Raw genomic sequence first — 72,089 nt, forward strand, 5'->3', positions numbered from 1 at the left:
ATAAAATAAAATAAAATAAAATAAAATAAAATAAAATAAAATAAAATAAAATAAAATAAAATAAAATAAAATATAATGAAATGAAATGAAATGAAATGAATGAAATGAATGAAATGAATGAAATGAATGAAGTGAATGAAATGAATGAAATGAATGAAATGAATGAAATGAATGAAATAAATGAAATGAATGAAATGAATGAAATGAATGAAATGAATGAAATGAATGAAATGAATGAAATGAATGAAATGAATGAAATGAATGAAATGAATGAAATGAATGAAATGAATGAAATGAATGAAATGAATGAAATGAATGAAATGAATGAAATGAATGAAATGAATGAAATGAATGAAATGAATGAAATTAATGAAATTAATGAAATGAATGAAATGAATGAAATGAATGAAATGAATGAAATGAATGAAATGAATGAAATTAATGAAATGAATGAAATGAATGAAATGAATGAAATGAATGAAATGAATGAAATGAATGAAATGAATGAAATGAATGAAATGAATGAAATGAATGAAATGAATGAAATGAATGAAATGAATGAAATGAATGAAATGAATGAAATGAATGAAATGAATGAAATGAATGAAATGAATGAAATGAATGAAATGAATGAAATGAATGAAATGAATGAAATGAATGAAATGAATGAAATGAAATGAAATGAAATGAAATGAAATGAAATGAAATGAATGAATGAAATGAAATGAAATGATTGAAATGAAATGAATGAAATGAATGAAATGAATGAAATGAATGAAATGAATGAAATGAATGAAATGAATGAAATGAATGAAATGAATGAAATGAATGAAATGAATGAAATGAATGAAATGAATGAAATGAATGAAATGAATGAAATGAATGAAATGAATGAAATGAATGAAATGAATGAAATGAATGAAATGAATGAAATGAATGAAATGAATGAAATGAATGAAATGAATGAAATGAATGAAATGAATGAAATGAATGAAATGAATGAAATGAATGAAATGAATGAAATGAATGAAATGAATGAAATGAATGAAATGAATGAAATGAATGAAATGAATGAAATGAATGAAATGAATGAAATGAATGAAATGAATGAAATGAATGAAATGAATGAAATGAATGAAATGAATGAAATGAATGAAATGAATGAAATGAATGAAATGAATGAAATGAATGAAATGAATGAAATGAATGAAATGAATGAAATGAATGAAATGAAATGAAATGAATGAAATGAATGAGATGAATGAAATGAATAAAATGAAATGAAATGAAATGAAATGAAATGAATGAAATGAATGAAATGAATGAAATGAATGAAATTAATGAAATGAATGAAATTAATGAAATGAAATGAATGAAATGTATGAAATGAATGAAATGAATGAAATGAATGAAATGAATGAAATGAATGAAATGAATGAAATGAATGAAATGAATGAAATGAATGAAATGAATGAAATGAATGAAATGAATGAAATGAATGAAATGAATGAAATGAATGAAATGAATGAAATGAATGAAATGAATGAAATGAATGAAATGAATGAAATAAATGAAATAAATGAAATGGATGAAATGAATGAAATAAAATTAAATGAAACGAAAAGAAATGAAATGAAATGAATTGAAATAAATAAAAAAAATAAAGTAAGAAATAAAAAGTAATGCTTTATGTGATATACCTCATCCATTCAAAACTCAATTGCCTAAAAAATTGCCCTCGAACATTGTTTGATTATCCTCATATACCATATGTAGGGGGAAATCTTAGTGATTCAAATCCAATGCAATTTGTTTACAAAATCAGCATATGATGTAGAAAAAAACATTATAATTTTCAAGATAAAGCACTGAGAGAAAATTGTCTTCAAATGTAATGGAACAGCTTAAAGCAGTCTAAAAGTAAATTTTGTATGAATATTATGTTTGATCTTCTATGTTCAATAACACTTAAGCATTTGGAGTTTCTCTTCTCCAATTTTCTTATATGACTTTACTTACCACCGGAAATGTTCGGCGTTTCTATTTTGCTCAGTGTACCGTGTGGCTCAAGTACGTTTTTTTTTTTGCTTTGGCACCTTTTGTTATTGTTGTTAATGCCATCCCGCCTTGAGTCCCGACTCATATCGAATTTTTAAGTAGAATCAGTGTTAGTGTGACAACTGAAGTTACCGGTACGGACTGTCCGTGCATTTGATTAACGCGTGTGTTTTTGTTGTTTTTATTTTTGTTCATTGTGTACCTAACAAAAAAAAAAGTGTAAGGTGAGTACTGATTTTTTTGTGATTTTTTTTTTGTTTAGTTTTTTTTTTGGAAATATTAAATAATTGTATATCACACATTTAACGATTGTTTAATTGTTTTCTTTTTTTTTGGTGATTTTGGAAAGTTTCGTTTCTTTGAGTTTTTGGGCACACCCTGTCTAAGTTTGCCATGGAGTTGACATCGTTGGTGAGTAAACAAAAAGTTTAACAAAAATGTTTAATGCATGTGCATATTTGGATGCCTCTAAGGGAATAGGCTTTTTATTTAACCCCATTTGGTAGCACACATGGAAGCCAAGTCTCACGAGTAAATAAAAGTGTCATTATTTTCAATTTTTGAAATGAAATGTGCTAATTTCAGTAAATGTTCAGTCACCAATAATGGGCAATTTCAATTTTAAGGAATGGAAAAAATCGGGCGATGGCGACTATTAAATGGCCTTAACCTAACCTTGATGAATAAATTAAGATTTCAATTTTTAAACTCTACATCTTATTCTCAACCGATTTTTATAGACTACAGCATAGGTGTTCAGATGGGGAGTGAAAAATATCTGAACCAAATTTCAGGAAAATTCATGTAAAATGGTATGAACTTCGGCTCTATGAGTGGAAATCAGGCGATGCGTTTAGATGGACTTTAATCTCTCTCTGAACCAATTTCCACGAAATTCACTATATTCATCAGTCATATAGAGTGATTTGTGCCAAATGTCGTAGAGATTGGTTAAAGTATTTGCAAAATTACTTAAAATGCACACCCCCATCTTTTGGACAGGGACCGATATGGCCCATTTACAAACCCAACTGACCTACTTTAATAAGAAGTATTTGTGCAAAATTTCAAGCAGCTAGCTTTACTCCCTCGAAAGTTAGCGTGCTTTCGACAGACAGACGGACCGACATGGCTAGATCGACTTAGAATAACATGACGATCTAGAATATATATACTTTGTGGGGTCTTAGACGAATATTTCGCGGAGTTGCAAACAGAATGACGCTATTAGGTGGAAGGTATAAAAATGGTGGATGTATAAAAATTGATGCATAATTTCAAAATCTGACTGCCTGGTAGTCAAACAGACGTACAGACATACATACAGTATGATGCACGTTGCAAGATCAACTTAGAAAATGATCCTGAATAGATGGGTATACTTTTTAATGGGCCTATCTCTCTTCCTTCGAGGTGTTAAAAAACAAATTTACAGTGTTTATACCTTTTACCACAAAAGTTGTGTAGAATAAACAAAAAACAAGTCAAAACGCATTAAGTTCGGCCGGGTCGAACTTTGGACACCCACCACCTCGCATATATATATTAAACACCAGATGAGGCCCTGGCGAGGCCGAAATCGCGATCAATGCAGCCCGCTGCTGATACATTTAACACACCACAAATGCTGAGACTCTTTAAAGTGTTTTTTTGTTTTGTTTAAAAAAAGAAGCAAAACATGAAAATACATGGGTCTAAGCTGGTTAAACCAACAACAAAATCAAATAATTTTTGTGACCAAACTAAGAAAGCACAAAAAATCGTATATTGACCACCTTTCGTCATAATACGATGAAAAATGACTCATTTATGTTATATACAAATATTGTCCGATCTCTATCTTCTTCCGGGAGGCCTTGTAAGGGTCTAATACCAAATTCGTCGGTTAAAAAATGCACATTTGAGCATCTAAGAACTTTAATCGGGAGATCGGTATATGTATGTGACAGCTACTTCCAAATATAGACCAATCTGAACCATATAGTGCACGGATATTAAGGGGCTTAATAGGGCCCCCTGTGCCAAATTTCAGAGAAATTGGGCAACAAATGCATCGTTTATATGGCAGCTATATTTAAATATAGACGTATCTGGCCATATTGAATATTAAAGAGCCTAACACAGCCCACTGTGTCAAATTTCAGCGAAATCGAATAATAAAAGTGTTTTTGTGGTCACTAGAACTCAAATCGGGAGATGGGTACATATGGCAGATATACCCAAATCTGGACCGATCCGCGCCGTATTGAACAGGCATATAGAGGAGCTTTTCACAATCAATTGTACCAAATTTCAGCGAAATCGGTTAGTAAATTCACTTTTTTATGGGTCTAAAACTTTAATATCGGAAGATCGGCGTATAAAGTAGCTATATCCAAATCTAAATTGATCTGAACCATATAAAACTGGGATGACGATTAACCTAACCCAACTCGCTGTCCCTAATTTTAGCGAAATCGGACAATAATTCTGCTAATTATGTGCCCAAAACCTTAAATTGAGAGATCGGTCTAAATGGCAGTTATATTGAAATGTCGAGGGGCTTAATGCAACTCATTTTATGTGGTTTCAGCAAAATCTGTAAATAATGCCACCTTTAATGCGCCTTAAACCTTAAATCGAGAGATCGGTATATATGGCAGCTATATCTAAATCTGGACCGATCTGGGTCGTATTGAACATGGATATCGAAAGGCCTAACACAACTCACTGTCCCAAATTTCAAAGAAATCGGATAATAAATGTGGCTTTAATGGGTCTAAGAGCTTATGTCGGCAGATCGGTCTATATGGGCCCTATATCAAGAGATAGTCCATTATAGCCCATCTTCGAACTTAATCTGCCTACAAAAAATAGTCTGTGCAAATCTCAGCTCATTTTCTCAATTTTTGAAGACTGTAGAGTTATGTCAACAGACAGACGGACGTTTATGGCTAGATCGTCATAGATTTTTACGCTGATCAAGAATATGTATCCTTTATAGGGTCGGAAATGGATATTTCGATGTGTTTGCAAACTGAATGACATATAAATATACCCCCATCTTTCGGTAGTGGGTATAGCAAGTAAAAACGTGCTAAGTTCATCCTGGCCGAATCTTGGGTACCATCCACCATTCCATCCATTTGCAATCCTCAACGAACTACATCGATATGAAGTATTAGTGAAAATTTCATGCGGATATCTTTATTCGTTCGAACACAACCGTTAATTGAACAGACGGACCGACATGGCAAGATCGACTCAGAATGTTTGGGCGATCCGGAATATACCTAATAAGGTCTTAGGTCAATATTTCGAGGTATTAGAAACGGAATGACTAGTTTAGTATACCCCCCATCCTATGATGGAAGGTACAAAAAGTGATTAAGTTCGGCCATGCTGAACCTATTTTATTATATCATTCTATATTCATATTAATGTTCAAACATGGGCCAAACTTAATCATATTTGGATCAGATCCCGATAAGTTTTATAAAAGTTCTCAGTTCCAAAGCTCAGCAAAATCGTGTAATAAATGCGGCTTTTATGGGCTTAAGACCATAAATTGGTCTATATGGTAGATATATCTCAATACAGACCGATCTAGACCACATTGGGGGCAGATGACGGGAGTCTCTATTAAACTCACTGTTTGAAATTTCAACAAAATCGGGTAATAAATGCGCCTTTTATAGGCCGTAGGCCCAAAACGGGTAACAAATACTGTTACCAGATTGCGCTGAAAATCAGAATATTGATTTTTAGGCTCTTCGCTATACGAAACAAGTATGGATCAGATCGGAACATATAGGACATAGTTGCCGCTAAGATCGATCTGCCCGTTTTGGGCCGCTAAGATCGATCTGCCCGTTTTGGGCCTACTTGTTATGGATTTAAGACCCTAAATAAGCAAATCGGTCTATATAACAGCTATATGAAAATATGGCTCGATATTGACCATATTTGGGTCAGATATCGATGGGCCTAATCAAGATTAATGTTCCAAAATTCATTGTAATTGGGTAATAAATCCTCTTGTTATGAAGCGGCATCCATATGACAGTTATACGAGTATGTAAAATGGCCTGATGTACATCATATTCGGGTCGTATGTCGGAGCCCTTAGTATAGCCCACTATTTCAAATTTGTCAACGAAATCAGACAAATAATGTGTGTTTTATGAGCTGAATACTCTAAAACGCAAGATTGGTCTATATGGCAGCTGCATCCAAATATATTGGGTTGCCCAAAAAGTAATTGCGGATTTTTTAAAAGAAACTAAATGCATTTTTAATAAAACTTAGAATGAACTTTAATCAAATATACTTTTTCTACACTTTTTTTCTAAAGCAAGCTAAAAGTAACAGCTGATAACTGACAGAAGAATAAATGCAATTACAGAGTCACAAGCTGTGAAAAAATTTGTCAACGCCGACTATATGAAAAATCCGCAATTACTTTTTGGGCAACCTACGACTGGGCCCATTCAAGAACTTAACCTTCGTATATAGGAAATACGAGTCTGTGAAAATTTTCAACTCAAAACGAAAATAAATATTTTGCCTTTATTATCTAAGTCTTCTTCTTTTATGGTTTAATATCACTTGCGATTCCCCTTGTCATGTAGAAATTTCATTACAGTTTGCATTCCAACATAAATTTGTCAAGGTTTGCAAGATATAAAGCAAAGAAATGTTTTTCGTCCTGCGTTTTCGAAAACCGGGACAGCGGTGAATATTTAAATTTTTAAAGACTGCAGAATGATTATAACTGACGGACACACCGACTGACGGACAGACACATGGACATCGTCGCAGAATTTTACGACGATCTGAAATATATATAACTTGTAGGGCCGGAGATGAATATTTCGGTGTGTTGTAAACGAAATGACTAAATGAGTATACCCCCTATCTTATGATGGTGGGTAAAAAAATTAACACAGCCGAAAACAAAAAGGTAAACAACAGATAGTGAATTTTTTCTTCTGGCTGTCATCCGTATTATTGGTTAGCATCTTCCACTTGGATGACGAAGAGTATTTGAAGAACATACGAGAGTGGAACAACATACGGTTAGAGCACTTATCTCATATCCCAAAAATCACTGTATTTATCTCCAGAGCAGCGGAGTAGGCAGTTGAGCTTGAAAAGCATCACTAAGAGCCCACTCTATGGAAAATGCCGGGAAATACGTACTTGGACACAAGAAGTCTCCGCCAAGAAACTCATGGTACGACCAAGTGCCAATATCGAAATGCAACTGAAGCCCCAACAAAGCTGTATCAGTAACAACGTGTCGGATGGAGAAGAGGTTTCGAGAGAAAAGGAGAGAGTTGAAACGTCTATGTTGCAGAAAGTACCACGAAACGGAAAGATGTGAGTGTGAGCGAATTATTATGTACAGAAGGAGAACGAAGTCCTTAAATTTTACCACAGATTTAAACCGATGGCTTTGGTGCAGGCAGAAGATCTGGTAACGAATACAGATAGTGTGCTTGGGGTATGGAAAGAACATTTTTCCAGCTGCTGGTGTCGGACAACAGAATCAAACCGATGGCTTTGGTGCAGCCACATTCTTCTGCATAGACAAAGAAGAACAAAGAAGAAAGAAAATTTTTTTAGCTGCTAGTGTCCGACGATGCGCCGAAAAGGATACCGCAGCACCAGCCCCTATTTATAGTATAAAATATTTACCTCCTAGTCAGAATGAGGTCGATGTAGCAGTGATCCGACAGAAAAACAACAAGGCAGCAGGAGCCGATGGATTGCCCGCTGAACTCTTTAAGACCGGAGGCGACACGGCTCATAAGGGCACATGACTCAGCTCTTTTGCAGCCTATGCATACGCATATTCCCACAATTGGAACCTCAGCACACTATGTTCCGTACCGAAGAACGGAGAAAAGACGGAATGTCTTACATTAGTCTCGAGCATACAGTGTGAAGGATTAAAACCTAAAGTCAATGCGGTTTTTGACCTGGTAAATTCTCCACATGTTCAAACTGCGCCAAATCCTTGGATGACCAGAGATGGACTGGTCAACCCTTACTATCTCACCATTGACTACAAAACCATTTACGACAGCCCTGAACATTCAAAGGTATCTCAAGCCATGTCAAAGCTATGTCAAGCCATGTTTGGTATTCCTGCAAAGTTAATAAAACTCTGCAGGATAATGCTGGCTGATACACGTTCCTCAGCGCTAATTAGAAAGAATCTCTTCGAACCTTTCATTACCAAGCTTGGTTTCAGACAGGTTAAACAATTTTCCATATAATCACTTTAATATCCGGCTGAAGAAGATTATACTAGTTGCAGATGTGAAAAGAAATGACACACTACTACCAAAAGAACACATGGGACTTTCCTATGCCGACTACATTGATATAAGGGGTCGGTCATCTGAAGTAGTAACTGCAGCTTTAAAGGTATCGAAAGTGAAAGTGGGTCTGTAAATAAAGATAAGACACGCATGATGGTATCAACTCCGTCTTGTACAACCGACCAGATAAAGAAAATGGAGGAAGTAGGGAACCACAACTTTGAGATAGTCAGCAATGACAACAGTTTTGAAATAAAGCAAATAATATTGGCAAAAAGATGCTACTTTTAATTAAGCAAGCAGTTTAAAGACAATGCCACCTCTCGACAGACGAAAATTACACTATACAAGACACTGATACTGTCCGTGTTGTTACATGGTTACTAGGCATTGGTTCTTGTAAAATCAGACGAGGCAGTGCGTGGAGTATCTGAGGAAAATAATCTTCGTAAAATTTATGGACCAGTTTGGATTGATGGAGAATATCGGTGTCGCATGAACCACGAACTGTATGAGGTCTTCTAAATGAAAAGCTGAGAGATAATCCTACAGACAATTGGACAGAAAACCCTACAGAGAGATACACCCACATACAGATGAACAGACGGACAGACAGAACGACGCACCGTAAAGAAAGAGATATACAGGCGGACATACAAATGGACAGGCGGACGGACATGGTTTAAAGAATCGAAAGGTGTACTTAACAATGGGTTCCTCGCATCCCCTTTTGAGTGTTAACACATTTTGGTACTAAAAGTTGGAGTCTATGGACAAATTTGTATTTTGTTTATTTCTGGGATTCTTGGGTCTTTCGAAAAGGCGAGAATGACAGTCCTCGCTATGTAGGGAGAGGCCATTTCCAATCTACTATTTTGGAGGAATCTGTCTGGATTTGCTTGGCATGAACCCAAAAGCAGACTGAGCTTGTACTTTTTACCAGAAGGAGATAATTGGGTCTCTTCAGAGAACCTGTCTTGGAGGGGAAAAAACTGCCGCTCTCTCTCTGTGGATGCCTAGTACTTGGGGCGATTTTTGACCTGAAACTTAGCAGCAGAAGGAATGTCGAGGAAAGGGTCTAAAGGAGGCTGAATATGCTTTACTCCTGTCGCAACACGAAAGAGAGAAGTTGGGGGCTTAGACCGTGGACGATTGTTAGGCCCATCCCCCCAGACGTCCAAATGTGCACTCAGCAGTATGATCGACAGGGTACAGGTGCCGTGGTGGTATTTATCGCTAAAGCAATGAGGAGTTACCTGATGAAGACGCTGAATGGTATGCTCCATCTGTATGTGTTTGTAGCTGGGGGATGTGAGATCGAAGATAACCTTGGGACAGATGGAGTCAAGTATATGTCTCTTCACATCTGTTTTGCGGGGGGCTAGAAATTCTGCGTGGTATGATATATGCGGCGCGACTGAATATATAACAGGCAAGTTCCTATTTGATGACGGGTTGGATGTCGGTCTAATGGAAAGCGATCTCTGGAATTAATTGCTGATTAGCACAGACTATGCTACAGAATCAGTGAACCCTACTCTGTGCGAAATTCCCGGTTTGATGAACAACTGTCGTTATGATTGCGCGAATGATATGTGGGCTGATGTGTGTATGTGTGTGGGTTGCAGTGTACCAAAGGCCTTGAGGGCGAGTATTTCGCTGAACAGGACATCTCTTATCATAGGACTGAAGTAGCATTACTATTCGCATTGCTAATAGAAATTTTGACTGGTCATTGCAACTTCAGATTAACTTAACTTAACTCTCTATCCCAAATTTCGGCATCTTCGGACAATAAATGCGCCTTTTATGGGCCCAAAACCTTAAATCGAGGGATCGGTCTATATATATCCAAATCTGAACCGATATGAGTCAAATTGAAGAAGGATGTTGAAGGGCCTAACACAACTCACTGTCGCAAATTTCGGCGACATTGGACAATAAATGCGCCTTTTATGGGCCCAAAACCTTAAATCGTGATATCGGACTATATGGCAGCTATATCCAAATCTGATCCGATCAAGGCCAAATTGACGAAGGATGTCGAAGGGTCTAAGGCAACTCACAGTCCCCAATTTCAGCAAAATCGGACAATAAATGCGCCTTTTATGGGCCTAAGACCCTAAATCGGAGGATCGGTCTATATGGCAGCTATATCCAAATCTGATCCGATCAAGGCCAAATTGACGAAGGATGTCGAAGGGTCTAAGGCACAGTCCCCAATTTCAGCAAAATCGGATAATAAATGTGGCTTTAATGGCCGCAAGACCCTAAATCAAAGGATCGGTCTATATGGCAGTTGTATCCAAAACTGGACAAATCTGGGCCAAATTGACGAAGGATGTCGAAGGGCCTAACATAACTCGCTTTCCCAAATTTCAGTGAAATCGGATAATAAATCTGACTTTTATGGACCTAAGATCCCAAATCGGAGGATCGGTCTATATGGGAGCTATATCCAAATCTGGACCGATCTGCGCCAAATTGACGAAGGATGTCGAAGGGCCTTACGCAAGTCACTGTCCCAAACTTCAGCAAAATCGGATAATAAATGTGGCTTTTATGGCCCTAAGACCCTAAATCGGTGGATCTGTCTATATGGCAGCTGTATCCAAAACTGGACGAATCTGGGCCAAATTGACGTAGGATGTCGAAGGGCCTAACATAACTCGCTTTCCCAAATTTCAGTAAAATCGGATAATAAATGTGGCTTTTATGGGCCTAAGATCCTACATCGGAGGATCGGTCTATATGGCAGCTATATCCAAATCTGGACCGATCTGCGCTAAATTGACGAAGGATGTCGAAGGGCCTAACACAACTCACGGTCCCAAATTTCAGCAAAATCGGATAATAAATGTGGCTTTTACGGGTCTAAGACCCTAAATCGGCGGATCGGTCTATAAAGGGGCTATATCAAGATATAGTCCGATATAGGCCATCTATGAACTTTACCTGTTTATGGACAAAAAAAGAATCTGTGCAAAGTTTCGGCTCAATATCTTTATTTTTAAAGACTGTAGCGTGATTTTAACAGACAGACGGACGGACATGGCTAGATCGTCTATATATATAGTCGATCGTCTATATGTGTATGGTCGGAAATGGATATTTCGATGTGTTGCAAATGAAATGACAAAATGAATATACCCCCATCCTTCGGCAGTGGTATAAAAAGTTCTAAAAAATGATCAGAATAAATTCCGGAACTTCTACCAAAGATTTTATCACCAAGCCCATGGTTTTGGTTCTGGCAAATTCGGCTCCGATCCATTTTGATCTTTCCATACTTGTTAAAGACTGTAGCATTACAACACACAGAAGGACAGGCAGACAGGCACACAATATTAAGAATGTTCTTTTCTTTTGGCATGTCCGTTTTTACAGTTGGCATATAGATTTCGCGCCAAAATTTCATGCGAACAAACGTAGCACTAACCCTCAACTAGAATGGTATGCAGTGATTAAGTAAAGATTGAAAGCACCCTGCACATTCAGTTTTGAATACTCTATAATAAATATACAAAATATACACAAACATCGTACCAGAAATTCCTAGAAAATTTTAACGCAAACTCTCAGTAATGTCCTTAGACATTCTTAGGCATTTCCTTTCCAGGAATTGTTTAACGCCAGCAAAATGAATAGCATGGTTTCTTAGGGAGTTTTATCGACCACGTGTTTTCAGGTAGATAACTACCTGCCAACCACAAGCGATAGTCCTTTTCATTAGCATTCTTCTCGTTTTGTTTTTTTTTTTAGCAACTCTTTGGCATTTTTCTGGCCTTAGTCATTGCTGCGGTATGGACACTATTTTTACGTGTGCGTCATCAGCCGCCAGGACCCATGGGCTTACCGTTGGTGGGTTATTTGCCATTCATAGACAGCAAAGCACCGCACAAGACATTGCAGGAACTGGCCATGAAGTATGGTCCCATATACAAACTGAAAATGGGTAGTATCAACACTATTGTTGTATCGGATGCTGCATTGGTGAGAGAATTCTTGAAGAGGGAAGAGTTCACAGCACGGGCTCCTTTATATGTAACACATGGCATAATGGGTGGTTATGGTGAGTATTTGAAAGAGGAGGAGTAAAACAAAAGACTTAAGAAACGAACTTGGTGTAAGCAGTTATTTAAAACTCAAAGTTTCAACCCAAAGATAATTAATTTTTTTTGAATAATTAAAAAAAAAAACTTCTTAATATTTCTTTAAATTGAAATCAAAATAAATGATTTCTTCTTTCAATATGTTTTAAAGTTTTACCTCATTTTTTCTACTTCCCTCATAGGGTTAATATGTTCCGAAGGCCCTTTGTGGAGGGATCAACGACGTCACACCATTGATTGGTTAAAGTCGTTGGGAATGTCTAAGAAATTTGGCGAAATTCGAACCAGTCTTGAGCAACGAATTTTAAAAGGTGTCCATGAATGTGTACAGGTAAGTTCAGGTAGAATGTTAAGGATGCCTCTAAAACAATGCTGACCCTTTAAGCACGCAAAGGAAGAAAACATATTTTTCACATACAATGTTGCAATGGCGGCAAATTTAGTTTAAGTTTTGTTCCCTTTCGTTTAGTATTGTGGTTTCGCCCAAGATGAACCATTAGCATAAATATGAATGAGCTTTGGTTTTATTTTGAAGCACAAACAACAATTTCTTCTCTTTTACTTTGCCAAAGAAATGTGGTATACGTTTCCGAGTAAGAGGATTGTCTGCTTACTTTGGTATTAAATCAAATGTTTAAGAACTATTTTGTTGAGTAAAAACTCCAAGGCCAAGAGAAATGATAGATATTAAATGAGACTCTAAACAAATATGAAAGCATGTGAAAAGAGTAGAGAAACACAAAAGTCAGGCGAAGCCGACTATATAACACCCTGCACCATAACCTCTGCACCGACATATTAACAGAAGGAGTAGAAGTTATTTTAATTCAAAGTCACAACCTTTTCTCCAATTTATATTTGCTTTGATTTAATTGCACTTTATAAAACAAATTCCTGGAATATTTGGTTCGTGTCTGCCGACAATAAAAAATTCTTATTCATCACCCATAGTTTGGTGCTTATGAATGGGCTAAAGCCACAATTTTTTAATTCATTCATTTCATCTTCGGTTTGGTGTGATGACGCAGACACCGAACAATGTCGGTATCCAAACGCATCAAATGATGCTGGGGGCAACATTGAAAGCAGTATTGTTCTAAGTGAATACCGTCTGCTTTTCTGCCAAACATCCTGATTAATTCATTCGTCGTTTTTTTATGGCAGAATGTTTGCTGCACGTTCCGTGGATAGCTTTTACTTTCCGTTTTCATTTCGCTTTTGTTGAAAAAAAAAAAAACAAGCCAAACGCATTTCAAGTGCAACACCAGGTAATACGTCAGCGCAAAGGGTTATTAAATCAGATATATCTAAGGTCAGGTTGAATAAGTCCAACTAAAATAAACTTTGAAGGCTGTTAATTTAGAGGATAAAGCAACGTCCTCCTCCGTACTCCTATCCACGATGTGGATAACTTTATCTCTGATGTGGATAACTTTATCCCCGATGTGGATAACTTTATCTACGATGAAGATAACTTTATCCACGATGTGGATCATTTTGTCTACGTTATAGACAACTGTATCCACAATGTGGATAAATTTATCCATGATATGAATAACTTTATCCACGTTGTGGAAAACTTTATTCACGATGTGGATATCTTTATCCATGTTGTGGATAATTTTATACACATTGTGGATAACTGTATCCACATTGTGGATAACTTTATCCACAAAGTGGATAACTTTATCCAAAAATTGGATAACTTCATTCACAAAGTGGACAACTTTATCCACAAAGTGGATAACTTTATCCACAAAGTTGATAACTTTATCCACAAAGTGGATAACTTTATCCACAAATTGGATAACTTTATCCACAAAGTGGATAACTGTATTCATATAGTGGATAACTTTATCCACGATCCATGAATTTGATAACTTTATCCCGAATGTGGATAACTTTATCCACGTAGTGGATAACTTTATCCACGTTGTGGATAACTTTATCCACGTTGTGGATAACATAATCCATTTTTTGGATAACTTTATACAAGTTTTGAATAAATTTATACACGATGTGGATAACATTATCTTTGTTGTGGGTTACTTTATTAACGCTGTGCATAACTTCATCCACTTTGTGGATGACTTTATCCGTGTTGTGGATACCTTTATCCATGTGGTGGTTAACTTTATCCACGATGTGGATAACTTTATCCACGTTGTAGATGACTTTATCCACGTTGAGGATAACTTTATCTACGTTTTTGATAACTTTATCAATGTTGTGGATAACTTTATCCACGTTGTGGATAACTTTATCCATGTTGTTGATAATTTTATACGCGTTGTAGATAACTTTTTTTATGTTATGGATAACTTTATCCACGAAGTGGATAACTTTTCGACGTTGTGGATTACTTTTTCCACGCTGTGCATAAATTTATCCACATTGTGGATAACTTTATCCACGTTGAGGATAACTTTATCTACGTCGAGGATAACTTTGTCCACGTTTTGGCTTACTTTATATATGTTTTGGCTAACTTTCTCCGCGTTGTGGATAGCTTTATCGATGTTGTGTATAACTTTATACATGTTGTGGATAACTTTTCCACGTTGTTGATAACTTTATCCACGTTGCAGATAACTTTATCCTCTTTATGGATAACTTTATCTACGTTACAGATAACTTTATCTACTTTATGGATAAATTTATCCACGTTTTCGATTAATTTATCTACGTTGTGGATAAATTTTACCACGATGTGGATTACTTTTCCACGTTATGAATAACTGTATCTACACTGAGGATAACAGTATTCACGCTGTGAATAACTTTTCCCTTGTTTTTGATAACTTTATCTACCTTGGGAAGTTTTTCCACTTTGTGGATAACTTTTTGGATGTTGTGGATAACTTTGTCTACCCTGGGAAGCTTTTCTCACCTTGTGAATAACTTTTTTGCGTTATCGATAACATCATCATCATTGTGGATATCTTCATTCTGATTTTGGATAGCTCTATCCACATTGTGGATAGCTTTATCTACGTTGTGGATAACTTTATAAATGTTGTTAATAATTTTATCCACGTTGTGGATAATTTTATCCACGTTGGGGATAATTTTATCCACGTTGTAGAGAGTTTTATCCACGTTGTGGATAACCTTATGCACGTTGTGGATAACCTTATCCACATTGTATATAGCCTTATCCATGTTGTGGATAGCTTTATCCACGTTTTGGATTTTTTTTTAACATTTTTAACATTTATCAACGACGAGGATTACTTTTTCTACGTTATGGATTACTTTATCTGCGCTGAAAATAACTTTATCTATGCTAATGATCACTTTTTCAATGATGTGGATAACTTTATCTACGTTGGGAAGCTTTCCCATCTCGCGGATATCTTTTTCCGTGTTATCGATAACATTATATAGATTGTGGATATCTTCATCTTGATTGTGGATAACACATTGTTTCGTACAATGTTATCCACTTTTTATATTGTGGATAAGAAACTCCACCTTGATGATATTATCCAGCTTGTGGATAAATTTATCCAAATCGTGGATAATATTTTCAAGTAGTGGATTTCGGGATAACATTATCCTAGTTGTAGATAACTTTCTCAAATTTGTTAATAAATTTATCCACATTGTGGATAAAATTGTTGTGCTGAATTTCTGCTCTTTATTCTGTGTTTCATTTCTTCGTTATCGCGTTAACTCGTTTGCCTTTATCACCCCCACCTATTGTATTACTAATTTCGTTGTGTCTGCATAATTGCATTTATGTCTATTCCATGCTGTTTTCGTTCGTTGCAGTGTCTTCAAAATGATTCTGAGAATTTTTCGGTGCCCGTCAATACTCTGCCAGCACTTCAACACACTTTGGGCAATATTATGAATGATCTCGTGTTTGGCATAACCTATGCACGCGATGATGTCACTTGGCGTTATTTGCAGGAGTTGCAGGAAACTGGTGTTAAACTTATTGGCGTCTCTGGAGTAGTGAATTTTTTGCCATTCCTAAGGTGAGTCATTTTTTGTAATGAAGCGCGCATTTGGTAATATAAGGGAAAGTGTTGTGTAGCAGGTATTAATTATTAATTTTCCTTAAAGGAAATGAAATCTGACCATGGTATGCATGGGATGTTTTTTTGGTAGGGCATTTTAGTTAGTGATATGATTTCATTCATTCTAGAACGAGTCGAATCAGACCACATTTGGTTATAGCTTTTTGAATATAGCTATTTGCTCTTATATTACCTGCAGTAGCTTGCACATTAATTACAATATTTTAAAAATTTTAAATCTCCCCCACAAGTTTGTTCTCATTTAAATCTATTCTTCTATTTTTCTCCTATCACAGATTTTTACCTACCAATCAGAACAACATTAAATTCCTACTTGAAGGCAAGGAAAAAACGCATAGAATATACGATGATATCATACGAAAATGTGAGAGCAAACTGCAAGCAAGAAAGTTTAGCCCAACGAGAGAAAATATGAGGAACTCTTGCATCTTGGAATGGTTTCTGGAACAGCGCGAGGAATTGAGAAATCACGTCGATCCCTATCATCGTTCCAAATGTGATGAATACTTTTGTGATTCTCAACTAAGACATCTTTTGGCTGATTTATTTGGCGCTGGTGTCGATACAACATTGTCTACGCTGCGATGGTTTCTGCTGTACATGGCAAAGGAGCAGGATATTCAAATGCGATTGAGAGAGGTAAATATATTTCAATATTTATTTGTATTCATTATATAATACGATAGGATTTACTATACCCAAGACCGAAGGATGGAGGTATATTCATTTTGTCATTCCGTTTGCAACACATCAAAATATCCATTTCCGACCCTATGATGTGTATATATATACTTTGATCAGCGTAAATATCTAAGACGATGTAGCCATGTCCGTCCTTCTGTCTATTGAAATCACTCTACAATCTTTAAATATGGAGATATTGAGCTGAAACTATGCACAAATTCTTTTTTGTTTTGTCCATTAGCAGGTTAAGTTCGAAGATGGGCTATATCGGACACAATCTTGATATAGCCTCCATATAGACCGATCCGCCGATTTAGGGTCTTAGGCCCATAAAACCACATTTATTATCCGGTTTTGCTGAAATTTGGGACACTGAGTAATGTTAGGCCATTCGACATCATTTTTCAATCTGGCCCAGATCGGTCCAGATTTGGGATTTAGGGTCTTAGGCCCATAAAAGCCTCATTTATTATTCGATTTTGCTGGAATTTAGGACAGTGAGTTATGTCCGACCAGTCGACATCTTTCTTCAATTTGGCCTATATTAGTTCAGATTTGGATATAGCTGCCATATAGACCGATCCGCCGATTTAGGGTCTTTTGCCCATAAAAGCCACATTTTTTATCCGATTTTGCTGTGTTTTGTGTTAAACCTTTCGATATATTTTCTCAAATTGACCCAGATCGGTTCAGATTTGGATATATTGCCATATAGACCGGTCTCTCGATTTAAGGTTTTTGGCCCATAAAAGGCGCATTTATTTTCCGATGTCGCCGAAATTTGGAACAGTAAGTTAACTTAAGTCCCTCGACATACTTCTGCAATATGGCACACATCGGTCCAGATCTGGATATAGCTGCCCTATAGACCGGTCTCTCGATTTAAGGTTTTGAGCCCCTAAAAGGCGCGTTTATTGTCCGATGTCGCCGAAATTTGGAACAGTGAGTTTAGTTAAATTCCTCGACATACGTCTGTAATATGGCACAGATCGGTCGAGATTTAGATATAGCTGCCATATGGACCGATCTCTCGATTTATGGTTTTGGGGCCATAAAAGTTGCATTTATTTTCCGATGTCGCCGAAATTTGAGATAGTGAGTAAAGTTAAGCCCCTCGACACACTTTTGCAATATGGCATAGATCAGTCCAGATTTGGATATAGCTGCAATATAGACCGATTTCTCGATTTGAGGTTTTAGACCCATAAAGGACGCTTTTATAGTCCGATGACGCCGAAATTTGGAACAGTAAGTTTAGTTAAGTTCCTCAACATACTTCTGCAATATGGCACAGATCGGTACAGATTTGGATATAGCTGCCATATAGACCGATCTCTCGGTTTTGGGTTTTGGGGCCATAAAAAGCGCATTTATTATCCGATTGGGCCGAAATTTGGGACAGTGAGTTTTGTTAGGCCCTTCGACATCCTTCTTCAATTTGGGCCAGGTCGGTCCAATTTTGTCCAATGACTTGTAATTATTAGACCACTCAATGTCCGTGTCGAATTTGGTCCAAATCGGACCATATTTCGATAAAGCTGCTATGGGGGCATAAATTATGCATTTTACACCGGATTATGGCGAAACGTGGTTTACATATATACCCGAGGTGGTGGGTATCCAAAGTTCGGACCGACCGAACCTAACGCCTTTTTACTTGTTTACACTGAATTTACAGACGGACATGACTAAATCGAAACAGAAAGTGATTCTGAGTGGATCAGTATACTTATCAATGGGTCTAGCTCTTCTCCTTCTTAGCGTTGCAAACAAATGCACAAATCTATAATACCCTGTACCACAGTGGTGGTGTAGGGTATAAAAATGGTTCAAATCGGTCTATAACCTGATATAGTTGCCACATAAACCGATCTCCCAATTTGACTTCTTGAGCCCTTACAAGTCGCAATTTTTGTACGACTTGGCTAAAATTTTGCATGTGGTGTTCCGTTATGACTACCAACAACTTTGCCAAGTTCGGTTCATAACCTCATATAGCTCCCAGATAAACCGGTCTCTCGATTATCCTTGTTCGGTTCCCAGAAACTCTAATTTTTGCTGGTTTAACAGAAGTTTTGTATGCAGAATTAAATTATGCTCTTCAACAATTTTTTTTTTATACCCACCACCGAAGGATGGGGGTATATTCATTTTGTCATTCCGTTTGCAACACATCGAAATATCCATTTCCGACCCTATAAAGTATATATATTCTTGATCAGCGTGAAAATCTAAGACGATCTAGATATGTCCGTCCGTCTGTCCGTCTGTCCGTCTGTCCGTCTGTCTGTTGAAATCACGCTACAGTCTTTAAAAATAGAGATATTGAGCTGAAATTTTGCACAGATTCTTTTTTTGTCCATAAGCAGGTTAAGTTCGAAGATGGGCTATATCGGACTATATCTTGATATAGCCCCCATATAGACCGATCCGCCGATTTAGGGTCTTAGGCCCATAAAAGCCACATTTATTATCCGATTTTGCTGAAATTTGGGACAGTGAGTTGCGTTGGGCCCTTCGACATCCTTCGTCAATTTGGCTCAGATCGGTAAAAATTTGGATATAGCTGCCATATAGACCGATCCTCAGATTTAGGGTCTTAGGCCCATAAAAGCCACATTTTATATCCGATTTGGATGAAATTTGGCACGGTGAGTTGTGTTTGGCCCTTCAATATTCTTCGTCAATTTGGCCCAGATCGGTGCAGATTTGGATATAGCTGCCATATAGACCGATCCTCCGATTTATGGTCTTAGGCCCATAAAAGCCACATTTATTATCCGATTTTGCTGAAATTTTGGACAGTGAGTTGCGTTGAGCCCTTCGACATCCTTCGTTAATTTGGTTCAGATCGGTCCAAATTTGGATATAGCTGCCATATAGACCGATACTCCGATTTATGGTCTTAGGCCCATAAAAGCCACATTTATTATCCGATTTTGCTGAAATTTGGGACAGTGAGTTGCGTTGAGCCCTTCGACATCCTTCGTCAATTTGGCCCAGATCGGTTTAAATTTGGATATAGCTGCCATATAGACCGATCCTCCGATTTATGGTCTTACGCCCATAAAAGCCACATTTATTATCCGATTTTGCTGAAATTTGGGACAGTGAGTTGCGTTGAGCCCTTCGACATTCTTCGTCAATTTTGCCCAGATCGGTCCAAATTTGGATATAGCTGCCATATAGACCGATCCTCCGATTTATGGTCTTAGGCCCATAAAAGCCAAATTTATTATCCGATTTTGCTGAAATTTGGGACAGTGATTTGCCTTAGGCCCTTCGATATCTTTTTTCTATTTGGCCCTGATCGGTTCAGATTTGGATATAGCTGCCATATAGACCGATCTCTCGATTTAAAGTTTTGGGCTCATAAAAAGCGCATTTATTGTGCGATGTCGCCGAAATTTGGGACAATGACTTGTGTTGGGCCCTTCGATATTTGTCTTCAATTTGGCTCAGATCGGTCCAGATTTGGATATAGCTGCCATATAGATCGATCTCTCGGTTGAACAATGACTTGTACTTATAAGCATTTGGTCTAAATCGGATGATATCTATAGAGCTGCTATGGGGCTTAAGGTATGCATTTTTCACTGGATTTTGACGAAATGTGGTTCACATATATACCCGAGGTGGTGGGTATCCAAAGTTCGGCCCGGCCGAACTTAACGCCTTCTTACTTGTTTCTATAAATTTTTAGCAGTATCCATGTTGTGGGGTTTCCAAGATTCGGCCCGGCCGAACCTAATAACTTTTTACTTATTTTGTTTGTTTCTTAAAATTTGTTTTATATATTTTTTTTTTTTTTTGTTTCAGGATTTACAAACACTGCCCAAGGACAAAATAACCCTGAATGATCTCGAATCTATGGATTACCTGCGTGCCTGTATATCTGAAGTGCAGCGTATTAGATCGGTAGTACCTTTGGGCATACCACATGGCTGTCGTTGGGATGTACAGGTTAACGGTTATGGCATACCTAAAAATTCCATGATTTTACCTATGCAATGGGCCATACACATGGACCCACGCATATGGCCCGAACCGGAATCTTTTAAGCCCCAAAGATTTCTCAACGATGAGGGTAAATATCAACAGCCCCCCGATTTTATACCCTTTCAAACGGGAAAGCGCATGTGCCTGGGAGAGGATTTGGCCCGAATGCTTATGCTTCTTTACACCGGTGTGCTGTTAAGAAATTTCGAATTTCATCTCAACGAGGAGACAACAAACGATTTCGAGGGAGAATGTGGCATTACTTTAATGCCAAAACGACACTATTTGGAGTTGGAAGCTATAGCGAAATAAAAATCAAAGGGATTTTTTTTTTTATTATTTTTTCAAAAAATATATTTTTTTATATTTTAGAATGAATTTTTAAATGTTTGTGTTTTCTTATGATAAAAATACATTTAGGCTTAGCATGCTAATTGAAAAATAAAAATAATTAATTACTATTTAACAATCATGATAAAAAAAAAACAACACGTATGTCTGCTTATGAACTATTACAAATTTTTTCTGGTGTTTGTGTTAGCTTTAATTAACATATTTACAATAGAAAGTCTAGGCAGGGATAGTTGAAAAGTATCTGTGTTTTTGTTTTTCTTGTTGTGTGTTGGCACTAAAAATCTCAAAGATTGTTTTTCTGTAGGTGAGCAATGTGGTTAAAAAAAATAATAATAAAAATGTTTAACTATTTACAGAACAATAACTCTAGAACTTAAAGTGAGGGCTTACAAAACTAAATAATATGAGTTTGCATGGAAAAAATGGCTTATTTACAGTAACAGCAGCTTCAGGGTAAAGCAAGCGCCCATGAGATTCTTTTTCAGAACCATGGATTGAAAATTTTAAAGGAGCTTTTGTAACTGCGGCTCCATTAGTTTGGACTTTAGAAGAGCTTTTAGCTTTATCACTTTATGCTGTTGAATGTTCTAAGGTAGGACTTAAAGCTTCACTGGTTACACGAATTTTTGTTGTTGTTTTTTTTTTTTGCTCATTGATTCGATGTAAGCTGCCGTTTATCTTTTTTTAAAACAATTTTTGTTTGTTTTGTTTTGGTTTTGTCCCAACTCATGGAGGCTTGCTTTGTTGGCTGTTTAGAAAGAAGTTGAGGACGAGGTGTTTTTGGGTGGGGGTGAGGCGGGAATACAAAGAATTGGGGCATTTTGGAGTTAGGGAGGGATGATTTCTATACTAAACCACAGATTTTTGTTTTGTTTTATAAATACCTTAGCTACTAAAGTTATTTAAAAAAAAAATAATAATAATAATAATAAAATAAAATACATGTTGTTATTGAACACAGCTTCTAGGGGGTTAAAGAATAGAATTTGTTTTTCTACTTCTTCTATTGTCGTTGTTATTTTGAACTATTTGTGGATACATTTTTGCTACAAATTTTCGTGTAGGCAGAAAAACGAGAACACTTGCTTATGGAATACCAAAATGGCCCAGGACAAAATTAATGTACCAAACAGTTGCGATTAGCCGCAACGCCATCTATGGTCGAACTTTTGTTATGTTAATTTTGCCCTTCACTTGGCTATATAAAGTTAACATGACAGATTTTTGTTTTTGTTTTTTGCTTAGAAAAGCTTACTTAGATTTCTCTTACTTATGTCTCTAAAGTTGTCTAAAGAAATTGTTTGAACAATATCTTTCTCTTTCACTCTTTGCTGTTCTTTTTGTTTTGTGTGCTCTGCTTAAAGCAGCTTGAGAGATTACCAAATGCCTGTTGTATGGTCAAAGAGAGCCTCTTGCCTATGTTGTTGTTCTTATGGTGGATGATGTTATGCCCTTTTCTCCATAGATTAGCCTTTACCAAGTGTTGTTTATATTTGTTTTCTTTGACGTTGAGTTATGTTTTGTTAGGCATTTCTATAGAAACGTCTTCCAGGAACTAAACCGTGCTCTGCATACTCCTTTGCTAAGGGGGTGGGGGTGGAGGGGGCCCAAGGCTTTAAAACGTCTCCAGATCTCTTTAACACAGGAGCTTTTCTTGTTCTCTTTCTGTGTGTGTGTGTGCTCCCTACATTAGCATAAAACTTGTGGCAGCTTTGACTCAAAAGGGCTTGAGTGCTCTCTTCTCTCTCTCTCTCTCTTTGTTTGTCTATTTCTCAATGTTTGAAGGTTGACAGTTATTCATTGCAAGAATTTTGTGTGGTCAACTAACGCTGTCTGTCTTCTTAAGCTCTCAAGAGGTTCTGTTTGTTCTATGTGTTCTCTCTCACTCTGTTTCCCTGCTCTCTTCTCTGTTGCTTTGTGGGAAATACAAGATTGCTTTCGCGCGCGCTCTCTCTCTCTCAATTTAGTTTGAGCCAACATTACGCATGTGATGGGGTTCCACGGCATTGGTGTTCAATTGCAATGGCCTTGGCGTCAGACATACCTTAAAGGCCTCCGGTGTTATGGTGGCTCCCACATTACCCTTTAGACTAGGCAAGGGTTGACCTTCGGGCAGTGTTATATTGAAGGAATGCATAAATGAAGCAAAGAACAGGAAAAGTTCCATTCGCGCCAAAACATCACCCAAACACATGCGGCGACCCACACCAAAGGGTATAAAGTATTCGGGTTTGTATACTTTGCCTTCGGAGTCCAAGAAACGACGTGGATTAAATTCTTCGGGTTTCTCCCATAGATTGGGGTCCATGTGTACACTGTTGATAAGGGGAATGACATGGGAACCAGCAGGGATTTTGTAACCATTCACTTCGACGTCTCTGCAAATAAAGAGAAGAAGAGAGAGAGAGATGAGTTTAAATGAATTAAAAAATTAGTGGGAGTATTGAGAGAAAATAAAGGAAATGTGGTTGCTCTTCACCTTGCAGAAAGCTTTTAGATTTGAAAAATAAATTATTCATATTTGAGATTTCCCATAGCGAGTAGATAGGAACAGTTGGAATGTTGGTCGCTGATTTTGGTAGACTAGCTTTTAATTTTTCAGAAAGTTTTAAGCTTTGAATTGAGAATAAATCATATTTATGGTCTTGTCCGAACAGTAGATGGGAACAGTAGGAATGTTGATCACTGATTTTGGTAAAATTGCTTTTCATTCTTCAGAAAGCTTTAAGCTTTGAATTAAAAATAAATCATATTAAAAATTTGCTACGGCCAGTAGATGGGAACAGTAGGAATGTTGATCACTGATTTGGTAAAATTGGTTTTCATTCTTCAGAAAGCTTTAAGCTTTGAATTAAAAATAAATCATATTTAAGGGTTTCTCCGGCCAGTAGATGGTAGCAGTAGGAATGTAAGTCAACTAATTTGGAAGAAACGCATACTTTTGGCTTATATAAGATAAAGGCACACACCGCACAGCCACCTAATTCTATAATTGCTCCCATGTATGGCCATGTTTTGTTGTTTGTGGAGTAGACAGGAATAGATAGGAACAGTAGGAATATTAAAGAAACTCCCTATTTCTGAAACCTTCAAGTAATGCCATAGATAGAAAAGTTTCTATCATCTCTCGCGAAAAAACCTTGAAAAGGTCGATAGCTTCTTTAGTTTTTGCCATGCAATAAATTAACATTACAAATGATGATTCTCTAAACCAAGTGACACATATATGTAATGTAAAGTTTACTTGCACACTTATGGCAAGTTCAATAACCTTTAGTGTGTTTTGTATACCACATAAATAATAATAATTGAGGCAATTTAGAAGTCAGTGCAAAGAAAAAAAAAATAAAACGAAGCGTTTGCCTATAATTTGCTTAACGTAAAAGCCGGCCGGTGTGTGTGAAGAAAACTGGTCAACGTCACAAAACCAGCAAACAAGGCACCGGCTAGTTGTGTGTGTGTGTGTTTTTTTTTCCACACCCCAAAGAGTGAGGAAAACAAGCCAAAAATCTATGGAAGCGAACAATCACCAGTCGAGGAGGCTTCTTTAACAAGAGCATAAAGTGGAAAATTTCAAACCAGGCTTATGTGGGCTCACGTGTTTGCTGTTTGCGCGACAATCACAGCAAGAAGCTATCCACAATATTGCCTCAAGAAAACGAAACAATTGCACTTCATTGGCTAGGCCCACAAATCAAGTGCAATTTGTGGCAAAAAAAAAAACAACTGGCAAAAATACAAAAAAAAAACCAAACATCACTATCGCTTAGTATAACTAGCTGCAGCCGGTCTGGGTGTGAAAAATGACCACAAAACGCTCGCTGTAATCTCCACCACAAGGCATCAACACCAAACGCACACACATAGCTCAGCTCAGTTCAGCTCAGCATTGCAGTCAGCTATGAAAATCTACACTTAAATGGCAGAGCTTACAAAAAGTGGGACAAATTACGACGCATCTTGCGCCATGTGCTGGACAAAGTATATATTCCAAGTCAAACAAAAAAAAAGAAGAACACAAAAAACTGACATTTAAACGCATTTTTGTTCACAGCTTCACCGCAGCTTTTCCACACACATGGAAAAATTAACAATGAATTTTTGTGATTTATGGGCATAGTAAGGCATAGTGGGGAGTAGAAAAGAACAAAAAAAACGCTTAGCCAGCGATTGATAAACTTAGAAGTTTAATGAACTGCACACAAAGTGAAGGCAAACAACACCAAAGATTAGAAATGAAATAGGCGAGCAAAAACAAAAAAAAAAAATGAAATCATATAATAATTACCTTGTGGGCGAATGGGTGGTGGCCAAAGGTACAATGCTGGAACGACGCATCGACTCCAAGATGGTGGACTCGGTAATGGGCAGATATTGCAAATCCTCTATGGAAGGCAAACGATGGCGACCCACCACTTGATCTAGTTCATCTTGTACACGCTTCATGGCTTCGGGATTGCGCAGCATAAAGACATTGATCCACAGCAATGTGGTCTTAATGGTTTCCATGCCCGCCGAGAACAAATCAATGATGACCTGGACAATTTGTTCCTCTGTAAAATTCAAAAAAAAAACATAATTTTTAAGTAAATTCTTCAAACAATTTTTGATTGATTATCTCTTACCATGATTTTTGCCATCAAACAATTCCTCATCACGACCCTCCTGCTTGGCCTTCTCAATTTCGGCCAAATAGAAATCCACCAAATCCCTAATATTTCCACAATCATACGATTTCTTATGCTCATCAATGACATCCTGATAGAATCTTTGCATTTCTTCGCGATTCTTTGCTATCTTATTTTTGGCTGTCAATATGCTGGGGAAATACTGCACAGTGGGTATATAATCGACGGTGTGAATTTCGCCAAACAAACGCATACCCTCTTCGATGAGGAAATTGAAACGTCTAAATTTGGGATCATCAATGCTAAAACGCACCGACATCAGTATGCTGCATATGACATTGCTAACAGCGACCGAGATGGCGGGAGCCATATCCATGGGTTGGCCATCCGAAATGCGTAGATTATGGATATATTCATGGACTTCAATCTTTAAAGAAAAGGAAAAGAAAAAAAATATTAGTTAAAAAAAAAATTAAAGAAAACTTAACTTAAAAATAGAAAAATTTACTTAAACGTAGGAAAATTTTAATTAAATGAGAAAAATTCCTAAAATTTTTTCTAGATAAAATAAAAAAGTAACATAAAATTTTTAAAAAATTTTATTTCGAAAATATGTTGGAGAAATTCTTTTGGAAAAGGATTTCAAATATTAGAGAAGACTAAACCCTCAACTAAATTATTATTAATCGTAATCTTAATACAATGTCTTACAATGAAGTTAACATTTTGTTAAAGCAATTTTCTTAATTTTAAAAACGAAAAGTAAAATTAACTTAAGAATAGAAAAATTTACTTAAGCTTAGTAAAGTTTTATTTAAATTGAGAAAATTTCCTTAAATTTGTTATAATTAAATTGAAAAATAACAAAAAAATTTTCAAAAATTTAGTTTCGAAAATATGTAGGAAAAATTCTTTTGGGAAAAGATTTCAAATATTAGAGAAGACTAAATAAACCTTTAACTAATTTATTATTAATCGTAATCTTTATACAATGTCATTCAATGAAGTTAACATTTTCTTAAAACAAGGAAATTTTCTTGAAAAGGAAAACAAAAATTAACTTGCAAATGGAAAAATTTACTTAAACTTAGGAAAATTTCAATTAAATTGAGAAAAATTTTTATAATTAAATTGAAAATGACACAAATTTTTCCAAAAATTTAGTTTCGAAAATGTGTTGGAGATATCCTTTTGGGAAAAGATTTCATATATTAGAGAAGACTAAACCCTCAACTAATTTGTTTTTAATAGTAATTTTAATACAATGTCTTTCTATGAAGTTAACAAATTCTTAAGGCAAGGACATTTTAATTATTCTCCTTATTTTAAAAATTAAAAGAATAATTAACTTAAAAATAGAAAAATTTACTTAAGTTTAGAAAATTTTTAACTAAATTGAGAAAATTTACTTAAATTTTTCATAATTAAATTAAAAAAGTTTTAAAAAATTTTGTTTCCAAAATATGTTGGAGAAATTCTTTAGGGAAAAAGAAGACTAAACCCTCAACTAAATTGTTATTAATCACAATCTAAATACAATGTCTTCTAATGAAGTTAACATTTTCTTAATGCAAGGAATTTTTTTTGATGATTTCTCCCCCAAATTTTCTAATTTTTTTTTTGATGATTTCTCCTCTCCCTTAACAAGTTAAATTAAAATTTAAACTTAATTTTTATTATTTATTTTTTGTTTTTTTTTTTTTATTTTTTCTTTTAAAAAATCAACCTACCATTATGCGTTTCTCCATGACATGCTTGCCATTGCCCATGTAGGTCATTCCAAATTGACGTAGTTTTTCATGCAGGAAACGTCTTTGATCCTTCCACAATTTGCCGGTACTGTTAACAATACCTAAAAAGATAAAAAATATAATAAAAACGTTAAAAATTTGTATAAAAAAATAGAAATATAAAAAAATGATATTTCATAGGAAAAATGGGGAATGTTAAAAAATAGTATATAAAAAAAATTAAGATTTCAGGCAATAAAGGTAAAATAGTTACACTGAGAGAAATATTTTCTTTACGGAATTTATTGTAGACAACTTAAGTGTAATGTTTGGGGTTTTTTATAAGTTTTCATATATCGAGTAGATGAGAACAGTAGGAACGGTTAACGGATATTCAGGGATAATAATATTCCCTATAATCAGCACACATACTTATTTTTAATACACTCATACTTGTAATGAATATGAAAGTGTTTTAGTTTTATTATTTTTTTTTTCATTTATATTTAAAGAGTAGATAGGAGCAGTAGGAATATTGTTATCAATTACAGATTTTTCGATGATATTTACAGATATTTTGATAAAAAAAACTTTTCCCCTGTGGTATTTACAAAAGTTATGTCTCTATTTCAAATTTACTGTGATTTATGGTGCAGAGTAGTTGGGGACAGAAGGAATATAAGTAAAATTAAAGAATTTTTTTACATTACTAGTACACATTTCGATAAAACAAACTGAATCTCGTGCTGTATTTATGCGAGGCAAAATTTTATTTCAGTTTTGCTACGATTTAAAAGGCAGAGTAGATGGGGACCGTAGGAATATAAATAAAAATAAATAATTTTTCCATTTTGCTGTTATAATCTATTTTTCTTCCTGTATTTTTACAAGTTATATGTGTATTTAATTTTGCTGTGACTTAAAGACAAGAGTAGATGGGGACAGTAGGAATATAAGTAAAAATAAATAAATGTTCCACATATTTTAGACTACATTTAGTACAGCTTTTGATAAAACAAACAAACCCTTTTTGTGGTATATATGCAAGTTACGTTTTTATTTTAAAATAACTATGATTTAGAGTGCAGAGTAGATGGGGACTGTAGGAATTTAGGAAAAAATAAATATTTTTTTTATATTACTATTTAATAATTCGATAAAATTTCAAATTTTAATGTCTAATTTATTTGAGTTCATAACGACGAGTAGATAGGGACAGTAGGAATATAGTCGGAAATATTTTTCTTATTTTAAGTGCTGATTTTTATTAAAATAAAATATAGTTGAGTAGATAGGAACTGTAGGTATATGGTTTAAAAAAAATAGGTTTCCTTCTTATTGATACTTATTTTCTTTTATCGTAGATAGGGACAGTAGGAATTGAAGCATTTTTTTTTTCATTTACATTTAATTGCTCATTAATCAGTTAAGTTGTTAGACCATATATGGCTACATTACTAAACAAATTTGCCTTTTAATGTTTATTATTCTTCAATATTTTCCTTTAAATGATTATTTTTGGCTAGCAGATGGGTACAGTAGGAATCTATTGGCATAATTGAAATCTTTTCCCTCCAAATATTGCTTATTTTTTAATTTTTTTGACTGTTGTTAAGTATATTTGATTTGTTTATTTACCTTATCAGGTAAAAACTGCAATCACAATGTTTACATGCTACTGCTACAATGTATGTTATACACATATATTATGTAGAAAGGTCTTGTTTACCTGAAATCACAAATAGATCGCACATCGCACATACTTAAATGGCTAAATTAAGAGTAAAAATTAAAAAAAAAATATAAATTTTCACAGCTTTAATTCCTTTAAATCTCAGATAAGCCTGATTTCAATATTTTAATACATTTTGGAGACAAATTTTATATTTTCTCTTAAATATTTTGTTTTTAAAATAAACCACAGTTTTTTTTTTAAATTTTATTGACTTTCTGCACAATCATGGTCTAGCAATTTTTTTACCAATATATTTTTTTTTTTAATTTTGTGATGGGCACATGGGCGTTATTACAACCCCATTTGAACTCACGAACGATTTTCCCCTTTTGTTAAAATAAATTGCATCTCTTACAAAAACGCACAATTAATTGCTGTAACACATTATTAAATTGCTGCTACTTAAAATTTTTTTCGCTCATATTTTTACAAAAGAAAAGAAGGTTGGAAAAAAACGCTTTGTGTTCCACACAAAAGAAAAGAAACTTGGCGAGAAGTACGAGAGAGAAAAAAACCTGTAAATAAGTTACAAGACCGCCAGAGAAGAGAGAGAAGGGGGTGCATAAAGGTTAAAGACAATTTTGTTTTCGAGCCAATTAAACTACTTTAAATAATTTCATTCCAAGTATTTTAATTTGGCATGCTGCAAAACCTTGGGAGCTTTTTTTTTTTTTTAATTTTTTTCTGAGTAAATAAAAGTCAAAAGAAAGGAATTGTGGTAAGGTTGTTGGGGCTTTTGAGTTTCCTTGACCAAAAAGACACAGACAAATTGTTATAATCAAATTTCTTACTTTGGCCTTTTATTGCTATATAAAATTGGTTTTACTTGTTTTACAGTGGGCACTCGATAAGATGTAGTAAATTTTTTTTTTTCAATTTTTTTTTTCATGTAAGTTGAAGTGATTGAATTTGTTACAAAAATATTAGATATGACTCTTAAGTTAAATTAAATTATTTTTATATATATAACAATTTTTGTTTTAAAATATTGTTTTTTTTTTTGCTGCCTTTGGCTTTCCTTTTTCATTTGCATCTTCTCTTCGATCATTCAGCTCGTCTCGAAAGAGAAATAAACAAATATTGTAAAATTTTATGATCTCGCCCTTGAAAAACTTGAAAAATTAAATTTGTTTAAAAAAGTTGAAATTGGTTTCATTTTGATCCATATGAACAAAATCATTGAAGCCTAATTACAAATTCTCTGCTTTATATAACGAAATTTTAATTACAAATTTAAAGTTTGTTTATTTCTCCCCAGCCCAATTTAATCCCAATTTTCTTCAAACTTAGTACCCACTGTATAATTAGTTTCAAAGTTTTTTTTTTCTCTCAACTTTATACAAAAACCTTTTTGTTTTTTGCCTTAATTCCCTTTTAGTCTTCTATCCTTACCATGACCATCAAGCAGCCCATCAAGGCGTATCAACATTAACATTGCCATCATCACACACAACCTTTACGAAAACTGAGGAGCTTGCAGTGCCCAACATTAGCTGGCCTATACTTTCAGCAATTTAATGCCACAAATTGGCCAGCAATCGCCGGTATTTGCCTGTGCATCCATTCATACTCGCACAAGTGAGACAAAGTGTGGTTGATTTAATTGTTTGCAATTTCAAAGTAGGTTAATTCCACCTTCATACCAACGAAAGGAAAATAACCACAAAAATTATTTTTTGGTAAATAAATGTCGATGACGATGACGCTGTTTGCCCTTTATGGACTGTATTTTATCTTAGCAAAAAAATAAAATAAATAAAATTATATAAAAGTTGTCTTTGATTGCAGGGGGTTTTGGGTTTTGTTTACTTGGTCTTAAGAGGAAAGTCTCCACAAAAGATTGCTTATAAATATAAAAGGCCTACCTCAATTAAAATTTGTTAATTTTTGGTCGATAAGAAGGCAATGTTAAATGTAAAAGAAAAGAAAATATATGGGGAATGCCTTAATTAAAAATGTTAAAAAAAAATTGCTGTGATGAGTTGTCAAAAAAATAAATACGATATGATGAGTAGATGGGTACAGTTAGTTAAAATAGTGGCTAGAAGATATTTACGCGCTCTGGCGGCTCCAGAAGTCACATAGGAAAATCGATACAGTTAGTTACCAGATGCCTTTCTACGCAGGTTATTGACTGATTTGGATCATATTTTTCATGGATGTTGAACGTATTAACCAAACATCATATGCACAATTTCAGCAAAATGGGATGATAATTGCGCACTCAAGAGACAGAACAATCAGCCTCTAGAGGGCGCTGATTAGTCTGCATAATGTTAGCCCAATATACAATCTTTACCCACAAAAGATTTATTTAATACCCGACTTTCAAATTTCAGCGAAGTCGGGTATTAAATAAATCTTTTATGGGCTTCAATCCCCTTATTGGCTGATCGGTCTATATGGCAGCTATATCTCAATATAGTCCGATCTGAATCATATTTAGGGCAGATGTTAAGAGGCTTAAAATAACCCATTGTTTTAAATTTCAGCGAAATCGGGTAATAAATAAAGCTTTTAAGGCCTTCAGACCCTTGATCGGGAAATCGGTCTATATGAAAGCTATATCTAAATATGTACCTATCTAATCCATATTTAGGTCAGATATCGGGAGGCTTAAAATAAATAAAGCTTTTATGATCTTCTAACCCTTTATCGGGAGATCGCTCTATATGGTAGCTATATCTAAATATAGTCCGATCTGAACAATATTTGGGTCAATTATTGGAAGGCTTTATACTACTCACTGTTTCAAATTTCAACAAAATCGGGTGAAAAAATAGGGTTTTATGGGCATTAGATCCTTTATCGGATAATCGGTCTATATAGCAGCTATATCCAAATATGGTTCGATTTGGCCCGTTCAAGAACTTTGCATCGAAAAGAGGCATCTGTGCCAAATTTCAGCTCAATATTTTAATTTTTGAAGGCTCTAGAGTGATTACAACCGACGGACGTACAGACACACGGACATCGTTAAATCGTTTTAGAATTTTATGACGATCCGAACTATATATACTTTGTAGGGTCGGAAATTGATATTTCTATGTGTTCCAAACGGAATGACTAAATGAATTTAACTCTTTTCCTACGGTGGTGGGTATAAAAAATAGCACATTTACACTCTTCTTTTTAAATTAATTTTTATCTAGTTATGTCAGGAGGCCACCATAGGACAGAGGTTAGCATGTCCGCCTATGACGCTGAACGCCTGGGTTCGAATCGCCAAGTAAAACTTCTCTGCAAGGAGGTGTCGCACTGCGGCACGCAGATCGGACTTGGCTATCGAAAGAAGGCCCATTATCATTGAGCTTAAACTTGAATCGGACTGCACTCATTGATATGTGAGATGTTTGCCTCTGTTCCTTAGTGGAATGTTCATGGGCATGTCTTTTTATTTAAGTTTGCTCTATTTTCTTTCATTTTATTTTATTTTTATTTTATTTTACTACATATTATTTTATTTTATTTTATTTAAATTAATTTAATTTTTTTCATTTTCATTCATTTGGCTAGTATAACTTAAGTTTTTTTCTAATTAATTTTTTTTCTCAAATTTAATTTTTTTAATTTACTTTAATTTAGTGTTTACTATTTTTATTTAATTTAATTTTTGTTATTTTTATTTAATTTAATTTAATTTTATCTTATTTTATTTTGTTTTATTTTATTTTATTTTATTTTATTTTATTTTATTTTATTTTATTTTATTTTATTTTATTTTATTTTATTTTATTTTATTTTATTTTATTTTATTTTATTTTATTTTATTTTATTTTATTTTATTTTATTTTATTTTATTTTATTTTATTTTATTTTATTTTATTTTATTTTATTTTATTTTATTTTATTTTATTTTAATTTATTTCATTTTATTTTATTTTATTTTATTTTATTTTATTTTATTTTATTTTATTTTATTTTAATTTATTTCATTTTATTTTATTTTATTTTATTTTATTTTATTTTCATTTTTTTTTCATTTTCATTAATTTGGCTTGTAAACTTAATTTATAACTTAATTTTAAATTATTTTTTTTTAGTTTTATTTTATTTTAATGTTTGTTATTTTTATTTAATTTAATTAAATTTTATTTAATTTTTATTTAATTTTATTTTTTTTATTTATTTTTTTTTTTAATTTATTTTTGTTTTATAATTGAAATTTTGTTTTTTCTCTTCAACAGCTAAGAAATAGATATTTTGTTCTTTTTTAAAAATGAAAAATAAATAAAAATACCGTCGGTTTTTTTTAATAATTGTTACTTATATGACTTTTAAAGGTATTATAATTAATTTTTGTATGACATATCATAAATTTTTATAATTTTTTATGTACTTTTTAGTTTTTGTTTTTTGTTAGCAACACAAAAATCTCTAAATTATCTCTTGTTATTTATCAAAATATTGTAGTCTTCTTTTTTTACATTTTGTACAAGTTTTTAGCTTATTTCTTGAGTTATCTGCCATTTTTTTTTTAATTTTTGGAGTTATTTTTTTGCCAATGATCAATCTCCACAATTTTAATGTTTTAAAATCAAGGCTTTTAAGTTTTTATGAGTTAAATTTAATATATATTTTTTTTTATTTACCAATATTTAGTTATGTTTTATGTATACGTTGTTTATATAAATTTTAAATATATTCAAAATTTTGTATTGTAAGTATTTATTTGTTTTAAGTTTTTCATTGCAAATGCAAATTTTCCCATGAAAATTCCTTTAACAAACAGGGTCAATACTCTTTTTTCGTATTTTGTTATAAAAAAGTTCTTTTCATTATTTTTTATTTTATATTTTTATTATTATACTGTCTCTCTCTGTTTTTTATAAAATATTCCATCATTTTAATATCCTCTTTTCATATTATTTCATCTAAGTGCTTTTTTTTCAAATATTAAATGCCATTTTGTCTCATTTTTTTCTCAACACTTCCCATTTTTCACTGTGTTTCTTATAGCACTTACCGAAACCATTCAATGTCTGCATGAAAGGTGTATCCGGTCTGCCCGTAAACTCTTCCCGTCGGAAGCATTCACGTATCATTTTGTAATCACTCATGACCACCGTCAATTGATTGCCTAAGCGGGTGGAGAATAGACAACCATAGGTCTTGGCCAATTCCATGAAACGCGTATGCTTTTCGCTGCCCATAAACAGCAGATAACCGATGACGGGTAGACCCCAAGGTCCTGGAGGCAATTTGCGTAATTCACGATACAAATTCATAACCCATTGCAGGAAGCTGATCAGCGATAATATGGAGATGAAGACCAAGAGCAGATGTTGCAAATCATTGGCTTTGAATTGGCGAACCAATAGTTTGATGAAATACGAATCGGTGGTCAACATTTTTTAATGTTTTAAACTTTTTTTTCAAAAAAAAAAAATTATTTTTATATTTTCTTCTGTGAAACTGCAAATCCTTGCGAGGAATGCTTTAAAATTTCCGTTTTGTTTTAAGGTTTGGAACTTTGTGAATTATTTGACAAAAGTTCTCATGCTTTTGTTTGAAACTTTGTTTGTTCTTTTGTTTTTAAAACTTTATTTTTTTTGAAAAATTATTTAGTCCACTGTTTACACTTTTGTTGCCATAGCAAAATGTTCTTTTCTATTTGTGTTTTCTTTGATATTGTTATTTTATTTCATAGTTCTTCTTGGGTTTTGCTTTCCTTTTGTTTCTATTTTTTTCATAAAATATTATTCACTATTTTGTTTTCTTGTTTTTTTTTTTTAGAAAAAATCTCTTTGAGCTTTTTGTTTTGAAGGCGCAAGCGTTGTTCTCCTTTATTTTCTCAAAATATTAATAAAAATATTTGTTTTCTTTATTTCATTTAAATTTCAAGTATTTATTTTTATTTTCTGATTTTGGTTAAGAGAGTAGACGACTTCGCGCGTTGCGTTTATAGATTTCGACTAATGTCTCGTCGTTATGTCCTTGCGACTTTTATAACAACCGATCATACGATCGATGTTGTACGCAGTTAACGTGCGAAGTGTTCGATCTAAGCATTCTTAACAAACCTTAAACCTAAGATTCGTATGAGTTTATTTATAACGACAACAACAGCAACAACAACAACACATATAAGACTCGCTGCAGCCAGAACAACAACAACAACATGCCCCAGCAATGACAAACAGAGCATTCGAGTGAGTTAGCATGCGCCAAGCTGAGCTTAAACCCAACACATTGAGCCAAAGAGAGGCAAACAAACCAACTTTGGCATTGTATAATGGGCCTCGTTGACTGGCTGGCTCGCTGGGCTATCTACGAACTGGTCTAGTTTCAAAATTTTATTTTGACTCGAAGCCAACGTAGGCTTGAGCTCGCTTCGAACATGTTTGATAGTTGCATTCATAAGTGTTGGTGCTTAACGAACCTGGTTTGTTTACAAACAAACCAAAAAATACTCAATTCATGATTTTGAAAGCCGCTCTCTGTTTATATTTTGTTATAATACTCTCTTGCTCTCAGGCCTGATGTTCGTGGGGGGCTTGCTTTTATCAGCAGCGTCATATGCTAGCCAGCCAGCATTCGGCTTGCTGTACTCACTCAATGCCCTCCAAACTACAATAAAAAGAAAACCAATGTGTGGGCAACAGCAATCTCTTCTCTTGCTCTCCCCATTGCGGCTTCAGTGTGTTTGTTTGCCTCGTTTTAGCGAAGAGGCTCGCACCCTTTGGCAAAGGCTTCGCATTGGCAGCAGGGTGTTACAATTTGCCCCCCAAATGTGTAAATATAGAAATGAATTTGTTATCAATGCAATGCTTTAATGCTTAACTATTTTATTTACAATTTTTTTTATTGTTTATTAGAATAATCATGAAAATTCTGTGGAAGCTTTGCCTTTAATGAGTAAACGTTATTCATATAAAATATAGATTAAAAAAATATATTGCACATGGATTGAAAATGAGAAACAAAATTTCTGGAAATCAAATCTTGATAAAGACTAAGTGAAATATTCCATTAAAATAAAATTTTAGAGAAATGCTAAATGGAACCTATCCAATCTTCTGAGAAATTCAAATTGGCAAAACAAAAAAAAAAAAAAAAATTATATAAATAAAAATTATATTTCAACTTAATGGGTAACAAACAAATTTATGCAAATTTTTCCTGAGAACTACAATATTGAGAAATTTTTCAGTCAAAATGAAATCGAATTTTGAAAAAAAAAAAATAAATTTCAACAAAATTTTTAATGAAAATCAAAAAATCAAATTTCAAAAATAGCTGATGGCCTTTGTTTCCAATGCTTTTCTTTACATTATTCGTATATTTACTATAATATATTTACTCTAATAAATAACCCAAATTTAGAGTTTTCGCCGAAAAATAAAATTCGACAAAATTTAAAAGAAAAAAAAAAAAAAAAAAAAAATAAAAAAAAACAAAATTTGGGAAATTTTTTATGAAAATCTGCATTTGGGAAATTTTTAGGATTTTAATAAACTTTTTCCAAAAATCAGATACAAAACAAGTAAAAAGGCATTAAGTTCGGCCGGACCGAACTTTGGATACCCACCACCTCGGGTATGCATAGAAACCACCTTTTGTCATAATTCGGTGAAAAATGCATAATTTATGCCCCATTGCTGCTTCATCCAAATATGGTCCGATTTGGACCAAATTCGACACGGATATTGAGAGGTCTAATTAGTACCAGTCATTGCTCATTTTTGTAGAACAAAATATTGGTATTTGCGGTAGCCATATCAAAATATAGACCGATCTCAACTATTTACGACACAGATGTCGAAAAGCATAACATAAGTCACTGTATCAAATTTCAGTGAATTCGGATAATAATGCGTCTTTTAAGGGGCCAAAACCTTAAATTGAGAGATCGGTCTATATGGCAGCTATATCCAAATCTGGACCGATCTGTGCCAAATGGACGAAGGATGTCGAAGGGTCTAATACAACTCACTGCCCCAAATTTCACCAAAATCGGATAATAAATGTGGCTTTTATAGGCCTAAAACCCTAAATCGGAGGATCGGTCTGTATGGCAGCTATATCCAAATCTGGACCGATCTGAGCCAAATTGAAGGAAGATGTTGATGGGCCTAAGACAACTCACAGTCGCAAATTTCAGCAAAATCGCATAATAAATGTGGCTTTTATGGGCCTAAGACCCTAAATCGGAGGATCGGTCTATATGACAGCTATATCCAAATCTGAACAGATCTGGGCCAAATTCAAGAGGGATGCCGGCTGGCCTAGCTTAACTCACTGTCCCAAATTTTGGCGACATCGGACAATAAATGCGCCTTTTATGAGAGCAAGACTTTAAATCGAGAGATCGGTCTATATGGCAGCTATATTCAAATCAAGACCGATCAGGACAAAATTGCAGATGCATGTCGAAGAGCCTAACACAACTCACTGTCCCAAATATCTGCAAAATCGGGTAATAAAAGTGCCTTTTGTGGGCCTTAGACCCTAAATCGGAGGATCGGTCTAAATGGGGGCTATATGAAGATATGTTCCGATACAGCCCATCTTCGAACTTAACCTGCTTATGGACAAAAAGAGAATCTGTGCAAAGTATCAGCTCAATATCTCTATTTTTAAAGTGTGATTTCAACAGACAGACGAACAGTCGTCTGTCCGAATTGAAGAGGGCCAAATTTCGGCAAAATCGGACAATAAATGTGCCTTTTATGGGGCTAAAACCTAAAATTGAGAGATCGGTCTATATAGTAGCAACATCCGAATCTGGACCGATCTGAGCCAAATTGCAGAAAATTGTCGAAGAACCTAACACAACTCACTGTCCCAAATTTCGGCGAAATCGGACAATAAATGCGCCTTTTATGGACCCAAGACTATATGTCGAGATATCGGTCTATATGGCATCTATATCCAAATCCGAACCGATCTGTACCATATTGCAGAAAGATGTTGAAGGATCTAACGCAACTCACTGTCCCAAATTTCAGTAAAATCGTATAATCAATGTGGCTTTTATGTACTTAAGACCCTAAATCAGCGGATCGGTCTATATCGCAGCTTTATCCAAATCTGGACCGATCTGTGCCATATTGCAGAAGTATGTCGAGGGGCTTAACTTAACCCGCTATCCCCAATTTTAGCGAAATCGGTTAATAAGTGCACCTTTCATGTGATTAAGCCCTTATTCGGATGATTGATATCTAAATATAGCCCGATGTCGAGGGGCTTAACTTAACCCGCTATCCCCAATTTTAGCGAAATCGGTTAATAAGTGCACCTTTCATGTGATTAAGCCCTTATTCGGATGATTGATATCTAAATATAGCCCGATCTGGAGCTTATTCGGGACAGATGTTGGGAGTCTTAATATAACTTACAGTTCCAAATTTCATCGAAGTCGGCTAATAAATGCGCCTGTTATAGGCCTAAGACTCAAAATCGACATTTCGGTCTGTATGGCTGCTCTATGTAAATATGGTCCGATATGGGACATATTCGGTTTGAATATGGGGCAACCAATTCAACTTCCTGCTTCAAATTTCAGCAAAATCGGAAAAATGCGCTTGTTACAAGCTTAAGACCCATAATCGGCAGATCGGTCTATATGGCAGCTTTATATTGTACAAATATGTTCCGATATGGCCCGTTTTTGGTTCGGATATCGACGGGCCTAATTAAACTCACTTCTCTAAGTTGCAGCGAAATCCAGTAATAAATGCGCCTTTTATAGGCTTAAGTCCCTAAATCGGCATATCAGTCTATATGACAGCTATATGTAAATATGGTCCGATACTCACCATATTGGGGTCGGATGTCGAAGCGCATAGTGCAAATCACTGTTTCAAATGTCAGTTAAATCGGCAAATAAAGCTGAAGATCGGTCTCTATGGCAGCTTTATCTTAATATAGCCCGATCTGAACCATAGTCGGGACAGGTATTGGGAGTCTTGGTGCAACTCACTGTTCCAATTATCAGCGAAGTCAGCTAATAAATGCGGTTGTTAACTTTAATGTTGAAATAAGTGCGTTGCCAAAGTTGTATTTAAACGTTGTCAACAAATTAAACCGCAAATGTCATTGTATATAGCCTCAGCTTAAGCTACTGACTGTCCTTCCAAGGAACACTAAGTAGAGCCACAAGCATTACACCACCACACACCCGCTCTCCCTTACAAATAACGGATTTTTAAGTAAATTTCAACAACAATTTGCTCCGTTTCTGCTTCATCTTATTTCATTGAAAATTACTTTCTCTTTTTCATGGATTTTCTTTTGGGAGAATTCATTTTCATATATATTCTGCACATCTCTGAAAGAGTATCTTACGCTCATGCCAATTTCATTAAAATTCATTTAGAGGTTTGGGAAATGCATTTTACGCCAAAGCCAAACTCCTAGAATACAATAAGATACAGTATTTGCAAAAGTCGATTAGGGATAATTTTGAACGCATAGATGGCATTGTATTCATTGGGTTTGGACCACTGTCACATATTCTAAATACGTGGGTAAAGAAATGCCCCTGTTATAGGCCTAAGACCCAAAATAGGCATATTGGTCTATATGGCAGCTATATCCAAATATGTTCCGATCTGGACCATTTTTGGTTCGAATATCGGCGGGCATAATAAAACTTACTATGCCAAACTTCAGCGAAATCGGGTAATAAATGCTCCTGTTATAGACTTAAGATTCTAAATCGACAACGGTGGTTATCCTCTTACAAATGCTGGCGCCATATTAAAACTTCTCTGGCAAGTGGTGTTGCTAAGCGGCATGCCGGACGTACTGGGCATAAAAAAGGAGGTCCCATTTTAGGGCAGGGCATCAAAATGTCGGATTTATCCGACCTTAGCCCCTCCTTACTTGATTTATTTATGTAAATTTTTTTCTTATAATTTGTAAGAATACAATTCCAAGGTCAATTATAAACCAAATGATTTTTTAAAAAATATCTCAGAAATTTCCTCAAATGTCAACAACCGATTACGTGCATATGCATATTTGTAGTATGTATTTGGTTGGCAACACAGTTTACGTGAGATTTTACTAAATGTTCAAATTAAACTAATTTATGCCATAATAGTTAAAATTAGAAAATCAAACCTCCTTTTTCATTTGTGTATTACTTCATAATAAATCGCAACTCAATGTAAGAAGAACATATTTCTTACTTACAAACGAGGGGGCGTTTAATTGCCTGAATTTGTTTCTTATATAAAAATAATTCGAAAACGTGACAACCATTGAGCTCAGTCTTACTCATTCCTTTTTCTTTCAAAGCACCTTTTTTCGTGAGATTATTTGAAAATAATTCAATTGAAAACATTTTTTTGTTTATTTTTATCATTTTTCATTACGAATGTCATGGTCATTTCTTTAACTAAGACAATTAAATTTCTATTGTTGCTGCTAGTGACAATGGAAAACAAAATTGAAAATACAAACAGAATTCCTGAAATTCTTGAAGTAACAAATATGAAAGTCAATGAACCTTGTTGGAAATGTTATTAAACAAAACAAATAAAAGCGCGTTCAGTTCGACTGGGTCGAATTTTGTATACCCTCCACCATGGATCGCATTTGTCGACTTTTATGCGCGGTATCTCTTTTTAGGCAAACAAAGAATATTGAATAAGAACTGTTATGCTATTCGAGCTATATCAAACTATAGTCCAATTTGGACCATAAATGAATGCCGAACATTGTAGAGGTCACTGTATAATATTTCAGTTCATTCGGATAAGAATTGCGCCTTGTAGGGGCTCAAGAAGCAAAATCGGGAGATCGGTTTATATGGAAGCTATATCAAGCTATAGATCGATTCAGACCATTTCAGATACGTATGTTGAAGGTCATGAGAGAAGCCGTTGTACAAAATTTCTGCCAAATCGGATAAGAATTGCGCTCTCTAGAGGCTCAAGAAGTCAAGATCCCAGATCGGTTTGTATGGCAGCTATATCAGGGTATGGAACGATTTGGACCATACTTCGCACAGTTGTTGGAAGAGATATCAAAACACCATGTGAAAAATTTCAATCCAATTGGATAAGAATTGCGCCTTCTAAAAGCTCAAGAAATCAAGACCCCAGGTTAGTTTATGTGGCAGCTATATCAGGTTATGAACTGATTTGAACCATACTTAACACAGTTGTTGAATATCATAACAAATCACGTCGTGCAAAATTTCATTCCAATCGGATAAGAATTGCGCCTTCTAGAGGTTCAAGAAGTCAAGACCCAAGATCGGTTTATATGGCAGCTATATCAGGTTATAAACCGATTTGAACCATACTTGGCACAGTTGTTGGATATCCTAATAAAACACGTCGTGCAAAATTTCTTTCTAATCAGACAAGAATTGTGTCCTCTAGAAGCTCAAGAAGTCAAGACCAAAATTGGTTTATATGACAACTATATTAGGTTATAGACCGATTTGAACCATACTTGGCACAGTTCTTAGATAACATAACAAAATACTTTCTGCAAAGTTTCATTCCAATCGGATAAGAATTGCGCCTTCTAAAAGCTCATGAAGTCAAGACCCAAGATCAGTTTATATGGCAGCTGTATCAAAACATGGACCGATAAGGCCCATTTACAATCCCAACCGACCTACACTAATAAAAAGTATTTGTGGAAAATTTCAAGCGGCTAGCTTTACTTTTTCGAAAGTTAGCGTGATTTCGACTGACAGACGGATGGACGGACGAACATGGCTAGATCGACATAAAATATAACGACGATCAAGAATATATATACTTTATGTGGTCTTAGATGCATATTTCGAGGTGTTTCAAACAGAATGACGAAATTAGTATACCCCCATTCTGTCAATAGGATGTCAACTATTGACATCCTATTGACAGAAAGGAGGACTAACGGCTGACATGGTTAAATTAACTCAGAATGCCATGGCAAATGAGAATGTATATGCCTCAGACCAAAAGTTCGAGGCGCTTAAAAACTGAATGTGTGAAAGTATTCTATGATAGCATGTTCGCCTATGACGCTGAGCTCTTAGGGTCAAATCCTTGCAAGAACATAAAAAAAAAATTCAGCTGTAAGATACTTTGCCATCTAGAAACATCTCCCCAAATAAGTATGGCCGTTCGCCGTTGTTCGGACTCGGTATGTGAGATGTTTGCCCCTTTTCCTTAATGGAGTGTACATGGGTAGATTTGCATTTGCTGATGTAATACAAATTATAGCATTTTTCGTTTTTGCATGGCACTTCTGTCGGAACGTTGGAGTCGCTCAATCCACCAGTTTGGTGAGAGTAAGGTTGTGGCTCTGGATATCTCCAAGGCATTTGATAGGGTCTGACACGGTGCACTACTATCAAAGCTTGTCGCATTTGGTGTCGGTAATGGCTTCGTGAGAGTTATTTCGAGCTTTCTCAGAGATCGCACTATTCGAGTCATTATAGACGGGTTCTCATCCAATGAGCACAGATTGACCGCAGGTGTACCCCAGGGCTTTGTTCTTTCTCCTTCTCTTTTACTTATATTCATCAACGATCTGTTGGGTCAGACATTGAATCCGATCTACTCATTTGCGGATGACAGTAATCTCTGTCATTCGTACTCATTCGACCATAAGCCGAGTCTTCGAGAGATTGAGGACAAGAGGCGAGTTATGAACGATACACTCTGCCAGGATTTGCTGGCCATTTCTGAGTGGGGTCGAATGAATCGAGTAGATTTTAATGCACGGAAGACTCAGTGCTGCTTGTTGTCACACAAACGATTCGCTGATCCTTTACGATCATTTCTGTCTATCAACGGTGTAGATGTTGAGCAATCAGAAACTCTTGATGTTCTGGACATTAAAATACAAAGTAATGTCCGTTGGGCTAGACATGTATTTGAAGTGTCAAAAGAAACATTCAAGTGTTTAGGCTTTCTTAAACGATGTAGGAATTACTTCACTCCGTCTGATCTTCTTGACATCTACACCACTTTCATAAGGCCGAAAATGGAGTACAACTCAAATGTATGGGCTGATGCTTCAAAATCATCCATGGAGCTACTGGACCTTGTATAGAGGAGAGTGATGGCGTTGATTGGGGACAGTGGGGTATCCAACTCTATTGCCTCCCTTCATCATCTACGCAATGTGGGTTGTTTGGCGCTGTTCTATCGGTACTTTCATGGTGTGTGTTCGTCTGATATTCGTCGTCTTTTTCCTGATGAAAGGATGTATGTCAGGGATACTAGACATTTTAGGTACTCACACCCGTTTGTAATTGATTGGCCAGCGGACCGCACAATGCATTGTAGAGAGAATTCTTTTTTCGTCCGATCCGTTCGTATGTAGAATCGACTTCTGGCTAATGTCTTTCCCACCCACTTTGACATCAAAAGATTAAAGACAAATGTCAATAAGCTCTACATTCTTTTCCCTCTCTCCAATTCCTAATTTCCTCTACCGAACGCAATGCACTGCATTCATAGGGGACATCCCCTGCGTGTTGGCTGACAGAAAAAAAAAAATGTTGAACCCGAAATTTATATAGCAACCTTCGTATTATTGACCCTTTTTTTACATAAGTAGTTTATTCTCTGTATTTGATTTTATTGAGGTTCTTCTTGTCAATGACTGTTAATAATTAAGGACAACTTTATAAACCTTTTGGTTTTTATTTTCAAATTTTAAATTTTGCTATTTCAAATTTTTAAATTTTTGTTTCCGATATCACACACACACACAGTTCACTCGCAACCGTTTCAAATCCTATGCAACGCTTCAATTTCAAAATGGAAAAAACTTTCAAATTAGGCCGTGATAATCGCTTAAATACCCAAGCTCTAGGCGGAAGTAAAAGAATTTTTTTGATAAAATCATAGAACCACCACCAGAAAAGACGATGCAATGCAGATGGAAAGAACAAAGACATTTTTTGCTTCTTGTGGCCTCAACTAAAGTTGGGCCATGTTCTGTACCGCATTCCAACAAAAAAGAATACAAAAAAAAAACTGCATAACATCTTGCAAAAGACATTAACACGTAGTCTATATATAACGAATTTCATCCATATGCAAAGTCAAATTTGCATTTAAAGTCAATGGCATAACCTTCACGGGTAGATGGAAATCCATCCATCTATCAGCCAGAGGTAGTAAATTTGAGCTCATTTTAAAATTAGAGAATAAATAATTTTATGGTGACAGAGTAAGATTTGTAGGTTCTAGAAACTCTTAATGTTTATGTATGGAATTGGGATTGCAAGCGGTTTAATATGGAATAAGAAATTCAAGGTCGTTCAAGGCAGCAGTAAAGAAATTTTCGATTGCAGCCCAAATAAGGGGTGATTTTTTAAGAGCCATCGAAAAAATAAAGAAAAGGAAGAAGGCGTTAAGTTCGGTCGGGCCAAACTTTTAATACCCACCACCTCGGATATATACAATATATTAACCACCTTTCGTTATATTGGGTTGCCCAAAAAGTAATTGCGGATTTTTTAAAAGAAAGTAAATGTATTTTTAATAAAACTTAGAATGAACTTTAATCAAATATACTTCTTTTACATTTTTTTTCTAAAGCAAGCTAAAAGTAACAGCTGAGTCACAAGCTGTGAAAAAATTTGTCAACGCCGACTATATGAAAAATCCGCAATTACTTTTTGGGCAACCCAATAATACAGTGAAAAAAGCATCAATTATTCCGATCTCCATCGGAATATATATCAGCTACATCAAAATCTGCACCGATCAGCGACATATTGAATAAGAGATGTCGAGGAGCATAAAACAAATCGCTATACCAAATTTCAACGATATCGGACAATAAATGTGCCTGTTATTGTCCCTAGACCCTATATTGAGAGATCGGATCTTAATCATATTCGGTACGAATATCGAAGGGTCTAACGTGACTCATTGTGCCTAATTTCAGCGAAATCTGTTAATAAATTCACCTTTTATGGGCCTTAAACCTTAAATCGGCAGATCGGTATAAATGGCAGCTACATCGAAATCTGAAGCAATCTAAAACAAATTAAACAACAATATCGAGGGGCTTAACGTTACTCACTGTCCCAAATTTCAACAAAATCGAATAATAATTGCGGCTTTTATGGGCTTAAGACCCTAAATCGGCATATCGGTCTATATGGCAGCTATATCCAAATATAGTCCGATCTGAACCATATTTGGGTAGGATGAGGGGAGGCTTAAGACAGCACACTGTTTCAAATTTCAGCGAAATCGGGTAATAAATAAAGTTGTTATGGGTTTCAGGCCCTTTATCGGGAGATCTGTCTATATGACAGCTATATCCAAATATAGTTCGATCTGAACCATATTTGGGTACGATGACGGGAGGTTTAAGGCAACTTACTGCTTAAAATTTCACCGAAATCGGACAATGAATAAAGCTTTTATGGGCTTCAGACCCTTTATCGGGAGATCGGTCTATATGGCAGCTATATCTACATATAGTCCGATCTGTATCATATTTAGGTCGGATATTGAGAGGCTTAATACTGCGTATTGTTTCAAATTTCAGCGAAATCGGATAATAAATAAAGCTTTTATGGGCTTCAGACCCTTTATCGGGAGTTCGGTCTATATGGCAGCTCTGTCTAAATATGGACTGATCTAATCCATATTTAAATCAGTTATGGGGAGGCTTAAAATAATTCACTGTTGCAAATTTCAGCGAAATCGGATAAAAACTAAAGCTTTGATGGGCCTCAGACCCTTTATCGGCAGATCGGTCTACACGGCAGCTATATCTTAATATAGTCCGATCTGAACCATGTTTAGGTTGGATGTCGGAAGTTCCAAAGTTATTCACTGTTTCAAATTTCAGCAAAATCGGATAAAAAATAAAGCTTTGATGGGCTTCCGACCCTTTATCGGCAGATCGGTCTACACGGCAGCTATATCTAAATATAGTCCGATCTGAACCATATTTGGGTCGGATGTTGGGAGGTTTAAAAAATGTCTTATTTCAAATTTCAGCGAAATCGGGTAATATATGCAACTTTTATGGGCTTCAGAACCTTTATTGACAGATCGGTCTATATAGCAGCTATATTCAAATATGGTCCGATTTGGCTTGTTCGAGAACTTAAACTGCGTGCTGCAAAAGGATGTATCTGTGCCAAATTTTAGCTCAATATCCTAATTTTTGAAGGCTGTAGAATGATTACAACAGACAGACAGACTGGTCGAGAATTTTTCGATGATCGGAAATATATACTTTATAAGGTCGTAAATTGATATTTCGTTGTATTGCAAATGAAATGACTACGTGAATATACCCCCTGTCCTATGGTGGTGCGTATAAAAAACACATAAAATTCAGAAAAATGCATGCCCCACAAATAATAGTCTAAAGACGTTAAGTCGCACGATCTAGGCGGCCAATGGACCACTCCTGAACGTGAAATAGAATTTTCACCGAACTCCCCTCTCAATAAGTCCATTGTTACGCGTGCAGTGTGGCATCGTCTTGTTGAAACCACATGTCATGCAAGTCAAGCTCTTGGATTTTAGGCAAAAAAATAGTTGGATATCATCTCGCTAGATATTCATCGCGCGCTTCTTCCATTGAGCGACAAAGCTCATTTTTGGTTCTATGGGTACGTAAGTAAGAAGAATTGCCGATTTTGGAGTGAAGATCAACCAGAAGCATTGCAAGATCTACCAATGCATATAGAAGAAGTTACAATCTGGTGCGGTTTATGGGCTGGTGGCATCATTGAAGAAGTACGGTCCAATGATGCCACCAGCCCATAAACCGCAGCAGATTGTAACTTTTTCTAAATGCATTGGTAGCTCTTGCAATGCTTCTGTATGATCTTCACTCCACGATCGACAATTCTGTTTACATAGCCCATGGAGCTAAAAATGAACTTTGTCGCTTAATGAAAGAAGAGCCCCATGAACTTTCTTAAGAGAGCACGCATTTTGATACTAAAATTCAATAATTTGCCCGCGTTGTTCATTTGTAAGACAATTCATGGTTAAATTATAGACCAAACAGAAGATGTTTGACAGTGAAACAAAACACGAAAAGAGCGTGAGCGGTTTAAACCAGTGTTGCCCAAAATAGGTAATAGCTAAAAAATCTCCCTTTAGAATACGGGGGTGGGGCCAGCCCACCCCAAACGGAAATGTAGGTAGAGCGGGACAGTATGGGATCCAAACGAAAGGTATTTTAGAGTAAATTACAAAACTTAAATAAAAGTTTGGAGTCACTTCCCAGTTGGGTCGCCTCACCCCAAAATTATACCCTAAATGGGCATGTATACCTGGTGGCTCAATATGGGACTTAAATGAAAGTTATTTGAGAGTAGAATACGAAATTTATATACAAAACTTAAATCAATTTCCGGAATGTCGCCCCACTACAAATGTATGCTCTATGGACCAAACGTGACATTATTTGAGAGTCAAATACGAATATAAACTATTTTCAAATTTGGACCATGTCAAAAGGGGGCCTCAAACACAAAGGGGTGCAGAAAAGGTCAAGGGGCCAGGTAGTTGTTATACCCTCCACCAAAGCTTGGGGTATACTAATTTCGTCATTCTGTTTGTAACTTCTCGAAATATTCGTCTAAGGCCCCGTAAAGTATATATATTCTTGATCGTCATGTCATTTTAAGTCGATTTGTCTTGCCCGTCCGTCTGTTCGTCCGGCCGTCTGTCTGTCCTAAGAACGCTGACTTTCGAACGAGTAAAGCTAGCCGCTTAAAATTTTGAACAAATAATACTAATTAGTGTGGGTTGGTTGGGATTGGAAATGGGCCAAATCGGTCCACGTTTCCACATAGCTGCCATAGAAACCTATCTTGGGTCTTGACTTCCTGAGCCTCTAGAGGGCGCAATTCTCATCCGATTTAACTGAAATATTGTACGTGGTCTTCTGGTATCACTTCCAGCAACTGTATTATGTATGATTCAAATCGGTTCATAATCTGGTATATATAGTATAGCTGTCATATAAACCGATCTGTGGTCTTGACTTCTTGAGCCTCTAGAGGACGCAATTCTTATCCGTTTTGGCTAAAATTTTGCAAGGCGTATTTTGTTATGACTTCCAAAAACTGTACTAAATATGGTTCAAATCGGTTCATAACCTGATATAGCTGCTATATACACCCAACTTGTCTTCTTGCGCCTCTAGAGGGCGCAATTCTTATATGATTTGGCTGAAATTTTGCACGAGGTGTTTCTTTATGATTTCCAATAACAATGCATGGTATGGTTCAATTCGATCCATAACCTGATATAGCTGTCAAATAAACGGATCTGGTGTCTTGACTTCTTGAGCCTCTAGAGAGTTCAATTCTTATCCGATTTCTTTAAAATTTTGCAAGGCGTGTTTTGTTAAGATTTCCAACAACTGTACTAAGTATGGTTCAAATCGGTTCCTAACCTAATATAACTGACATATAAGCCGATCTTGAATCTTGACTTCTTGAGCCTCTAGAGGGCGCAATTTTTATCCGATTTAGCTGAAATTTTAAACAACGGCTTCTCCTATGAATCGTTGCATAGCCTGATACAGCTCCCATATAAACCGATCTCCTTACCATAGCAATTATTTTTTTCCCTTTGTCTGCCGAAATAGAGATACCGGGAAAGGAACTCGACAAATGCGATCCATGGTGGAGGGTATAGAAGATTCGGCCCGGCCGAACTTAGCACGCTTTTACTTGTTTATCATTTCTAATCTATTCTTAAGGCTTGCTTTCGACAGAAGGATGGAAAGTCGGAGTTTTGTCAAAAAATTAGGACCTTAGAAGAAAAAGACGAAGTTTCATGAACTTATTCTAAATCGCTACTTTATGTATGCTCCTATACTAAATTAATACGAAATCTGTTTTCGACGAATATATCCCCATGTCTGGGCTTAGCCAGAATCCTTATAAAAATAATTCCAGAAAATATTCACTTTAAATTCATAAAAATTCCAGAATTAATTTTACTTCAAATATATTTTGTTTCCATTTAAAGAGATAAACAAATATTTTATTATTCCCACGATTCATAGGACAATGCTTCCAATATCGAGCTTTGAATAAATGATTTCTTAAACTGTGAAAAGCATTTGCCGAAGAATTAGAAAACAACGTTAAACCGAACATCCATTTCTGCACTCCTAAGCACTTGCCATTGGCAATTCTCAGAGATATGCAATGATTTTGAATTAAATCTCGATAAAATTATAGCGCATACTAAACAGTCTAGACTATTGCAATAAAGTTGTTAAAAAAGAAACCAAAAAAAAAAAAAATTATTATTCCCGATATCACTTAAATGCGATTATCTATTGTTTGTTAAATTTGATGCGAGACACATGTCGATCGATCAGCATAAGTCTGATGACACCGACAGCAGCGATGACAACATTTCTCTTCTCAAGGTCTTCAAAATTATCATTCTCAAGTCTCAAGACGTTTGTATATAATCGTTATTAGTAACTCAGCACTGACGATGATAATAATGAAGGGGACAATGATGATGATGATGATGACGCTGATGATAATCTTCATCCATTGTCACCGTTCATTGTTTATTAATAAAATTGCACTTGAAATTCATACAACAAATGCGAGGTGAGCACATTGCGGCTCACAAAAGAATTTCTTTTAGAAATTGGATTTGATAACGTGTACCAGTTCTATTAGACTGGTTAAATAAATAATCCCAAATTCGGAATACAAGCATACATATATGCAATAATTTGTTCCACCAACAAGATTAGAATGTATAATAATGGGCATGCGTTGCCGGCATTTTAAATTTCAACAATTAACGTATAATTATGCATTCCGTATGTTATGACTTGCAGTGCAAGTTTTAATGATCTTTTTATATGGAGTGTTTAATCAGTTGCTTTGGGGGTTACACTGTTGCCGTGCTGCAGGTTGTTTTTTTTTCTTTTTATACCCTCCACCATAGGATGGGGGTATACTAATTTCGTCATTCTGTTTGTAACACCTCGAAATATTCGTCTGAGACCCCATAAAGTATATATATTCGTGATAGTCACTACATTTTAAGTCGAACTAGTCATGTCCGTCCGACCATCAGTCCGTTCGACAGTCTGTCCGTCCGTCCGACTGTCTGTCCGTCTGTCCGACTGTCTGTCCGTCCGTCCGACTGTCTGTCCGTCCGCCTGTCTGTCATTCCATTCTTATCCGATTGGAATGAAATTTTGCAGGACGTGTTTTGTTATGATATCCAACAAGTGTGCCAAGTATGGTTCAAATCGGTTCATAACCTGATACAGCTGTCATATAAACCGATCTTGGGTCTTGACTTCTTGAGCCTCTAGAGTGGGTAATTCTAATCCGATTGAAATGAAATTTCGCACGACGTGTTTTGTTATGATATCCAACAACTGTGCCAAGTATGGTTCAAATCGGTTCATAATCTGATATAGCTTCCATATAAACCGATCAGGGGTCTTGACTTCTTGAGCCTCTAGAGGACGCAATTACTATTCGATTTGGCTGAAATTTTGCATGAGGTGTTTTGATATGACGTTCAACAACTATATTAAGAATGGTTCAAATCGGTCCATAACCTGGTATAGCTGCCATATAAACCGATCTTGGATGGTGAGTTTTTGAGCCGCTAGAGGGCGCAGTTCTGATCTGATTTGGCTAAAATTTTGCACGTGGTGTTTTGGCATGCCTTCCAATAAATGTGCTAAATATGGTTCAAATTGGTTCATAACCTGGTATAGCTGCCATATAAACCGATCAGAGGTCTTGACTTCTTAAGCCGCTAGAGGGCGCAATTATTATACGAATTGGCTGTAATTTTGCATCTGGTGTTTTATTATTACTTCCAACAACTGTGCTAAGTATGGTTCAAATCGGTTAATAACTTGGTATGGCTGCCATTTAAACCAATCTGGGGTCTTGACTTCTTGAGCCGCTAGAGGGTGCAGTCCTCATCTGATTTGGCTGAAATTTTGCATGTTGTGTTTTGTTATAACTTCAAACAACTGTGATAAATATGGCTTGAATGGGTTCATAACCTGGTATATCTGCCATATAAACCGATCTTGAGTCTTGACTTCTTGAGCCGCTAGAGGGCGCAATTATTATCCGAACTGGTTGTAATTTTGCACGAGGTGTTTTATTATTACTCCCAACAACTGTGCCAAGTATGGTTCAAATCGGCTTTTAACCTGGTATGGCTGCCATATAAACCGATATTGGATCTTGAGTTCTTGAGCCGCTAGAGGGCGTAGTTCTCATCTGATTTGGCTGAAATTTTAAATGAGATGTTTTGTTATGACTTCCATCAACTGTGCTTAATATGGTTCGAATCGATTTATAACCTGGTATAGCTGCCAGATAAACTGATCAGGGGTCTTGACTTTTTGAGCCGCTAGAGGGCGCAGTTCTCATCTGATATGGCTGAAATTAAGCATGAGGTGTTTTGTTATGACTTCCAACAATTGTGCAAAATATGGTTAAAATCGGTTCATAACCTGGTATGGCTGCCATATAAACTGATCTTGGATCTTGAGTTCTTGAGCCGCTAGAGGGCGCAGTTGTCATCTGATTTGGCTGAAATTTTACATGAGATGTTTTGTTATGACTTCCAACAACTGTGCTAAATATGGTTCAAAGTGGTTCATAACCTGGTATGGCTGCCATATAAACCGATTTTGGGTCTTGACTTCTTGAGCCGCTAGAGGGCGCATTTCTCATCTGATTTGGTTGAAATTTTACATGAGGTGTTTTGTTATGTTTTCCAACAACTGTGCTAAGTATGCTTGAAATCGGTTTATAACCAGATATAGCTACCATATAAACCGATCTTTGGTCTTGACTTCTTGAGCCGCTAGAGGGCGCAGTCCTCATCTGATTTGGCTAAAATTTTGCACGTGGTGTTTTGGCATGACTTCCAATAACTGTGCTAAGTATGGATGAAATCGATTTATAACCTTATATAGCTGCCATATAAACCGATCTGGGATATTGACTCCTCGAGCCTGTAGAGGGCGCAATTCTCATCCGATATGGAAGAAATTTTGTACAATGGCTTCTACCAAGACCTTCAACCTGCGTGTTCAATATGGTCTAAATCAATCTATAGCTTAATACAGCTCCCATATAAACCGATCTCCCGATTTTGCTTCTTGACCCCCTACAAGACGAAATTCTTATCCGAATCCACCGAAATATTACACAAAGACTTCTACAATGTTCAGCATTGAATTCATTTATGGTCTGAATCGGACTATAATTTGATATTGCTCGAATACCATAACAGTTCTTATTCATTATTCTTTGTTTGCCTAATAAAAGATACCGCGCAAAGAACTCGAAATGCGATCCATGAGTGTATAAAAGATTCGACCAGGCCGAACTTAGCACGCTCTTACTTGTTTTTTTTTTTTAATTTTAAAATGTTAATATTTTCCGAGTATGCCTGTTTGAAATGTGGTCGACAGCAGTCAGTGATTTTTATACATTTAAATGATCAAATTCTCTGATTTGTCCAAACATAACAAATTTTCGCTAAAATACAGCATTAATAAACAAAGCATGACAACGCATTCCTAAATATTCTATTAATGACAAAGAAATTTAGTTTAATTAAATTGATGTGTATTTTAGGCGAAAATTAAAGAATTTTAGTTTAAAGACCTGTAGGCCTTCCCATTTTCAAAACTTCAATGTCAGGACATATGGATCGGTTGGAGGAATATGGGACTCTAATGAAAGGTTTTGGAAGTTGAGTGCACATCTGATATTTAAATCCTTCTAAAGGATAGGTGACACGGCCCGGCCGACATGGGCGAACTATGAGCACCGCGCGGACTGGAACTTTGAGCTCCGTCATGCCTGGTTTCCATCGTTAGCACGGGAAGCTTATCTGAAATCTACCGTCCACATGTTGTGGATAGTTGAAAGCTTCGGTTTTTATGCGGCATAGCTGCAAATGCGGCCGCGGGCAGTCAGCGATTTCGAGTGGAGAGTCTCAGTGAGGGGTCAGGTTGCACTGGCTCTTATTTAAATACTGTCTGCCGGACCCAACTGAGGACTGACTCAACTGCTTGATGAAAGCACTCCTTCTCCCGATGATATGCTAGGCGCAGTGGCAAACCATTGCCCACTCCATGGGAAATGACGCGGGAGATCGGCTTATAGTGGGGCTTTGTGCAAATCTGAACCGATATGGCCCAATTGCAATCCCCAATGACTTACATCTGATGCGTAGAGATGCGACAGGTTGTTCAATCATCAATTTATTGTGCATCCCGAGAGTGACAGGGCAAGGAGGAGAGCCATTCGTCCTACCCGTGGTCTCCGAGCCGATGGACAGCCATCACAATTTACCGTGGGCGAAGGCATTCGACATGGACGTATCGAAGGCATTCGACATGGTCATCCATGCCAAACTACTTGAGGACATTGCCAACACGTCCCTCCAGTCAGGCTTGAAACGCTGGGTCGCGAATTATCTGTGTGGTCGCCAGTCATTTGTGGAATTTAGGGATAAGAAATCGAAGCACCGTTACGAATATCATCCATGGCGCCAAATCATTCAAGGTATTGGTCCCCGACGGAATCTCTACACTAATGCTGAAGAATCTGGATTGACCTGGAGTTGTATACTTCACTACTGCCCTCAACCTGTCTTTGAACACTCTCAAAGTTCCCGATGTCTAGAAAATGGTCAGAGTGATCCCGTTACTGAAGTTTGGAAAGGACCCGAGTTTGGGAGAGTCGTACTGACCGATCTCCCTTCTCTCACCAGTAGCAAAGACGCTTGAGGCATTAGTCCTCTCGAGCCTCGTAGGAGAATTTCCGTTGGCCGAGCATCAACATGGATTTTGAAGACTGCATAGCACAACAACTGCTTTGCATGCCATCACCGGACACATTTGCCTTGGCTTCAATCAGCCCAGGTCATGTGATAGGACACCCCTCGTGGCACTGTGCAAACGTAGTCATTCGACATGGTCAGCCATGCCAAACTATTTGAGGAAATCGCCAAGATGTCCCTCCAGCTTGGCCTGAAACGCTGGGTTGCGAATAATGTGTGTGGTCGCCAGTCATTTGTGGAATTTAGGGATAATAAGTCGAAGCACCGTAGAGTGAAATAGGGGGTGATATCTCCGGCACTGTTTAACCTCTACCTATCCTCCATTACAACCCCTCCAGACGGCATAGAGATCGTATCATATGCGGGATTGTACGATCATGGGGTCAGTCCCCCCACACATTGCTGACATCTGCGATAAGTTGAACGTCTGCCTCAACGAACTTACCTCATATTTCGCTGCAAGAGATCTGAAAATATCTGCCACCAAATCTTCAGCCACATTGTTCGCTACAATTACGCGTGAGGTGGAATGCCAAGCTGAATGTAATGGTCGAAGGAGAAATGATTCCGACCATTAAGTGTACCAAAATACTTGGCATCACGTTTGGCAGCTCTTACACATTCTTCGCACATTCCACAGAAATTTTCGATATGATCAAAAGTAGAAACAAGGTCCTCAAGTCACTTGGGGTGCAGACAAAGAAACCTTGTTGACCATGTACAAAGCAATTGGCCGGTCTGTCCTGAGTTATGCAGCGCGCGTGTGGTCTCGTCAGCTCTGTGACACGCAGTGGAATAATATTCGGATCTGTCAGAATGCCGCCCTGCGAACTGCGACGGGCTGTCTCCTCAGTTCTCATGTGGACCACCTCCATCAGGAGACAAAGACCTTACCAGTGCGAAGACATGCTCTCTAAGCAATCTCTTTTGGGCTGTTATCGCAGAGACCATCCGAATCACCATCTTGTGGTTAGATATCTACCGCCCCGAAGCCTTAAGGTAGATCTACATGATCTAGAGCGTGAGGTTCAGCGCTACAAGAGAGAACCTCCAGATCAAGCGGCATATCTAGCAGGTATAGACAACATTCATGCAGAAACGGTAGCAGATGCGGTAAATGGCTACCGGATGAATGTAGTCCTTGGAGAACGATCGCCTCCAATTGCACCTGAAGAAATTGACCTCCCCGGCAAACCAGAGTAGTTCTGGCACAATTATGTTCCGGCAGATGCAGCCGCCTCAACTCCTATAGAGCAAGGATTGTTGCCGATGTGCAAAATGTATGTCCCGAAAGCAACCAGGGACCGCACGCATTACGTCACCTATTTAACTGCCCGGCCAGACCCACTCGACTCAGACCTAGATCCCTGTGGACGCACCCCATCTTAGTCGCAGAATTTCTGGGTCTTGACTCATAACAGAATCAAGCAGACGAAAGATAGAACACAATAAACTGCTACAACAACAACAACAAAATGGTTTGTTATGACTTCCAAGAGTATTATCCAAGTCGGTCTATAACCTGATTGTTCCCATATAAAGAAAGCTCCCGATTAATTTTCTACGGTCCCTGGAAACTTTGCGTGCGTAAAGTACGCATGCGCGCTTTGACTACAATTTGTGTAAAATTTTAGAAGAATCCTTAGAGGTGCGTTTCCAAGATTCGTCCCAGTTGAACCTCGCAAGTACTTGCTTGTTATACCCACCACCGATTTTTTCAATCCGTTTGCAACACATCGAAAATCCATTTCCGACCCTATAAAGTATATATATTCTTGATCAGCAGAAAAAAGAAGATGGGCTATATCGGACTATCTCTTGATATAGCCCCCACATAGACCGATCGGCCGATTTAGGGACTTAGGCTCACATTTGTTATCCGATTTTGTTGAAATTTGGGACAGTGGGTTGTGTTAGGCCCTTCGACATCCTTCTTCGATTTGGCCCAGAGCGCTCCAGATTTGGATATAGCTGCTATATAGACCGACCCGCCCATTTGGGGTCTTCAGCCGATAAAAGCCACATTTATTATCCGATTTTGTTGAAATTTGGAATAGTGAGTTAAACTAAGCCCCTCGAAATACTTCTGCAATATGGCCCAAATCGGTTCAGATATGGATATAGCTGCCATATAGACTGATCGGCCGATTTTGGGTCTTAGACCAATAAAAGACGCATGTATTATTTGGGGCAATGAGTTGTGCTAGACCCATCGACATCCTACTTCAATTTGGCCCAGATCGATTTAGATTTGGATATAGCGGCCATATGGACCGATCTCTCGATTTAAGGTTTTGGGCCCATAAAAAACGCATTTATAGTCCGATGTCGCCGAAATTTGGGACAGTGAGTTAAATTAAGCCCCTCGACATACCTCTGTTATATCGTACAGATCGGCTCGGATTTGGATATAGATGCCATATAGACCGATCCGCCGATTTGGGGTCTTAGGCCCATAAAAGGCTCATTTATTGTCCGATGTCGCCGAAATTTGGGACAGTGAGTTGTGTTAGGCCCTTCGATATCCGTCTTCAATTTGGCCCAGATCGGTTTAGATTTGGATATTGCTGCCATATGGACCGATCTCTCGATTTAAGGTTTTGGTCCCATAAAAGGCGCATTTTTCGACCGATGTCGCCGAAATTTCGGACAGTGAGTTAAATTGAGCCCCTTGACATACTTTTGCCATATATCACAGATCAGTTCAGATTTTGATATAGGAAAGCTATTAGGACCGATCTCTCGATTTAAGGTTTTGGGCCCATAAAAGGCGCATTTATAGTCCGATGTTTTCGAAATTTGGGACAGTGAGTTGAATTAAGCCCCTCAACATACTTCTGCAATATGGCATATAGACCGACGTCTGGATTTAAAGTCTTGGCCCCATAAAAGTCTTGTTTGTTCCGTATAGACTCAAAAACGGCTGAACCGATTAACTTGAAATTTTCCCAGATAATGTAGGTTGATCTGGAAGGAAACATAGGTTGCATAATTTTTTGGTATCGGGAGGGGGGCGGACCCTCCCCCTTACCCCAAAAGTACTATCCCGATCTTTCGGGACAATATGGGACTCAAATGAAAGGTATTCAAGAGTAGAGTAAAAATTTCATAATAAAAGATGGGTCCAATTACCTGGGGGCTGCCCCAGCCCCAAAACCCCTTAAACTAGGTTTATTTGACAATCATGAAAATATGGGACTCAAATGAAAGGTATTCGGGAGTAGGTTACGAATATGGTCAGGAAGAAGAATATGCTTTATAATTTTTGATATCGGAAGGGGGCGAACCCTCCCCCTTACACCAAAAACACCTCCCAAAACCAAAAGAAGACTGATGGGCACAATATGTGTATCAAATAAATGGTATTGGAGACTAGAAAATGAAAATCATATTAAATTTTGCGTCCAAGTACCCAGCGGGCCGCCCCAACGCAAAAACTCCTCTAAACAGAAATATTTGACGTTCCTATCAATATGGGACTTAAATGAAAAGTATCCGGCAGTAGATTACAAATATGGCTTAAAAAATTAGGTCCAAGCAATGGGAGGTCGCTTCCCAAATACCCCCTAATCCCGAAATATTTACCAATACAGTAATATGGGGCTCAAAAGAAAAACATTTGGGAGTAAATTAAAAATTTGCCAGGAACCGAGCAGGGGCAAACTTTTCATACATCAGTGAGTGCTTTCCGATTCATGTTGAGTTTATCAACGATAAGGGACCTTTTTTAAAGACGAGTCCGTACGATGTGCCGCAGTGCGACATCTCTTTGGGGAGAATTTTTCACATGACCATGCATTAAGAGGGGATAACCACCGTTTAAATTTTGTCCGAAGTTCGAACGCAGGTGTTCATCGTCATAGGTGGACATAGGCTACAGAAGCACGATATCCACATTCAGGGCGAAATATTCCCACCCTAAATAGATATTAGAGAGTTAAAGAAGGCGCAGGGGAGCGGGCCAGCTAGTATTTCATAAAAAACAACACTTCCAAAACCCTTAGCCAAAGCCAATTTAATTGTTTATCCGCATTGCATGTGCTTAGCTCTTTTTTTTTTTTTGTAACAAATTGCGTCTCCAAAAATTCATGACAATGTGTCAAATTTTTTTTACATTTTTACGTTTCATATATAGAATGATGCAACAATCAGTCGCTTTACCCAGTAATTTTGGGGGGACCTTGAAAATATTTGGTTGTGCTTAGATGTTGATTGAATTGAAAATTCCCAAAAAAAAAAAAAAAGCGGAATGAATTAATCTGATAATGAAGAAACGTCGCATCGTCTGGACGCCATAAACAGGGTAATTTATCAAATGCTGTTTTTTTTTTGGAAATTTTTTGGCACGCTGTTACTTTTTTTTTATTTTTGCTTTCAATTGAATTAAGTGCGAATTTTTGTTGTTTTTTTTTTTTTTTTGTTGTCAACATGAGACGTGAGAGCATTTTCAAAATATTATTCGATGCATTTTGAAGTCACGCTTTCAACCTTGATCTATTCCAATAATCATAATGGAGGCTAAATGGGATTCATTGCCATTTTGTTTTATTATTCGCAAGCGCAAGAAGCATTTATTGTGGCCAATGCTGAGGCACAAGTAGATCTAGGAATTTTTTGCGGTTTAACGATATTTTTTTGGAGATGGTAGATGATTATTTTGGCCTTTTCATTAAGATATGGAATTGAAAGAATTTTTGGTTGACAGTGGGTTCTTTTTTGCGAGTATCTATTCAAACAAGTAAAATGGCATTAAGTTCGGCCGGGCCGAACTTTGGATACCCACCACCTCGGGTATATATGTAAACCCCCTTTCGTCACAATCCCATGAAAATTGGATAACTTATGCACCCATTTTCGGCACGGACATTAAGTGGTCTAATAAATATAAGTCACTGTTGAATTTTGTATTTCAAATTTCAACAAAATCGGGTAATAAAAAAAGTTTTGATGATCTTCAGACCCTTAACCGGCATATCGGTCTATATGACAGCTATATCTAAATGCAGTCCTATTTTTACCATATTTAGTTCGGATGGCGGGTGGCCTAAAACTACTCACGGTTTCAAATTTCAGTGAAATTGTACAAAAAAAAAATTTATTTTATGGGCTTCAGACCCTTGATCGGGAGATCGGTCTATATGGCAGATATATCTAAATATTGTCTGATCCAAGCCACGTTTGGGTCAGGTGTTGGTAGGCCTAAAACTACTCACTGTTTTAAGTTTCAGCGAAATCGGTAAAAAGTAAAGCCTTTATGGGTCTTTCAGATCCTTTTTCGGGAGATCGGTCTATATGACAGCTATATCTAAATATTGTCCGATCTAGTCCATAATTGGGTCAGATGTTGGTAGGCCTAAAACTACTCACTGTTTTAAGTTTCAGCGAAATCGGATAAAAAATAATGCTTTTATGGGCTTCAGACCCTTTATCGGGAGATCGGTCTATATGGCAGCTATATCTGAATATAGTCCGATCTGAACCATAGTAAGTTCAGATGTCGGGAGGCTTAAAGTAACCTACTGTTTCAAATTTCAGCGAAATTGGGCAATAGATAAAGCTTTTATGGGCTTCAGACCCTTTATCGGCAGATCGGTCAATATGGCAGCTTTATCTAAATATAGTCCGATCTGAACCATGTTTGGGTCTGATGTCAGGAGCTATTAGCTATGTCCGTCCGTCTGTCTGTCCGTCCGTCTGTCCATATTAATTTGTGTACAAACTACAGGCCGCAATTTTCATCCAATCGTTTTCAAATTTGGTATGAGCATGTTTCTCGGCCTAGAGACGAAGCCTATTGAAATTGGAAAAAATCGGTTCAGATTTAGATATAGCTTCCATATATATGTTCGCCCGATTTGCAGTAATAATGCAATAAAATAGTCATTTGTTTACCGATTCTGTCGAAATTTGGCAAGAAGGACTTTCTTATGATTCCCGATATCACAGGTGAATTTCATAAAAATCGGTCTACATTTGAATATAGCTCCCATATATATGTTAGTCCGATTTGCAGTAATACAGCAATAGAATGGTCATTTGTCAACCGATTCTCTCGAAATTTGGCAGGAATGATTTTCTTATGACTCCCAATATAACTGGTTAATATTATAGAAATCGGTTCAGGTTTGGTTATAGCTCCCATATATATGATCGTCCGATTTGCAGTAATACAGCAATAAAATGGTATTTTGTCAACCGATTCTCTTGAAACTTGGTAGGAAAGATTTTCTTATAACTCCCAATATAACTGGTGAATTTCATAGAAATCGGTTCAGATTTGAATATAGCCCCCATATATATGTTCGTCCGATTTGGAGTAATACTGCAATAAAATAGTCATTTGTCAACCTATTCTCTCGAAATTTGGCAGGAAGGATTTTCTTTTGACTCCCAATATAACTGGTAAATATTATAGAAATCGGTTCAGATTTGGATATAGCTCCCATATATGTGTTCGTCCGATTTGCAGTAATACAGCAATAAAATGGTCATTTGATGACCGATTCTCTCGAAATTTGGTAGGAAGGATTTTCTTATGACTCGTGACATTACAGGTGAATTTCATAAAAATCGGTTAAGATTTGAATATAGCTCCCATATATATGTTCGTCCGATTTGCAGTAATACTGCAATAAAATGGTCATTTGTAAACCGATTCTCTCGAAATTTGACAGGATGGATTTTCTTATGACTCCCAATATAATTGGTAAATATTATTGAAATCGGTTTAGATTTGGATATAGCTCCCATATATATATTCGTCCGATTTGCAGTAATACTGCAATAAAATGGTCATTTGATGACCGATTCTCTCGAAATTTGGCAGGAAGGATTTTCTTATAACTCCCAATATAAATGGTAAATATTAAAGAAATCGGTTCAGATTTGGATATAGCTCCCATATATATGTTCATCCGATTTACAATAAAATGGTCATTTGTTGACCGATTCTCTCGAAATTTGGTATGGACGTGTTTTTCAGCATAGATACGAAGTCTATTGAAATTGGAAAAAATCGGTTCAGATTTGTATATAGCTCCCTTAAATATGTTCGTCCGATTTGCAGTAATCCTGCAATGAAATGGTCATTTGTTAACCGATTTTCTTGAAATTTAGCAGGACGGATTTCCTTATGACTCCCGACATTACAGCTGAATTTCATAAAAATCGGTTCAGATTTGAATAGAGCTCCCATATATATGTTCGTCCGATTTGCAGTAATAATGCAATAAAATGGTCATTCGTTACCCGATTCTCTCGAAATTTTGCAGGAAGGATTTTCTAATGACTCCCGACATTACTGGTGATTTTTACGGAAATAGGTTCAGTATTATTTATAGCTTCCATATATATGTTTGTCAGATTTTGGGTAATTTGTAATAATGTTGTCATTTGTCAACCGTAGTTATTACAGTTTGAACATATTTTTGCTCGCCGATGTCCATCAAAAACGGTTCAGAATTGGATACAGCTCCCACATTGTACTTATAGGGTAGGTTTTATAGGGTATTATAAAGTCGGCACCGCCCTACTTTTGCCCTTCCTTACTCGTTTAAATCTCGGAAAATTTCATCTGGACGGACAAACAAGCCAACACATATAAATAATGTCTGAATCAAGCATATTTATACCTCTTAGGATTGGAAATGTTTATGTTGATGTTTTGTAAACAGAATAACAATAAAAAAAAATATCCCACCCATCCTATGGTGGTGGATATTGATATCAAATAGTTATAAAGTTTAGTAACACAACTAGGGTTGATAACCTTGAAAATCTAACTGCGCAATAACCATGTGTGCTTCCAGTTAAAAGCCCATAATGCCCACAGGCATAAGAAGCAAAACAAAACAATAAAAGAATGTGCCCGTCCATCAATGGCCTAGAGCATTGTTCTTAGAACACCTTTAAAGAATCTACGTTTTAAAATACTTCACAATGGAAAAATTGGAAACAGGATATTTTATGTTCTTCAGGTAAATTAAATTCCTCGCATCATATCTATCCCAATAGGCAGATCTAGGCCACACGTGCCTTAAAGTTCTATCGTTGCCACAAACTCTTGCCGCTTCTGCATTAGGTTTTATTCCTAGAAGATGACATACTTACTCAAGTGGCGCATATTTTTTGGTATTTTTGGGGGTAGTTCAAGTTACTCTGTTCAGCGAATTATGATCCTATTATTTGGATAAGCTTAAATGATTTCGATGATAGAGTAAAATCTCGCAGAACATGTTTAAGATTTAAATATTTGTTCTAAGTAGACGCTGGGAATTGTTCGGTTTGCATTCTGACAGGATTATCTGTAGGCCAATAAACTAGGCATCTGCCCATTTTGCTATTTTTTTATGCCACTTACTTTTGTTTGTTCCAGAAGAATAGCTAGGGGAACTTTGTACCCATTTTTTCACATAGCAAAATGTTGACATCTTAGATTTTCATTTGAATTTTAGAGATTTTGCTGTTTACCAAAGAAATAAAAGGTTGCGGTGCCCTATTTCAAAGCAACTTCACTACACATATAAGCATTAAATGACGTTCTTCCTTTAAAACATCTTCAAGAGCTTCTTCTCTATGTATTGCTATATGAGTCATTCCATTCAAGTGCGTCTAGAAGGTCCCCAACTAGCGTCCTTTTCATGTAACTTTATCGAGTTGTATGTTGAAATTGTTAACATGCCCATGCTCAAGTACAAAATGAATTAATTATCGCATGTATGTCGTATCATTTGTAAGATTGTCATGTTTATCGGTTAACTTCTGTTGTAAGCCTTGAGTTCATTCGCAATATTTTTTCGTTCGTTTAGTTGATTTCATGGCAGATGGCACGTAGCAGTGAGTAAAGTGATCACTATCGCATTAAGTGATAAGTGAAGATAGCTGAAGATATAGGTGTAGAAAATTCAAAAATCTCAAAGATTATCATAATTACAAGTAAGAGCGTGCTAAGTTCTGCCGGGCCGAATCTTATGTACCCTCCACCATGGTCGCATCTGTCGAGTTCTGTGCGCGGTATCTGTTTTTTTTGACAAACAAATTATAATGAATAAGGACGGAGGAGCAGCTATATCAAGTTATAGTCCGATTCGGAGCTCAAGAAGCGATATCGGGAGATCGGTTTATTTCGGAGCTGAATCAAGCTGTAGATCGATTCTGACCATAATGCACACGTTGAATGTTGAAGGCCATGGGAGGAGCCGTTGTACAAAATTTGTGCCAAATCGGATGAGAATTTCGCCCTCTAGAGGCTCAAGAAGTCAAGACCCAAGGTCGGTTTGTATGGCAGCTATATCAAAACATGAACCGATGTGGCCCATTTTCAATCCCAACCGACCTACACTAATAATAAGTATTTGTGCCAAATTTCAAGCGTCTACCGTTACTCCTTCAAAAGTTAGCGTGCTTTCGACAGACAGACGGACGGAACAAAATTTGTGCCAAATCGGATGAGAATTGCGCTCTCTAGAGGCTCAAGAAGTCAAGACCCAAGATCGGTTTATATGGCGGCTATATCTGGTTATGGACCAATTAAGACCATACTTCGTAGAGTTATTGAAAGTGGTTTAAAAACACTATGTGCAAAATTTCAGTCAAATCGGACGTGAAATGCGCCCTCTAGAGGCTCAAGAAGTCAAGACCCAAGGTCGGTTTGTATGGCAGCTATTTTAAAACATGAACCGATTTGGCCCATTTTCAATCCCAACCGACCTACACTAATAATAAGTATTTGTGCCAAATTTCAAGCGGCTATCGTTACTCCTTCAAAAGTTAGCGTGCTTTCGACAGACAGACGGACGGAAAAAAATTTGTGCCAAATCGGATGAGATTTGCGCTCTCTAGAGGCTCAAGAAGTCAAGACCCAAGATCGGTTTATATAGCAGCTATATCAGGTTATGGACCGATTAGGACCATACTTCGCACAGTTATTGGAAGTGATATCAAAACACTATGAGCAAAATCGGATGAGAATTTCGCCCTTCTGAGGCTCAAGAAGTGAAGACTCAAGATCGGTTTGTATGGCAGCTATATCAGAACATGGACCGATATGGCCCATTTACAGTCCCAACCGACCTACACTAGTAAGAATTATTTGTGCCAAATTTCAAGCGGCTAGCTTTACTCCTTCAAAAGTTAGCGTGCTTTCCATAGACAGACTGACGGATGGACGGACGGACTGACAGATGGACGGACGTGGCTAGTTCGACTTAAAATGTTACAACGATGAAGAATATATATACTTTATGGGGTCTTAGACGCATATTTCGAGGTGTTACAAACAGAATGACGAAACTAGTAACCCCCATTCTATGGTGGAGGGTACAATAAAATTGCGCCTTCTAGCTGCACATGAAGTCAAGTCGAAGGACCTTGTAACATGGGAGCTATATCCAAATCTGAACTGATATGATCCATTTGAAATCCCCAACGAACTTAGATCGACAAGAAGTATATGTGATAATTTTCAGGTGGCTAGCTTCATTCTTTCGAGTGCTTTCGTGATTTCGAAGGACGGATGGACATGGCTAAAACGACTTGGAATGTCAAGATAAATAAGAGTACCCCGTTAACAAAATTTTCCGATTTCGGCCCGACAAACCGATGAATCATCGATTCAATGTCTTACCGACATCGTAACTAAAACCGAAAGAAGTGGCTGTCATGTTGTCGGAACGACATGGCTGAAGGAAATCTGAGGTATTTACCGCCATATCGTACCGATGTCGGAGCAAAATTCCAGGGAAATTCGGATGACAAACTTTACGTCGCATCGTAGACGATTTTGGACCAATTCTGGTCCGATTTCCGACCGATTTCTTGACGTATGTCTTATAACTGATCCTACAAAATAAAAATTCCAAGGCAGCAGTTAACGGCCCCACACACAATTCCAAACAAGTAAAAATGCGTTAAGTTCGGCCGGCCTGAACTTTGGATACCCACCAGGTGAAAATCGCATACCTTATGTCCCATAGCAGTTATATCGAAATATGTTCCGATTTGGACCAAATACTAATAAGTACAAGGCATTTTTCAATGTTGTTGGTCTTTTTAGTAGCTATTGTGTATCTAAAAATAAACCGATCTCAACCATATACGACATGGATGTCGAAAAGCCTAATATAAGTAACTGTGTCAAATTTCAGTGAAATCGGATTATAAATGCGCCATTTATGGGGCCAAGACTTTAAATCGCAATATCGATCTATATGGCAGCTATATCCAAATCTGTACCGATTCGGGCCAAGTTGCAGACAATTGTCGAAAAGTCTAACACAACTCACTGTCCCTAATTTCGGGGAAATAAATGCGCCTTTTATAAGCACAAAACCTAAAACCGAGAGATCGGTCTATATGGCAGTTATATCCAAATTTTTAACTTACTGTCCCAAATTTAGGCGACATCGGACAATAAATGCGGCTTTTATGGGCCAAAAACTTTAAATCTCAAGATCAGTGTATATGGCAGCTATATACAAATCTGAACCGATCTGAACCAAATTAAAGAAAAATGTGAAAGGGCCCAAGACAACTCACTGTCCCAAAATTCAGCAAAATCGGATAATAAATGTGGCTTTTATGGGCCTAAGACCCAAAATCGGAGGATCGGTCTATATGGCAGCTATATCCAAATCTGGATCTATCTGTGCCATATTGACGAAGGATTTCGAAGGGCCTAACACAACTTCACTGTCCCAAAATTCAGCAAAATCGGATAATAAATGTGGCTTTTATGGGCCTAAGACCCAAAATCGGAGGATCGGTCTATATGGCAGCTATATTCAAATCTGAAACGATCTGGGCCAAATTGACGAAGGATATCGAAGGGCCAAAACACAACTCACTGTCCCAAATTTCTGCAAAATCGGATAATATATGTGGCTTTTATGGCCCTAAGACCCAAAATCGGAGGATCGGTATATATGGCAGCTATATCCAAATCTGGATCTATCTGTGCCATATTGACGAAGGATTTCGAAGGGCCTAACACAACTTCACTGTCCCAAATTTTAGCAAAATCGGATTATAAATGTAGCTTTTATGGCCCTAAGACCCTAAATCGGCGGATCGGTCTTATGGGAGCTATATCAAGATATAGTTCGATATAGTCCATCTTCGAACTTGCAAACTGTGCAAAGTTTCAGCTCAATTTCTCTATTTTTAAAGACCGTGGCGTGATTTCAACAGGCAGACGGGCAGACGGACGGACATGTCTAGATTGTCTTAGATTTTTACGCTGATCAAGAATATATATACTTTATAGGGTCGGAAATGGATATTTCGATGTGTTGCAAACGGAATGACAAAATGAATATACCCCCATTCTTCGGTGGTGCATATAAAAATGGCTTCAATGGGGCATAGACTTTAAATAGGGAGTTATTCTTGGGAGATATTGTCTGTACTAGACCATATCCGATTCAGATGTCTATGTTCCTATGTTCCTAAGTCCCTATGGTCCAAATGTCAACAAAATCGGATAGAAAATGCTGCCTCTATTGTCCTTACACCTTTAATCTGATGGAATATTTCGGGCGTTGCAACAGAAGGAGGCGAACTATCTGGCGCCCCATCTAGCCTGTATTTTCACAGCGTGCCTAAGACTTTCATATACTCCAAAAGCGCACGGCTTTTGAGGAGACAAGGGTGGTATTTATACGCTAGCCCGGCAAGGCAAGTTATGCGACACCAAAGGCCTACAGATCTACAAGCCTTACGTTTTTTCTACTCAAAAACTAGGAACGTATTGTGGACACAGAACTGCTCAAATTCAAACAGCATGCCTATGTCAAGGGCAGGCTATGGAGACTGGAAATGGTGGAGACTACACTGTATGAGTTTGTGCATAGAGTAGAAGAATCCTTCGATGCCAAGACGTACAGATTGGCGGTATGCATTGACAACGAGACGGATTTTAACAATGTGCGGACCGACACACTGATCTAAGCCTTAGACTAATACGGGGTGGATCCATACCATATGCTAAGTGTATAAGGGATGAAGGGGCACAGCGAACGCTCCAGTGATAGGGTCAGAAATGGATATTTCGATGTGTTGCAAAACGGAATGAGAAAATGAATATATCCACATCCTTCGCGATTTCACTGAAATTTGACACAGATACGTATGTTAGGCTTTTCCGTGTTGTTTATGGTTCAGATCGGTCTAAATTTGGGTATAGGTACCAAAAACACCAAAATTTTGTTTTACAAAATTCAACAATGATCGGACCATATCGGACAATATCGGACCATATTTCGATATAGCTCAATGGGGGCATAAATCATGCATTTTTCACCGGATTATGACAGAAGGTGGTTTATATATATACCCGAGGCGGTGGGTATCCCATGTTTAGCCCGGCCGAATTTAATGCCTTTTTATTTGTTTTTTTTTTTTTTTTTTTTTTTTTTTTTTTTTCAAACAACCAACACGCTGGGTATGTCCCCTACATATGCAGCGCATTGCGTTGGAGAGGATAGTTAAAGATAGGAGGGGAGAAAGTGGGAGTTGTGTTTATTGACACTTGCTTTGAATTTCTGGATGTCGTAAGTAACGGGAAAACATCCGCCGGAAGTCGATTCCACATACGAACCGTCCTTGCGACAAAAGAATTCTCTCGGTAGTGCAGGGTCCGTTTAGCGGGCCAATCGATTACAAAACGGTGCGCGCTTCTAAAAAATCTTGTATTTCTGACAAACAAGTCAGGAATCAGAGGACTTATTTTCGAAGAACACACACCTTGGAAGAATCGATAGAACAGCGCCATACAACCCACATTTCAAAGATGCTCAAGCGAAAAAATCGGGTTGGATACCCAATCATCTCCATTAACACTAACGCCCGCCTCTGGCCACGGTCAAGAAGCTCCAAGCATGATTTTGGAGCTCCGGCTCGTATCTGAGAGTTAAATTCCATCTTCGGCCTGATGTACGTACGTAGCGGGAGTGAAATATTTCTTACACCGCTTATGAAAGCCCAAGCACTTGAATTCTTCCTTCGAAACTTCGAATACATTTGATCAACGGACATCACATTGAAACTTCATGCCCAGCTCATTACGAGCCTCTGATTGCTTGATATCTACACCGTCAATAGATATTGACGATTGTGAAGTGTCAGTGAATCGTTTGTGGGACAGCAAACAGCACTGAGTTTTCCGTGCATTAAAAACTACTCAGTTCATTCGACCCCACTCAGAAATGGCCAGCAAAACCTGGCAGAGTGTTACGTCCATAATCCACCTATGTCTTCAATCTCTTGAAGACTCGGCCTATGGTCGAATGAAAATGACTGACAGAGGTTGCTGTCATCCGCGAACGAGAAGATAGCATTCGAAGTCAGATCCAATAGATCGTCAATGAAAATTAGAAAAAGAGGGGGAGAAAGAACAGAGCCTTGTGGTACTCCTGCGGTTAATTTGTATTCGTCAGATGCGAACCCATCTACGATCTCTGAGAAAACTTGATGTGAATTGATCGAAATATAACCGACACCAATAGCGACAAGCTTTGAAAGAAGTGTTGGGTGTCCGATCAATATTGCGAATGGAGGCCATCGTAGCGCAGAGGTTAGCATGACCGCTTATGACGCTGAACGCCTGGGTTCGAATCCTGGCGAGACAATCAAAAAAAATTTTCATCGGTGGTTTTCCCTTTCTAATGCTGGCAACATTTGGGAGGTACTATGCCATATAAAGCTTCTCTCCAAAAGAGGTGTCGCACTGCGGCACGCCGTTCGGACTCGGCTATAAAAAGCAGGCCCCTTATCATTGAGCTTAAAACTTGAATCGGATTGCACTCATGTTACAGTGTCCATCAATGCCATGGCAGCCGGTTCTACGTACCGGACTGACCCGATGGATTTCTTCATAGGCAAGGGCTGTCGCCTGAGAGTAAAACACATTGCTACAACAAAAACAACAATTTCCGTTTCTTTAGTCAAACGTTATGAGGGGGTCAATGGTTCGATTCCCAACAGAGGCCGGGTCTATGGCTGCTGTGGTATCACATTGGACACTTAATTGCCTAAGTGAGTTTTCAAAGGACTACCACTATTGCCTTCCTACTCCGACTTACATATAGCTCTCACATACTTGTGCAACTTCGAGCCGATATGACCTTTTAAGGCTATAGTAGCCACAATTTTGATCTATTATTTTCAAATTCCGGTATTGTGCCATTTGCATAAAACAAAATCATTTATTTTACTCTCAATCCCGAAAGTTCTTTAGTGACGACATTGCCAATTGAATTAAAAGCAATGCCAGCCAGCTATGCATGCGGTATCAACGAATTCATTGATAAGTAGGTGCTGATTTCTTGTGTGGGGCATTGAAAACAAAGCCCAGAAGAATTACTACCTAACCTTGACATATAACTGGAAATGTTTTTGTAATATTTTCCTCATGCTCCAGAAATTTCGTCAATCAGACCATAACAATAGATCACTGCAGTGGAAGAAGGATGTTAATGACAATCTAAAAAACCCCATCATGTGCATCTGTATAGTGGTTATAGCACTCACTTTCAATTTCATTGATATTTTGGCTGGTCATTGCATGCTACCAAGCAATGCTCACATGATATGTCACACCATATATGGGGATAATTTTGTCATTTTACAAACCCATAGCATACCCATGCATACCCCATCGTTAATTCGTAAATTTCTCAACAAATATGAGGGCTTCTTACATCATACAATGAGTGCGTGGTCAAAATCAATTGCCATACCTTGGTTTCGCGGGTAATATGAATGTTTTAAAAAAATTGTCCCAAAGTTTATTAACACCTTCTGGATGACAATATGAATGGAAATTCAGCAAAATGTAATATTCACAAAAAACAAAATCCAAAAGGCTAAAATTAACCAAGAAATGCAAATGAAGCCTAAAATGGTAGTAACATACAAAAGTAAACAAACCCACAAACCAGGGCTTCAACAAACAACAACCAAATCACACACCTTTATTGAGTTTGAGAAAACGCTCAATCCCAAACACCGCATTGGTCAACAGCAAACATGCAATGCAGCCCAAGTTTGAATGATGAACGGATTACGAATTACATAATCTTTGACCAAATCCCCCAAAAAATACGCAATTCGAACTTAAGAAGCATATGAATGGCTGTGAATTAAAGTTATGAAGGCAAACCACATCAGTTCGTATGCAGCAGTTTCGGCAAGATGTAATGTGTAAGCAATTGTTTGGATAATGTTGGCTATAAGCATTGTTGTCAGGCGATATGAATAAATTCCTAATACGCATAGAGTGAGAGAGAGAAGAGAGAAAGATTTCATACCTTAATTTTTAATCAATGTCATCAGGATTTAAAAGGACTTTTTAAAGTACCTTTAAAGCTTATTGCAATAAATGCAAAACAAGTGCGATGCAACGACATATGCCCCCGCAGAAAACAAGGACAAGCAGAACAAGGATAGATTTTATGAGCAGAACATGGCAGTAAAATCGAGCTAGAAGACTTCTTAGTCAAGATATGAAGGGAGAATGTATTTGGTACTACCGCCGCACACTGGGATAGAATAGAATCAAAAAAATTTAATGTTTGAGAACAGGTAGAGATAACTCATTGAAATTTTGAATGGTTAGGAATTTTGCAAAAAATCAGATAAGAAATGAACAAAAAAATGGACAAGAACAAGTAAAAAGGCGTTAAGTTCGACCGAGCCCAACTTTGGATACCCACCACCTTGGGTATATATCTAAACCATCTTTTGTCATAATCCGATAAAAAATTCATAATTTATGCCCTCATAGCAGCTGTATCGAAATATGGTTCGATTTGGACCAAATTCGATACGGATATTGAGTGGTCTAATATGCATAAATCGTTGTTCAATTTTGAAGAACAAAAAAATTCTCCTTCATGGTAGCCACATCTAAATATAGACTGATCTGAACCATATACGACATGGATGTGGAAAAGCCTAACGTAAGTCACTGCAATCGGATTATAAATGTGGCTTTTATGGGGCCAGGACAACAGGGCAGCTAAGTCCAAATCTGAACCGATCTTGACCAAATTGGAGTGGGATGTTGAAGGGCCTAACACAACTCACTGTCCCAAATTGCGACAACATCGGACAATAAATGCGACTTTTATGAGCCTAAGCCCTAAATCTAAAGATCGGTCTATATGGCATATGGTCTATATGGCTATATTCAAACCAGGACCGATCTGTGGCATAATGCAGAAGTATTTCGAAGGGCTTAACTTAACTCACTGTCCCAAATTTCGGCGACATCGGACAATAAATGCGCCTTTTATGGGCCCAAAACCTTAAATCGAAAGATCATTCCATATGGCAGCTATATCCCGAATTTCAGGAAAATTGGATAATAAATGCGACTTTTATGGGCCTAAGACCCTAAATAGGAGGATCGGTCTATATGACAGCTATATCCAAATCTGAATCAATCTCGGCCAAATTGCAGAAAGTTGTCAAAGAGCCTATCGCAACTCACTGTCCCAAATTTCGGCGAAATCGGAAAATAAATGCGACTTTTATGGGTTCAAAACCTTAAATAGAAAGATCGGTCTATATGGCAGCTATATCCAAATCTGGACCGATCTGAGCCAAATTGAAGAAGTATGTTGGAGGCCACCGTAGCGCAGAGGTTAGCATGTCCGCC

The 72,089-nt window shown here is 36.8% G+C and overlaps 2 protein-coding genes across 2 annotated transcripts; one reads left to right on the forward strand and one right to left on the reverse strand.

The window, feature by feature from the left end:
• Positions 1-2,180: 2,180 nt before the first annotated feature.
• Positions 2,181-21,643, forward strand: LOC106090572 (cytochrome P450 306a1). The gene is made up of 7 exons (XM_059366864.1): positions 2,181-2,282; positions 2,408-2,469; positions 12,129-12,438; positions 12,661-12,809; positions 16,253-16,461; positions 16,800-17,163; positions 21,028-21,643. Exons 2-7 carry the CDS (start codon positions 2,452-2,454, stop codon positions 21,517-21,519), a joined length of 1,542 nt encoding a protein of 513 aa, XP_059222847.1. The 5' UTR covers positions 2,181-2,282; positions 2,408-2,451; the 3' UTR covers positions 21,520-21,643.
• A 1,799-nt stretch (positions 21,644-23,442) lies between these two features.
• Positions 23,443-35,614, reverse strand: LOC106093399 (cytochrome P450 18a1). Its single transcript, XM_059366863.1, has 5 exons — positions 34,621-35,614; positions 27,920-28,041; positions 26,187-26,616; positions 25,850-26,114; positions 23,443-23,939 (listed from the first exon to the last, which is right to left on the reverse strand). Exons 1-5 carry the CDS (start codon positions 35,003-35,005, stop codon positions 23,525-23,527), a joined length of 1,617 nt encoding a protein of 538 aa, XP_059222846.1. The 5' UTR covers positions 35,006-35,614; the 3' UTR covers positions 23,443-23,524.
• Positions 35,615-72,089: the final 36,475 nt, after the last annotated feature.

This window comes from Stomoxys calcitrans, chromosome 4, assembly GCF_963082655.1.
Source record: "Stomoxys calcitrans chromosome 4, idStoCalc2.1, whole genome shotgun sequence".
Lineage (NCBI taxonomy): Eukaryota > Metazoa > Arthropoda > Insecta > Diptera > Muscidae > Stomoxys > Stomoxys calcitrans.

Excerpts from the sequence above, each read along its gene's own strand:
- LOC106090572 (XM_059366864.1), top strand. Across the intron at positions 16,462-16,799 it reads AATTTTTTGCCATTCCTAAG|ATTTTTACCTACCAATCAGA; the intron begins GTGAGTCATTTT and ends CTCCTATCACAG. Across the intron at positions 17,164-21,027 it reads TTCAAATGCGATTGAGAGAG|GATTTACAAACACTGCCCAA; the intron begins GTAAATATATTT and ends TTTTTGTTTCAG.
- LOC106093399 (XM_059366863.1), bottom strand. The coding sequence starts at position 35,005 with ATGTTGACCACCGATTCGTATTTCATCAAACTATTGGTTCGCCAATTC. Across the intron at positions 28,042-34,620 it reads GCAGACATTGAATGGTTTCG|GTATTGTTAACAGTACCGGC; the intron begins GTAAGTGCTATA and ends TTATCTTTTTAG. Across the intron at positions 23,940-25,849 it reads ACCACCCATTCGCCCACAAG|AGACGTCGAAGTGAATGGTT; the intron begins GTAATTATTATA and ends CTTTATTTGCAG.